Here is a 67,453-nt window from a genome sequence, read left to right as displayed (position 1 = left end):
AAGACATAAGAGGCAAACTAGGGTGTGTGTGCGTGTGTGTGTGTGTGTGTGTAGGGGGGCACATTTGTCATCTGTCCTGGGGCTCAAAGTATAGAATATGTGCATATGGAATGACTGAGCTTGGATAATAATTCTTAAAAGTTCTGCCTTTTCTCAAATGACACATCTGTAGTTGGGGAGGGAAGCGGGGAAACCAAGGGCATGATGATGCAGACATCCAGGAACCCCCCTGGTCCCTGTGTTCATGTGGTGGCCTTTAGGATTTGCAGGCCAGGAAGGGTTCCTAAAACTCATGCTAGGCTCCCTCCCCTGCCCTGCCAGAACTGTAGCACATGAGAACCTCGTCCTTATGTTTCAATCTCATGGTCATAGGCTTTGAGACCCTGGGATTTTTGTGTCCTAGGACATGACTAGATTGTTCTTATTGATCTTGACCTCCTGTGAATTCCTGCCCCAGCTTTACTGAGGCATCAGCGACAAATAAAGATTGCATATATTTAAGGTGTACAGTGTGACAGTTCTACATATATATATATATATATATATATATGTCACATATATATGTCATATACATACATATATACATATATATGTCATATATATATCACATATATATATATATGTCACATATATATGTCATATACATACATATATACATATATATGTCATATATATATATCACATATATATGTCATATACATACATATATACATATATATGTCATATATATATATATATATATATATATATATAGTGATCACGGCAATCAAGTGAACCTCACATAGTCTCTTTATGGTGTGGTAAAAGCATTTAAAATCTATTTTCTTAGCAAACTTCAAGAATACCGTGCAGTATTATTACCTATAGTCCCCATGCTGTACAGTAGATTCCCCAAAACTTACTCGTCTTATAACTGAAAGTTTGTACAGTGTGACAGACCCTTCCCCAGAAAGACAAATCAAAACCACCATGAAATACCACCCCACACCTATTAGGATGGCTATCAAAAAGACAAGGCATAACAAGTGTTAGTGAGGGTGTGGAGAAAAGGAAACCCTCGTGCACCGTTGACGGGAATGTAAATTGGTGCAGCCACTGTGGGAAACAGTATGGAGGTTCTTGCGAATTTGTAAACTATTTGCTTAGCTGCTAACTCTCTTCTCCCCCAAATGGAATGAAATAGCAAAAGCCTATACATCAAAGACACGGTGGTGGAGGTCTGTTTGAAGCAGAGTGGGGGGCCCCCTATGCTCTCACCCCGCAAGTGTTCAAGAAATACTTTCGGAAAACCAGCAATCTGTTTCGCCCTCGCTCCCTGAGCCCATGTTCCAGACCAGACGACTGGTAGCTAAAAATATCAAAGAGAAAGAGAAGACAAGAATCCAACACGTATCCTTTTTTGTGCACAACGCCAAGCCCCTTAATGGGAGATGCTGCAAGGACAGGCAGTCTTTCATGGTGTCACTGTGGTGAATTACAGAATTGAATATTGCCACAGAGACACTGCAAGGGTCGCCTGGTTTTTCCTGCACACTTAAATATCAAGTTGATTGATTGGAACAGGTCATAGAGAGGTGTGTTGAGAAGGATTCTGAGGCTGACTGGTGATGTCTGTCATGGGCATGGGATTAAGAGAGTGCCCTTGAAGATCCTGAGTTTGGATGGTTCTGCCACTAACTAGCTTTGATGCCATGGACAGCTTACCTACTCTGCTAGATTAAGATGGAGGGAATCACGCCTACCTTAGAGGATTCTTGTGTGAATTAAGTGAGTTAGTATATATAAAGTGCTCAGAAGAGTGATCAGATGGCTGTAGTCAGTTGCTCTGTAAGTGGAAGTCCATCATCATTGTCGTCGTCGTTCTTGTTGTTATTAGGAAATAAGAAGGATTTTGCCAGCCAGGGGATGCTAGAAAACGACTCCAAGTCTGGCCAGATGGCTTTCTCCATATCTTCTCCCCCGGTTCCCCCAGCTTCTAAGTAAAGACATGCAACCCCGGGATGGTTTCCAGAAATGCCTGAGTTGCACTTGTGGGAGATGCAGAATCTCAAAAAGTGTGTCCAAACAACACGTTTGGAATGTTTTTGACCTCAGAGGCGTTAGGTTGACATGGTTGAGTGATTATATTCCCTTAGTAGAAATAATTTTGTAACTGCTGCTGGGTGTCTAGAGGGCCCTATCAGCAAGTGATTTTCCATTTTTGTGTTTTCCTCCCAGGGGTTTGGATTTAGCCTGGACCACAGACACTTCAGTGGGAAAGAATAAACTGAATCTGAGACATCCAAGTTTAGCAGCTGTTCCATCCAGCTGCCTGGCTGTCTCTAACAGTGGGGGCAGCTTCACCAGCTGTTTTGTCTCTCTTCCTGGGGGTTCTCTCATGGACAAGTGACCTGGGCTAGGTCCACTACTTTTTTTGGTCTGGTGCCTGATACATGTGGGGTGTTGGTGGGGAATGACTCTGAGCAATGGGCAGGAAATGAGTCCCTCATTGTGAAAACAAAATCCTAGCTCTCTTTCCAAGGATGAATGATCAGTGGAAAAAAGGATCCCAGGAATTAGGACTTTTTTTTAGTTTAGTTTAGTTTTGTTTCTGTTCTTGTTTTGCAGCTGTGCTCTAGACTTCCTCTAATAACGCAAAGTTATACACAGAATTGAAAGAGACATTAACATTCATTTTATTCCAACTCTATCTTAAAAAAAAAAATAGAGACCTGAGGGCCAGTGACAAAATCCCTAAGGCAATGTGGTATGTTTTAGGCTGAGTCTGATTCTAGAACCCCTGACTCTTGACTCCCTACCTTGTGAAACCTTCACTGCACAGTAGCCCTTAGACTCAGTTTTCCCTTGTGCCAAACAGAACCATGTAGGGTGTGCTGCCTCTCTCTCTCAAGTCACTGAAGATGTCTGCAGTTTCCTGTTACTTTTGGAGGAAGGTTACTCCCAATATATGTTAACATAAAAATTCTAACAATGTGTCTAAGAAATAGCACGTTCTCCACAGCAGTGCTAACTTATTCAATGTAAGCAAGCACTGTATTACTTCACTTATTTAATCATCCCAATAGACCTACAAAGTAGGTTTTCTAACTAAGTTCATCTTAAAAATGAGACAACAGAGGCTTAGGGAAGGCAAGCAGTTTCCTCTTCTGCAAAGTCATTTCTAAAAGTGAAGTCTGCCAGGGGCCCCTGGTTGGCTCAATAGGTTGAGCATCCAACTTTGGCTCGGGTCATGATCTCACGGTTCGTGAGTTCTAGCCCTGCATTGGGATCACTGGTGTCAGCACAGAGCCTGCTTTGAATCCTCTGTCCCCTCTCTGTCTGCAACTCCCCCATTTGCACTTTCTCTCCCTCTCTCTCTCAAAATAAATAAACATTAAAAAAAAGAAATAGAAGTGAATCCTGCTTCTCAGAGTTGCCCTGAGAAAAACCAAAGCTCTTTTATTTAAAATATGTTTACTGTTTATTACATGATCTTACATAATCCTCTTGGGACAATCAACTTTAGTCCTTTGTATGGTGAACAGGGAGGCAAAGGATGGTGAAAGTATTTCCCGGAACCAGTTGATCATGGTAACACTGGCCTCTGCTTCCAGAGCAAGGACAAAACTCACAGCGGCTCACTGCAACAGGTGTTTATTTCTGTGTTGTTCATGTCATGGCTTGATGTTGGTCAGGCAGCTTGCCAAAGGTGCTCTTTTCTGAGGAGTGACTCAGCAATCCAGCCTTCTTGTAAATCACAGCCAGCATCTGGAACACGTGGCCCTCAAGTTCACTGAGGCCAGGGAGAGAGGGTTGATAGATTGTACAGGGAGCTTTAAAGAACCAGGCATGGAAGCCTTGATTACCACATCTGCCTACATCCTGTGGCCCTAACTCGCCATACGACTCCAAGTGCAAGGAGGCTGAGAAGTAAAGAGAAGATCCCGGGTGAGGGCTAATAGTTTCTATACAGTCTGCCCTTTGTCACTGCTTCTCTACCTAGGTTAATGCAATTGACCAATCCCCAAGAGAGATCAACCCAAAGTCCTATACGGTCATTGCATCAAATTAAATGTCCAGGATCTCTGGATGGCACGTGGTCTTCTCTGGCAGGTGAGGGCATTGGATTCACTCTGTCCAGAGACCCGTGAACTGAAAAGACCAGTTATTTGCCCTAGACGTAACATATCTGGTTTGGAGAGGACAGGTGCTTGCAATCAACTACTTCATTCGTGGAGGGGAAGATGGTGACACCAGTGGCCAGTGCTCTGTAGCGATCCTGAAATCCTCCAGAAAGATGTTGTGAAAGTCCCTCACCCTTGGTTAGGCTAGATTCTGCAATCTGGGGACACTCTTTTGTCTTGTTGATCCTGGTGCCTGATTGCTTTTGTGAGGTCTCTCCTTCTACATTATTCTTTGGCCTCCTCTGAAATGGGTGTAGAAGAGACATGATCTTCCAGGGGCTTCTGCAGCCTTTGAAGGTGGCTTGCTGCACTGTAGAGCTTGAAGTTTGTTTTTATTTGGAACGGCCAGTGGTATCTTGTTTTCAGGCAGGCTCATTCATGGTTTTATTGGCCATATGGTCTACCGCCCTTGAGAACGTAGCAGGTTTCTAATATCTTCCCACCAGGCTATTCGATATATGCCAGCAGCCACAGCCTGGATCTTTCTACATATACTTCTCACATTATTTTTTTACCTTTCCCTCTCTCTCTCCCCTCCTCTTAACGAGGCTTGAAAAGGCAGAGCAGCAACTTCAGTCTGATTTGTGCCCTAAGTTACTTCCTCCAACTCACAGTTTTTTCCTGAATGTTTATTACTGAAATCCTTTTACTTTTTCCCCTTAAATTACCTTCTCTTAATGTTTGAGGCCTAGAAACAGATGGCTTTCCAACAATGTGAGATCCTGAATTTGTGGACTTTATTCCAGTTCATTTTATGTTAAAACCAGTCAGTTCTTGGGGCGCTGCGTGGCTCAGTCAGTTAAGCATCTGACTCTTGATTTCAGCTCAGGCCATGATCTCATGGGTCGTGAATTCAAGCCCCATGTCAGGCTCTGCACTGACAGTGCTGGGCCTGCTTGGGATTTTTCTCTCTCTCCCTCTGTCTCTCTGTCCCTTCCCCCGCTCATGTGTGCTCTGCCTCTCTCAAAAATTAACTAATTACTTAATTAATAAAAACAGTCAATTATTTCCTGAGTTCATCTCTTTCTTGCAATACCCTAACAAGTGCAGAGAAAAACAACCAATGCATTATGGATGCATATTTTTAAAACTCTCTCCTTGGAGCTACAATTTCAGCAGACCAGGCCTGTCAGCTCTGGCACTTTGTACCAAGACTCTCCATCATTTCAACCTGAGATAGCTTCCTCACTGCCTCTGCCAAATGTCTAGTCAATGTTGCACATTTTAGGTTTTTACTGGCAACCCACGATCATGGTACCGATTCCTCCGTTAATCAGGGTTAGGCCAGGGTCCCAACTGCAGTGGCTTAACCCGATGAAAGATTATTTGTTTTGCATGTCACTGAACAGGGTAGGCCAAGTGGCTCTCCTCTGATGGCTTAAAGATGTGGGCTGTCTCCATCTGAAAGCTGAGGTTTTTGGAGCACGTTGCCTCCAAGGTCAGCACAGCAGAGGAAGAGAAGCCCTAAACTGTGAGCTGTTTATAGGGAAGTGGCTTCCATCATTTCGGTCCTCACCTTCTTGCTTAGAATCCAGTCACATGGCCCCTCAATAAACACAGTGTAGTCTGGAAAATGTAGACGAGCACACGAACATGTGGTTGGCATTTTCAGCCTCTGCTATTTCAAGTCTAGGGGATGAGAAAGTTCAGACTCCTCATGTCTAAGCCAGAGGCATAGGTCAAGCCCAGAGACTGCATTGATCTGAAAGAGGACATCAGGGAACTTCAAAGTGTACCCATCACTCTCCAGCAGACAGGGCTGGGAACCAGTTGCAAAGATGGAAGGAGCACCTTGCCCGCCCAACACTCTGTATTAGAATCTTTGGTGATGGTACCCAGAAATCTGCTTTTTTATTAATGTCTTAGAGATATTGAGGCCAACATGACAGCCATTGATGTACTATAAATCTCCACGGATGCGGGCTCAGTCAGGAAAAATAACTTGCCCTAATTTACCAGGCACATGAGTGGTATAGCCAGTCAGATTTTTGAATCCCATTAAATTTTATGTCCAGTTATGTATCAGCTTCTGTTCCTGGTTGTCGTTTGGAATTTCTCTTTAACACTCTGGGTCCAGAGAGGCCCATTGAGAACAAGTGAGTTCAGCATTCCTTGAAAATGAAAAGATAGGCTTGACAAAGAGAGTGTGATCAGATTCTGTTTGGGCTTGGGCACATGGAACACATCTCTCCTTGCCTGTCTTACTACCTGACATTCTGCTTGTATCTGGCTGCACCACACGACTTTGCTGTGTCTCATTGCACGATTGCATCTATTTCCCTCCTACCCCTGGTCATCTTCCTGTCATTCCCCATTGGTATTTGAGATTATGCTCCTTATTGATGTTTGGAGATGAGGACTATTGGGCTGGAGAAGGGGGAAAGGGCTGTTGGACCTTGGTCTGAGCATCAACAATGGCAGCAAATAGTTCACCAGTAAATTGTCTGCTTGCCACCAAAGTGTCTGACTTCTCCTGACCCCTTGAGATTTCTACTGCAATTTTGATGCAAACCGCCCCCCCCCCCTTCCAAGAAGCTCAGCTTGAAGTTGTCAAGGGTTTGTCAGTATGCTGCCTTGGATACAGGATCCTGACCCTCTTTGGTCTTCTTCAACCTCTGGAGGTAGATATCTTTAAGACATGTGGTTCCTAGGTGTGGAAGGGAACTTCTGGAGTCATCTGTTGATCCCCTCCCTGGTTTCTTAATGCAGGGGATACTTGTATTATTCTGGATTCAAAGTTGATTACAAGAAAGAAAATCAACCAGCCACAAGGCTGATGCAACAACTGAGAGGAGAGACCACTGGGTAGGGCATGGGATGGTGAGAAAAGAAATGACTTTGGAAAGGAAGAAGGTATTTGAACAAATGACTGAAACTGATGTCAGATCTGGAGCTGTGGAGCTGGCTAACCCTGTCGCCAGCCAAGCTGACTTTCCTTGACATGCAGGTGAGCCCAGCTTGGGGGCAAGCCCGGAGTCTATCATATACTCATTCCTCCAGAACACAAGCTCCACCTTCTGAATCCAGCCCTCCTTTCTTTGGCACTCCCACCAGCTTTATCTTATCCTTTAAAAAGGCATCAAAGTCAGGTTTTATCCAAAAATATATTTTATGTGAAAATTCAAGAGCTGTACATATAAAAATACTCAGTTCTATAATAATATTATGTTTCATAGGGACATCCCCTCCTAAAAATTAAATATATGTATATTTGCATTGATTCATGCACAGATACTCACAACACTACAGTGAGGTAGAGAGGAAGGAGCACCCTGTAGTTTTGAAGGGTCTGAAGTGACATGTGTCCAAAGGTTTGCATTTGAAACACATCCAATTCCAGAGCCCATTAAATTAAAATATTAACAACTTAGAAGACATAATACACTACTTAAGAAAAACCATGATTCACATTATTACACAAATTTCATATTCCTTAGAATTGTAATAGAATAATTTCAGAATGCATGTTGGAAAGAACAGGGCATATACATTAATTGTTCCCTGAGTACTGACTTGGCTTCATTGTGGGCATGAAGGTTCATAGCTTTGAGGTTTGGGTTTTCTTGTCCAGGTACTCCATGAAATCCTGGACCCACTTCTGCTTGGGGTCAGCACAGAGCTCCTTGGCCTGTTTGGTCTTGAAGCTGTGGGTAAAGAGGGCAGTTAGATGGAGCACCTTGAAGATTCAGCTTGGGAGTGTAACCTACTCTATGGAAAACTTGCCTGGCCCATTAGCCTGAGGTTAGGAAGGGGCCTCTGGGGAAGCAGCTGTTTTTGCTGACCTAGGTGAAGCCATCTTGGCTCCTAGATGAAAGAACTGACATCTGAACCAATGTCTGGACAGGGAGCTGAAAATGGGAAGTCTCTTTACTTTCTTGAATTCACTTTTCCCATAAAAAAAATTCCTGGGATTGGATTAGTCTAAGCATCTGAGGGTTAAATTCCAACTCAGTCTTATCATAGAACCCAATCCACTGTCTGGGAGCGGAGCTCAAGATCAAGGGATGAGTGTGGGTGGTCATGGCTTCACTCACATCACGGCTTCCCTGGGACAATAGCTGCTGGTGATTCTTCTGTAGCTCTTCAGCTTCTGGATGGGGATCTTTCTAACGGTAAATCTATAGCAGCAGGTGGTTGGGCTATTAATCCCCTCTGTTGAAACAACAACAACAAAGGCTATTGAGGGTGTGTCCTGGGACTTTCATTTGAAAAGTAGGGAACAGTAAGGAGGAGGAGTCAAAGGAAAGGGAAGCCACCCACCCTAAATCCCTAAGGACTAGGTCTGTCTTGAAGTACCTAAATCTGTCTTGAAACTCTCTCATTTGCATGGACTGTAAAGTGGAAGGATACCACAGCTCATTAAGAAGAGAAGAGGAACTGGTGACAAATCTGGGTATTTCTAGGAGAGGCTCATAGAATAGTCCAGTTCCTCAGGTCAAGGGGACCCCAGCTATAGGTCCCCCTCTAGGCTCTGAGAAATCTGTTCCTAGTTGTCAGTTTCTCTGATACCTGCAGCCTCTGCAGAACCCTGTCTCTGGATCCTGGGCTGAATGAAGCATAGACCAGATTCTGGGTCTCCTCCTTTCCCCTCCACCATATCTAGAGATACCCTGCACATTCTCCACCAGAGTCCCCTTCTTTTTGGTGATTCAAGTCCCCAACTCCTGTTGCAAGAAGCCGGGGCAGTAACTACACGGAGGGTGTGATTACAGAGCTGGAGTCCTGGGAGGACTGGATTTGGGGTCCACAGCTGGAATTCTCATCCAGGCTCTGCCTTGGAGCAGCTGTGTGATCCGCCTCACTCCGTGTCCTTCTCTGACTTTCCTGATTATGAGAACCCAGAGATGAGGTGATGGGCTTCAAAGGGAAGGAGAAAGGGGCTTACCTGGCTGAGCAAGTGCCTGGAGGCTGAAGGCAGCAGCTGTGAGCAGCAGGCACAGAAGCGCTGCGGAGACCTTCATGTCTGCAGGGAGCGAGGAACTTGGGCGTGAGAGCTGGAGATTTCCAAGCTAGTCTCAGCTTCTCTGCTCCTCTGGGGATTCTGCCTGCCTTTTATAGGGAGAAGACAGGAATAAGAAGAAAGTGAGTGGATGACAGGGCTTTGTTCTTCTGAATGAATCATAGGATGGAATAGTAAATCTGCTGAGCCATTGCCCTCCCCTGAGGAACATACTAGGAAATGAGAGAGAAATGTGATTGATGCTGGCCTGCTTTCCATTCAAGCTCTGGTGTGTTGGTGAGGTGCTGGCTATGCCCAAGCAGTGTGTGATCTATGACTGTTACCAAGGGTTCCTTTTTTTTTTTTTTTTTTGAAATGAAACGCTTTATGTAGAAAAAGAAAGGAAGTAGGGTTACCAAATCAAAGAAATGTAAGGGATTTCCCCAATTTTCCTTTCAGACAGCATCTCCAGGACCCCAGTTTCCAGAGAAAGTAAAACTTTGGCTGGGCTTTAAAATGGACTAAAAAAATCCTTTACTGCTTTAAACCCTGGTGGCTTTTCTTAAACCCAAAGAAGAATGCGATAATAGGACATTAGCAGAAAAGTAGACTTCTCTATTTTTAGAATAATACCTAAAATTGTATATCTAATAATTAAATGCTATAACAACCCATCTGAAAACAGTGATTTAAAGCAAGAACAATAATTGATTTTGCTTTTGGATATGGGACTTGACGGGCTCAGCCAGGTAGTTCTTGCTCAGGGATTTTTACATCATTGTAGTTGGATGATGGCTGAGACTGGGGTCATCTCAAGGCTTTCACTCAGTGTCAGGTGTCTGAGCTGGGAGGTCTTAAACAGCTGGGGATTGGATCAGATGGAAGCTTCTTGCCCCCCACCCCCATCTTTCCAGTGGTCCTTCCACATAGCTGGATATGGATATTTTACATGATGGTTTAAGACTCCCAGGTACAAAGTTAGGGAACATAGACCACATCTCTTAATTTGAGGACCATAAAAGAATTTGCAGACATGTTTTTAAACCACTATCTGTTTCATAGGCTATCTGAACTACAAAGCACTTAATAAGATCATGGGATGCTGTGGTTTTTAAAATATCGGATTATCTATGAAAATATTCTTACAAGTAAAATAACAGAAGGGATGGGGTGCCTGGGCAGCTCAGTCAGTTGAGTGTCTGACTGTTGGTTTGGGCTCAGGTCATGATCCCAGAGTCCTGGAACTGAGCCCCACGTTAGGCTCCATGCTGAGTATGGATCATGCTTAAGATTCTCTGCCTCTTTTTAACTCTGCCTCTCTCCCCTACTCACACTCTCACTCTCTCTCTCTCTCTTATAAAAAGAATAGAGGGGAAGCCAAACTTATGAATAAAATCAAAGTGGACTTGCTCAGTTGGAAGCTAAGACAGGAGTCTTCACAACCTCTCTTCTCATACATATCTCAAGGATCTAAAGACTAGATTTTGAAAACCAGTTGTCCATTTGCTGTTTCAACCTGCCCTTGTTTATATGCACACACTACAAGCTCATCAACTAATCGCTGATGATATTAATGAAAAGGGGGCTTGATGAGAGGCCTTTGGCGTTGTCCGTCTTTTCTATTGTTGTTCAGTCTTTATTTAATTTACTTCTGCTCTGATATTCATTACTTCCTCCCTTCTACTAACTGTGGGTTGAGTGTGCCCTTTTTGTTGTCTCTTGAGGTATAAAGTTAGGTTTGTTATTTGAGATCTTTCTTTTTTTCTTAATGTTTGCATCCATTGTTACAAGCATCTCTCTTAGAACTGCTTTTGATGTGTTGCATAAGTTTTGGTTGGTTGTGTTTCCATTTTTGTTACCTCCAAGATATTTTTTATTTCCCTTGGATTTCTTCTTTGACCCATTGATTGTTTAGGGGTGTGTTGTTTAATCCTTACATATTTGCATATTTTCCAGTTTTCCTCTTGTTATTGATTTATAGTTTCATACCATTGTGTTAGGAAAAGATACTTGGCATGAATTCAATCTTTTTAAAGTTTGCTAAGCCTTGCTTTGTTATCTATCATGTAACATTGGAGAATGTTTTGTGTGTGATTAAGGAGAATGTACATTCTGTATACATTCCATTTGATTGGATGGAATGTTCTATATATGTCTGTAAGGTACATTTGATCCAAAGTACTTCAGGTCCAACATTTCCTTACTGATTTTTGTTTGGTTGATCTATCCATTGTTGAAGGGGGTATAAAAGTCCCTTACTATTATTGTGATCTATTTTTCCCCTTTGATCCGTTAGTATTTGCTCAATATGTTTAGTTTCTCCAATGTTGGGTATAGTTATATTTATGATTGTTATATCCTCTTGATGAATTGACCCCTTTATAATTACATAATGATCTTCTTTGTCGCTTACAGTTTTTGGCTTAAAGTCTATTTTTTGCTACATGTATAGTTATTCCTGTTCTCTTTTGGAATATCTTTTCCATCTTTTTCACATTGAGCCTATGTGTGTTTGTAAAGTCAAAGTGAGTCTCCTGTAGGAAGCATAGAGTTGGGTCTTATTTATAATTTTTTAATGTATTTAGCCACAGTATGCCTTTTCTGGAAAATTTAGTCCATTCACATTTGGTGAATATTGATAGGTAAGGACTTGATAATGCCATCTTACTTTTTTCTATTTTGTAGTTCCCTTGTTCCTTTCTCCTATCTCACTTGTTCCCTTCATTTGTGAATTGATGATTTTTCATAGTGGTATTCTTTGATTCCTTTCTCTTTCTCTTTTGTGTATTCACTGTAGATTTTTGCCTTAAGGCTATCATGAGGCTCACATAATACATCTAATAGATACAACAAGCTATTTTATGCCTGATTGCTTGACTTTGACTGCATACAAAACCTTTACCTTTATATCTCTCCTTTTATGTTTGTTATGCTACATTACCTCTCTTTACATTGTGTAACATTTAACAGATATTGCAGCTATTATTTTTAATAATTTTGTCCTTGAGCCTTTATAGTAAAGTGGTTAATACAGTATAATATTACAGTATTATTCTGAACTTGACTATATAATTACCTTTACTAGTGTGATGTATATGTTTTCATGTTACTAATTAGTATCCTTTCATTTCAGCTCGAAAAACCCTTTTCAGCATTTCTTATAAGGCAGGTCTAATGGTAATGAAGACACCATCCCACTCTCTCCTGACTGTGAAGTTTCTGCTGAGAAATCCTCTGATTACCTTATGGGAGTTCCTTTGTAAGTGACAAGTTTCTTTTCTCTTTCTGCTTTTAAGATCCTCTTTTTGTCTTTGTTTTTTTGACAGTTTTATTACAATATGTCTTCGGAGAAGAGTTTTTAAAGTTGAGTTTGTTTGGGGACCTATGAACTTTATGAATTTGGATATTGAAATCTCTCCCCAGATTTGGAAAGTTCTCAAACATTACTTCTTTAAAGAAGCTTTCCTGGGGTGCCTGGGTGGCTCAGTCAGTTGAGCGTCCGACCTTGGCTCAGGTCATGATCTCATAGTTCGTGAGTTCGAGCCCCGCATTGGGCTCTGTGCCGACAGCTCGGGGCCTGGAACCTGCTTCAGATTCTGTGTCTCCCTCTCTCTGCCCTGTTCCCGCTCATGTTCTGTCTCTCTCTGTCTTGCAAAGATGAGTAAACGTTAAAAAAATTTTTTAAAGAAGTTTTCTTGCCCCTTCTCCCTCTCTGTCTTTCTGGGACTCCAATAATTCACAGATTTTTTTTTCTTTTAATAATATCCCAGAGATCACATAGGCTTTCTTCAGTCTTCTTCATTCTTTGTTGTTGTTATTCTCTGACTAGATAATTTCTAAGGTCTTCTCCACAAATTCTTTCTTCCCCTTGGTCCATTCTGCTGTTGATGATGTTTATTGTATTTTTTATTTCATTTATTGCATCTTCAGCTCCACAACTTCTTCTTTTTAATGCTTTTTATCTCTTTATTAAACTTCTCATTTTGTTGATGTTTTGTTTTCCTGATTTTGCTGAAAGGACTTTCTCTGTTTTCTTGTAGTTCATTGAGCTTCCTTAAAAAGGCTATTTTAAATTCTTTTTCAGGTAAGTTATAGATCTTCATGCCTTTGAGGTCAGTTACTGGAATGTTATTGTGATCCTTTGGTGGTGTCATGTTTCTTTGATTTTACATATTCCTCGAAGTCTTGTTTTGTTTCTTTGAATTTGAAGTAGAAGTAGCAGTCACCTCCTCTAGTCTTTTTTTTTTTAGTTTATTTATTTATTTTTGAGAGAGACAGAGACAGAGACAGCACAAGTAAGGGAGATGCAGAGATAAAGGGAGGGAGAGAATCCCAAGCAGGCTCCACACTGTCAGCACAGAGTCCAGCGTGGAGCTTGAACTCACAAAACCATGAAATCATGACCTCAGCCAAAAACAAGAGTTGGGTGCTTAACTGACTGAGTCACCCTGGTGCCCTTCTCCTCTATTCTTTGCTGACTGGATTTGGGAGACAACTTCCATCTGTCAGCCCTGCTAGGGATTTTGAGGCTTTCTCAGAACTTCTATAGATATGTCTGTTCCATTCTTCTTTCTCCTTCTTGTGACAGAGTTCTTAAGCTTGTATGCCTTCTCTCAATCCTGCAATACACCAGGCTGAATGCTGACAGTCTGTCTTGCTTCCTCAAGGGCATAACTAAAGCTCACATTTATGGTCTCTCTCTGGATCACAGCTGCAGGTGGTTTTCTGTGCTGGACCACTAGCTGTCAAAGCTTGCTCTTGCCCTTGTCAGGAGCAGTCACAGATGCAGGGAAACAGATGCAGGTTGGGGAGGGGTGTTTTGGTGAAGCTCATAGAGTGCTGAGGGTGCCCATGGGGCCAGTTAAAAGGATCTGCCAGTGAGATGTCTCCAGTGGCCTGTGGGCAGGCTTCTTGATGAAGTCTGTGGTGCAGTTAGTAGGATCCATGCCCTTTGAATGCCTTAAAAAAGTCTTATCTGCTGCCCTGTCAGCCTCTTTTTGTTCCCTGAGTCATGTAGCTCAATGAGTTAGTACTTTGGATGAGACAGAAAACAAATGGATCTCTTTGGTAGCTCTCACCTAGCTGGGGAGCTGGGGAAGCGCACCCCAAATGCCCTCACTTTCCCCACAGGAGAAATCAAGGGCTGAGAGGGTCTCTCTTGGCACTGGTCTGTGCCACTTTGGAGAAGGAGTGATGCAGGTAATGTCAGATTGTTCCTCTTACCCTCTCCAATGCATCCAAACTTGATTTATTTTTTTCCAACAGCGTGCTGGAACTTCTCCACTAAAACTCTGGACTTTGATAGATGCTCTCCCATCTGTAGGTGACTGTCCAAGACAGTGTTCCCCAGGAACTCCCAGAATACAGCCAAGAGAGGTCCCTGCAGATTCCACAGCCAGAAGCAATATCTGAATGCTTTTGACTTGATGAATGAATGGGTGACTTCTTCCTTGGCATATGGTGCTGGATCACACAGCTCCCAAAAGGCACTTTTGTCCCTGCATGGGTGCAAAATTATTGCTGTTAAGGGGGAGATATGAGCAAGGGACATCTTATTTGGCCATCTTACTGACTTCGGTCCTCTTTCCATTACTGTTTTATTTTGTGATACATAAATAATACTATTTTATTGTATACCATTTTATTCCCTTTTTTTCTTTTACTATGTATATTTTAGTTATTTTCATAGTAGTCGCTCTGACTATAATTATCATGTATAACAACATGGTTCAGGTTAATGTCATCTTTATTTCAATAGTATCAAAACTTTGATCCCTGTAGCTTCACTCCTCCTCCACCTTAAAGCTATGTTGAATGGAGAAAGGGGCCCTGAGGAATGCAGGTGGTCTCTAAAAATTAGAAAAGACAAGAAAAAAGATTCTTCCCCAGAGCCTCCAAAAGGCATGCAGCCCTACTGACCCATTTTAAACTTCTGGTCTCCAGAACTATAAGGTAATATATTTGTGTTGTTTTAAGCCATTATGTTAATGATAAATTGTTACAGTAGCAATAAGAAACTAAAAGAGATTTTGATATCTGGAATATCTATAAATGGGGTGCTGCCATAATAAATATTTTAAAAAATGTAGAAGCAACTTTGGAATTGGGCAATGAGCACAGGCTGGAAGAATTTCGAGTGTGATAGAAAAGGCCTAGATTTCCTGGAACAGACTGTTGGCAGCAACAGGAAATGAATACACCACACTTGGCATTCCCTCCTGAACCAGGGCCTATTGCCAGCGCCTCATGCTCACAGTTTTATCATGCAAGGAGCAAGGACTCCCTTGCTTAGCTGGAGAAAAAAAATAGATTCAAGATTTCCTGAAAATGAATAGGTGTGGCTTGGAAAGGGAATGTGAGTGGATTGCTTTTGGGCTTGAGCACATGGATTGCCTCTCCCTCGGCCTCCCCTCCTTCCAGACCCTCCATCACAAATCTGCCTGGTTTTAGAGGGTCTGACGCTCCCTAAACTGTATGTGGATGTCCCATTTGCTCGCACTCCATTCCCTTTTGCCCACCCCCCCCCCCCCCCCCGGCATCCACTGCAGCTGAGGATTTAGTCTTGCTTGGCAATCAATGATGTAGACTGGAGGAGTGGAGGAGAAGCAGGGAGGGCTACTGGACCTGGCAGATGGGTCAGAGAGTTCCATAAAAAGCAGCCAATAAGTTGTCTTCTAACAGATGTATCAAGGCACTTTGGGGAGCTTGGAGCTTTGATAGAATCCCTCAGCCTGAACCAGGGACCCTGGACTATCTTGGGAATATGGAAGCAGAATCCCCTTTATTCATCTCCAGCTCCAACTGTTGGAGATGGAGGTTTTCCAACACACACACTCCCAGATCCTAGAACCTAGGTTCTGCCAAATTCCTATTTGTAGCACATTATCACCCCCATTTTACTGATGGAAACTCAGAATACCCAATCTGCCCTGAATGACAGAGTGAGTCAATGCCAGGACTGGGATTAGAACTCGAGTGTCCCTGCCAGCCAGGGTTTTCCCCAGCTGCTGAAGGCATTGCCTGGTCTAGCTTGATACAGTAGCCATCTCACCACCAGACTAGACTGGTGAATCTGAAAAATCACCATGCAGAATTTATTCAATAGGGCAAGATATCTGCTTTCTTTAAGTGGAATGGCTGCCTGTGCTTAGATGGGTCAAATGCCTCACAGGTAGGTCAAATGCCATGCAAGGAAGTACAGACCTTAGGTGGACATTCAGGGAAAAGAGATCCATCCATATAAATGGATGATCCTGTGCTCCTTGGATTGAAATGGGGGATAGTGGTGAAGAGAAGCACATTCTGATTTCAGGTCATCTGTCTCTTAGAATGTGGATTGTAGAAAGGGCTTCTGAGTCTTAGGTCACAGGTCCTTTTCTTCCATCTACAACACACAGCATTTCACTCTACCTAGATCATTCTTCTCCAAAGCTGCTTCTTGGGCTCCATATTCGAGCACTCATCATCTCTTTCTTGGATCATGACAGTAGCCTCTCCCTTGTCCATACTTCTCCAAACATGTATGAAGCCAATAAGTTACATTTACTGAAACTCATCTCTGAATCTTTGAACATGGCATGTCCTTCCTCATTGGCTCAAACATTGTCAACATCTCCTTTTAAGCTATAAAGTTGAGTACTGACTTACCATCCTGACATTCAAAACCCTTTCCCAACTTTTCTTTCTAAACTTCCTCATCACTTGACACCGACATGGACCCCAACTCCCACCTGATTGGTTTTCACCCTCTTTGATGTGCACACCATCATCATTTCTACCTCCAGGTATTTGGCTCCATTCTTCTTTCTCCTCTTCTAAATGATACTGTAATTTTTCTAGAAAAATCTCATGTATTCATCAAGGAGAAGTTCAAGTCATATCTTCTTTATGAAATCTGAATCTAACTGTCTTATCAGTGGTCATTCAGTTTCTCCTTGATTTCCCAAAGACGGCAGTGTCTGTATTACTCCAAGTTGGAAGATTACTTGAAGGGGGAGAGGTTGGGGGCAAGTATCCCAGGTAGGGGGCAGTAGTAGTAGATGATGAGAAAGATTGAGGGCAGGGGTCAAGGGCTGTGAGAAAGGACATGGGGCGTTGCTAAGGAGATAGGGTGACAAGGGTAATTGGAATCTGGACAGATGGTCTTGGGGACTAGAGTGGTAGGGCTGGAATGCTTGACTGGGTCCTGACTTAAAGATTCTTCTATAGGCACTCAGATTTGCCTACCCAGTGAAAAAGACCAGGGCCAATCCACATTGTCACTCCTCCCAACACAAGCCCACCCTCTGCAAACATGTTCCCTCCTAATCACCAAAATTACACTCAGCTTTTTAATTTCTTTCAAGAAAACACCAAAGGCAGTTTTGTACAAAAATATATATTTATATATTGATCAATAGTTATATAATATACATCTCCACAATAGCATTTTTAGCAGTTCTTTAGAATTTAAAACATAGTCTTTGCATTAATGGTCCTTGCAAGGACACTCACACCATCCGAGGGGTGGAACTTCCCCCCCTCCCAGAGAAAAGCAATTTGTCTGGTCTCCATATGTAAAAACAAAAACAAACAAAAAAAAAACAACAACAAAAAAACACCCTAGTATCTAGGGAAGATAAATTTAAAACATCAATAACTTAAATAAGATTAACAGTACTTCAGGCATCATGTGAGTATCAATAAACAAAGTTTGTAGTCTTTGAAATTATAATAAAATAACATCAGGAGGGCATTTAGGGAAAACTAGAAGAAAATAAATTAATTTTAGATTCTTCGGTTTCAGAGTGAGTAGTCAAGGCTTTGCAGTTTGGGTTTTCTTGTCCAGGTGTGCCATGGAATCCTTGACCCACTTCTGGTTTGGGTCAGCGCAGATCTCCTTGTTTAGGATGGTCTTGAAGCTGTAGGGGAGAGAGAACACAGTCAGATAGAGTTCCATCGAGATCTCAGCCTATGACGACAGCCCATTCTGCCCCAGGAAGCTGCCATGGGAACAAGAAGAGGAAGGCAGGTGGAGAGAGGACATCAGGGTGTCCTGACTTCCCGCTAAAGAAATTGGGAGGGTCTGTGTAAGCACTCAGATGGAGAGTGATGTTGGGATCACCTTGTCCCTTGTGGCCTCAGTTTTCCCACTGGGCACCTTTGAAGATGAGATTAGGTGGCCTAACTCTCTAAGTTTGTAAGGCTTGTCCCTTGCTACCCAAGGAAGAACTGGCCCAGGGAGGGCTGGTGTGTTCCACTTACATCACAGCTTCTTTGGGACACTTGCTGCTGGTGACTCTTTTATAGCTCATCAGCCTCTGCATCGAGATCTTCTTATTGGTGAGTGTATAGCAACAGGTGACTGGAGAATTAATTGCATCTGGAAATAGAACCACAAAGAAAAAGCATGTTAGGATGGGTTAGATTCTTCTGATCTTAATCATAGCAAGAAAGAGTAGGAAGGAGCAGGAGAAGGGAAGTCAGGAGTAGAGGTAGAACTCATAAATCCCAATATTTCTGCCTATGCTTCAGAGCTAGAATGGCATACTGACTCAGCTTCCTCTGCTTTATAATGGGTATATAGCTTTGATAATGAGTGGTGGGAAGGGGGAACTGTTAAAACTAGATAATTCCTGGGAGTATCATTAATCACTGATCCTGGGAGTAGTGAATAATCCAAATTATCAGGTTCAGAGAAGATCAGCTCAGGGAACCCAGCTATGGGTCCCCCTCTAGGCTCCAAGTTGTGAGTTTCTCTGATACTTGCTGCCTCGGGATGCTGGACCGAATGAAGCATAGACCAGATTCTGGGTCTCCTCCTTTCCTCTCCACCATATCTAGAGATACCCTGCACACTCTCCACCAGAGTCCCCTTCTTTTTGATGATCCAAGTCCCCAACCCCTGTTGCAAGGAGCCGGGGCAGTAACTACACGGAGGGTGTGATTACAGAGCTGGAGTCCTGGGAGGACTGGATTTGGGGTCCACGGCTGGAATTCTCATCCAGGCTCTGCCCTGGAGCAGCTGTGTGATCTGGCTCCCTCTGTGTCCTTCTCTGACTTTCCTGATTATGAGAACCCAGAGATGGGGTGATGGGCTTCAGAGGGAAGGAGAGAGGGGCTTACCTGGCTGGGCGAGCACCTGGAGGCTGAAGGCAGCTGCTGTGAGCAGCAGGCACAGAAGCGCTGCGGAGACCTTCATGTCTGCGGGGAACGAGGAGCTTGGGCGTGAGAGCTGGAGGTTTCCAAGCTGGTCTCAGCTTCTCTGCTCCTCTGGTTCCTCTGGCTGCTCTGCCTGCTTTTTATGGAAAGTAAAGAGGGCGGAGCTAAGAGAGAAAGTTTGGCCCAGGGCAGCATCATTCTCAATGAATGACAAAGTAGAGTCATAAATGTGCTGAGCAAGGATAGTGCCCTGGGAGGTTTCCAGGAAGTAGGAGGGAAGTAGTGAGTCTGGCCTGGACACTTTTTCCATTTGCTGCTAAGACCAAAAGAAGTGGGGTGGGTGGGGTACAGTTACATCCAGAGCGACCACAGATGTGAGCACAACAGGATTTTCTTAAGAATTCCACTTTCTCTGAAGCGAAAATTTTGTGGTTGAAAAGGAAGCAAGGAAACAGAGATCACGAGAGATGACAGCATCTCATGCCCCCCTCTAGCCAACCTTTAGGCAACAGCCTGTGGGGTTTTCAAGCCAGGAAGGGGCCCCGAGGCCTTGGTGGACTCCCCCGCAGCATAATAAATCCATTTGCTTCTTAAAATCCAGGATGGTGGCACAGTTGAAGCTGAGCCAAACTATAGGATTTTATAACCATAGAATTGAATTCCAAGAATCACTGGGTTTAAGACATGGCAGATGCCACAGAGGTCATGTAGTGCTACAGATAAATTCCCGTGTCATACTCATACAGTGCTTACCGTGTGCCAGTAATATTCTATGCCCTTTACATGTGCTAAGTCTTTCAATTCTCCAACCCCCATCCAGTAGGTATTGTTAATTCCCATTTTAGAGATCAGACAGCCGAGGCACAGACAGCGTAAGTCACCTGCCAAGGTTCCCAGTGTAGGACCCCGTGTGTCTGTGCATCACCACTGTGACACATCCTCCAACCGGCTGCCTGGTAATATACCTGGGTGCCCTCTGTCCTCCACATCTGCCAAAGTAGCAGGCATCCGAAGGGGAATGGAGAAACATCCCTCGTGGCTAAGTTACTGCGGGATTTGGAGTCTGTGGTTATACGGCAGGCAGGCAGAAGTCAGGCAGCACATGCCCCCTTCCTTTCTGGATTCCCAGGAAGAGCTGGTGAGCAGATGGGACAGTGTTACAGGATTCAAATGTCTGCTTTAGTGCCACAGCTCTGCCTTAGATGTCCTCAGAAACCCCCAGAGTCACAGTCATAAAAGCTTAAAGGTGTTCACATTGATCTCAGTGAATCCCTTTCTTCTACAAATATGATAGGATTGCTTGAGGCATGTTATTAGATGAGCAGAGCCTAGAATTCAGGTCTCATCTTCCTCATTCCACTGCTGCCAAGAGCTTTTCCCTCTTATTAGTGGAAACCCTTCCCTAATCTCTCTGAGTGTCCTTTGCCAGGGACTGGGAGGGTTGCATCCCCTTTGCCTGTGGAGTCCATCCATTCTTTGGGTTCTGCCCAGGTTAACTGGTTGAAAGATGTTGAGATCCTGGTTCAGTCATGTCATGGTCAGTCCTAGGACCCTGGACCAAAAAACCTGGACAGATGGTGTATTTCCACATCTGCTCTTTTATGTGAGGAAACCATATTCCAGACGGGAAGGCCAACGGGAGGTCTCTGGCCAACAGGAAAGCTTCTTGGCTTCTCGGAGTATTTAGATGGACTTCTGAGTATCTGAAGCTAAGTATCTACTGCCAGGAAGGGTCATCAGTTTTGGAAAGTGACTTGGTCTCTGTGAGTGTGAGATAATCAACAGACCCAAGATGAAGGGGGTGGGAATCAGAGGAGAAGGTGTCTTGATAGCTGTCTCCCTCCCACCTTTGCTGTCAAGCAACGATGCTCTCCTCAGCTGGAAGGTCAGTCACAGAGGAGGAGAAACAAGTGGAAATTCCCACTCTGAGGCAGCTTTGGAAGTTCCCGGATCCCATGGAAAATAATGAGTTTGGCCGGAGCCCGCATTCCAGATGCTGGGCCTGGAGCCAGCGCCGTCTCATGTGGGGCTGTGCTGGGAATGTTCCGGCACAAGGTCTGGATCGGGCCCCTGCTTAGGAGTGGACAAGGGAAAGGCCCAAAGTAGAACACGGTGGAGAGGCAGGGTCAAGGTTTTGCAGCTGGCTGGAATACCCAGGCCCCCTAGCCCCCTGCTCATCAACTCAGAGATGAAGAATGGAAAAGTGAATAACTCCTTGGTGAATAATCCTGCTTTCCTTTCTTCCAGTGGGGCTGACCCCCACCCCCCACAGACATCCTCCGCATGGGCCTTTGTCATCACCCCAGACTCCCACTCAGTGTCAGGGGAAATGGAAAGAGGAACTAAGACTGAGCTTTCTAGAAATATCAGAAACCAGCACCTCGCCCCTGCCTTGGTTTGCTTTGTAGTTACTGCAAAGTCTCCATCCAGCATGGCACCCCCTTCCCCCATCCTGCCACTCAGGCTTTTGAGTGAGACACACAGTAGGCTCTGCCCCAGCCAGGTCTTTTCTAGATACCTCCCCCAGGCCTTCTTCCAGGTTACTCTTAGTTCCAGAGCCCATTTTCCTGGCACCCCAACTCTGTGATCTGGTTCCTTTCAAGGACTAGAAATCCATTCTTTATTCTTATACAGAATGTCAGATAAGCACAGGACCTTGGAGATCATCATCCTGTTTCAGTGATGGGGAAACTGAGGCCAAGAAGGAGGCAGTGACGGGCCTGAGGTGACATAGAAAACTAATGGCAGATTGTGTCCATTTCTGGGCTCTCCATGTAGCACCCTTGCTCATATCCTGCATTGTCTGCTTAGTAGAGCACGAATACGATTAGCATCTCCTCTGTGCAGAGCACCAGGAAGGGGACTGGGGTAAGGGGAAGGAGAAATGAACCAGACATGAAGCTTGCTTTCCAGAAGTCTCCATGGGAAGTGGGGCTGGGTTGATAAAAACACCTGAACTGGTTCACTCCAAGCTTCCAGCATGAAGGCATTTACTGCGTTCCGGGATGGACCTGCCTTACGTCTATTTGCATGAAGGAGCCAAGGATATTACGGGAGGTGGGGGGAGTGGGAGTCAGGGGGGTGCAGATAACCTTTGCAAGAGAAAGAAAGATTCATCTGCAATGGCCTGGGTTCTTTGGGGGGTGGGGAGGGAGTGGTGTCCCAGCTTGTCACTCAGACTGCCTTCTGGGCCAGCCCTCATGGACCAGCTCTTGACCCTACAGTGAGGGGCTATCATGGGGGTGGGGGAGTGAGCATAAGTAAACTGTTAGGGTAATTGTCGTGTGAGACACTGCGGATCCTTCGATAGACTGTAAGGAAGGACAGCAGAGCAGGGAAGAAATCACTTTCGTCACTTAGAGATCGCATTGCCCAGGGTGGCCTGAGCAGTGTCAGTGGGACAGGTGAACACACTGGAGGTGCCCTTTGTAAAGGTGCCGAACTCGGGGGTGCATCTTAGGGAAACAGAGGTCATGAAAAGCGGGCGGGGAGACACAGAGAAACATTTTACCACCTTTGCTGGACCCTTGCTTTTAAGGGAAATTCAAGAGACAAACGATTGCCCTCACTGGATAGACTGGAGCTGCTGAGGTTCAGGGAAGGCTGGGTGGTGATGCATTTAAGGTGGGCAAGGGGTTTGGCAGGTTCTGGAAACCTGGGTGAGTGCTCGATGGAGGAGGGGCACATTTTGTAACAAACTTACAGACCCTGCAAATGTAAAGTCCTTGCACATCTCCATGGGATTTTGTTAAAGTGCAGATTCTGGTCCCTGGTCTCGGGTGGGCCTGAGATCCTGCATTTCCAACCAGCTCCCAGGTGATGTTGATGATACTGGCCCATGATCCCGTTAGAACAACCTTAAAAGGGCTGAGTATGGGAAATCCGGGGCAGGTGGGGGAAGTGAGCAGTCCATTTTGTCCAGATGAAGGTTCCTATCCCTGGCTCCGGGCTAGGCTTCAAGGACCATCTGGAATTGTCTTCCATATTTATGTGACTGTGTAGTTTTCTAGAGAGAGAGACCATCGCTCCCATCAGATTAGCAAAGGCATCCTTGACCTCCAAACAGTTAAGAACCAATGAACCTATCAAAAAAGGAGAGTTCTGGTCTGCACCTCAGACCCACTGAGTCACAATCTATAGTTTTGTTATGTAAAGCTGTATTTTTTCTAAGCTGCCCTCCCCTGGGCCTCACGTGATCTCCAGCCTGTGTTTGGGCACCCCTGGGCTAAGTCCACGAAGCAGAGGCTATGCTGGCCGGGCCAGGAGACACTAACAGAAAAGAGGCACAGGCGGAAGAAAGGAAAGAAACCAGAGGAGAAAGAGCAAGAGAAGGGGGAGGAAGAAGCAGCCACCTGGACTCCTGGGAAGAGCTCCAGGTGGCATCCGAACACCAGGGCCAGAGGTCTGGCTCTGCCTCTGTCAGGCTGTGTGGCCTTGCACAACCCCCTTGACCTCTCTGGGCCTCTTCCGTAAAGTGTGATTACTAAGACAGCTGTTTCTAATATTGTCACGAGACTTGTCTGAAATGATAAACCAAGGGTGCTTTGTAAGCACCGTGTAAAGAGCTGTGTCACTCTAAGGACCTGAGCAAGCTCCAGGCGGCCTCGGGGCACCCATGCCAATCCTAGGCAGCAGATGCTTTCATTTCTTGCTGTGAAAGTTTACCGGGCATCTGAGGTATAACGCAGTGGGGTCTAGACTTCCTAAGCTCTTCCTAATCTCCGTTCTCTTGTCTGCCTAGGGACAGAGGGAGAGCCTTTGGGGGCTGACCAAAGCCTGAGTTAGGCAGAAGCAGCCCCAGAATCGAGTTAGGGCCTCAGGTCCTCACACAGCCAGCTCTCACGGGAAGCTCCCATTGTGACAGGCCCCTGTCTGCCTTCAGACCTCGGCGTGGCTCTCAGCCCCTCCCTCTGCTTCTAGAACTCTCTGTGCTGTGCTCTATCCTACCTCAAGGCTCCTGCCTGTGCTGCATCCAGCGCCCGGTGCGTGTCTTTCCTGCAGCGCGGTTCTCAATAAACAGTGTTTGATCGAACCTACGAACAGTCCAAGAATTTCTAATCGTTGCCCCAGATATCTGAATCGCAGGGTGGTTTACTCTCAGACAGGCAGATGAATACAGAAGCAAGGCTGTGGTTTTCCCAAGTTGCCCACTGGTTCTATCCGGGGAAGAGGTACTGGCAGGGCTGGGGGGCACAAGCCAGGGAGAGATTTTCAGTGACCACACGGGCCCTTCTTGGGGGATGAGCTGCTTCTCTTTCTTGGTTGCAAAATGTTGCATCCTGACAAAGGGAAACTTCCCAGGGGAACAAAGAGCTCCTTCTTAGCTAATGGTTTCAGCTGGCATAGCCGTGTAGCCCCAGGTTGCAAAGCGCTGGCTCTCCATTCATAAGCTTCTTCTGCTTTTACTGTAGATCAGAGCCTGAGAGAGTCTGGATGAACACGCAGACAGTATTTGCCTGGGCGGGGGAGGGAAGAAGTTGGGGGGTATGTGGTTTTGCACAGCACACACATCTCTTTGTCTTCCATGCAAGGATTTGGAATAAAGCGTTGCCAAATAGCTCAACTTTGCAATGTATATATTACTCAGAAATACAGTCAGGGTAATGACAGAAACTTCACAAGCACATTGTTCTCTCCGGAGCTGTTGATGATGGGGCGGGAATGGCGAGCAAGCAGGAGCCAATCGTGGGCAGGGACTTTTGTTTGTGTGATCTTGGCATTAGCACCTAGCATGGGGCGCATCAATGACTAGAGGGGGCACAGTTAGAGCAAGGGAGAGAGACAGACAAGAATCAGTGAATTAGGGAACTGTCAGAGCTGCATGTGCCATAGAGATTCCTCCCTGAAAAGCCCTGCCCGGCTTAATTTAAAATGGGGAAAAGAGGGGCCTCTGAGTGGCTCCGCCGGTTGAGCGGCCGACTCTCGGTTTCGGCTCAGGTCGTGATCTCACAGTTTCGTGGGTTTGAGCCTCCTGTCGGGCTCTGCGTTGACAGTGAGGAGCCTGCTTGGGATTCTCTCTCCCTCTCTCTGCCCCTCCTCCACTCACGATGTCTCTGTCTCTCTCAAAATAGGTGAATAAGCTTAAAAAAATTAAATGGGGGGGGGGGAAAGAGGGTTGCCCAGGATTTTAGCGCACTCCCTAAATCAGAGCAGACAAGCTGTGTGTATGCATGTGTGTGCTGTGGGAAGTGCCTGGTGACCCAGAGCTTAACTTTTTCCAGTGAGACTGCCAGCTGCTATTTATTTTCCTTAAGGCAAACCTCCTTTGTTTAGAGAAATCTTACTGAGGCAGTAGAAGTAGGCACTCACTGCGTTGTAGGCACTCAGTTCTCATTGTCCTTGATGAAGGGAGCAAAGAGCCTTTGGTGGCCAAAGGGAAAGACTGCCCCTCTTAACACTCCACGCTATGCAGAGCTGGACATGGGGGAGAAGATGGGTACATTTGCTTAAGGACCAAGGACCTCCTAAGGGGAGAAAATTGAGGCCCCTTCTCTTGAGTCCAAAGTTCTTAGACACTCTCCATGTCGATACAGCCATCACATGGTAAGGGCCATGGCCAAACCTGCCAGTGTAAAATGAAGACACCGTGACTTTGGGAGCCCCGGGGTAGCAGTGTGGCCAGGACTAGAGGGGGCACAGTTAGAGCAAGGGAGAGAGACAGACTTTGGGTTGTGTGGGCAGTCCCACACAGTCATGCCACAGTCACACAGTCATGCCACAGGGCAGTGCCAGAAGCATTGGCAGCCGAGAGCCCTGGCCACTGTGCTTGAAATTTAGCAGTAGGACTTGGAGCTCGACTGGACAGGTCCCCAAGGCTCTTGGGAGCTGTGACAAGGTTGGGAGCGGCCACTTAAGCACAGACAGAGATTTCCTCCTAATCTGGACAACTTGGGGGTTCTGAGGACAAGGGAGCTGAGAACCATTTGTGCTCCAAGATGACAGAAAGGACTATATTGGACACACACACACACACACACACACACACTTGTTTGCTGTGGACAGTTCACTTTCCAGCACATCACGTGCTCCCAATATAGTTGGGATGTCCTTCTATCCCCAAGCTGTGACAAACTTCGCCATGACACAATTCTGATTTCATAATGAGGATAACCATTAGTTTTAAGTATTTACTGAATGTCTTCTAGAACTTCTGTGTGGTTACCAAGGAAAGATTTCAAAATTGTGGGCCATGAGGCACCCATGATTAGAATTCTTTGCATGTGCTTTATGATTCATTAGATCATGTGAATCTAGCAAGGGCATCATTATGTAGATGAGGCCGATATCGTCACTCCCATGTTACAGATGTGGACGTTGAGGCATAGCGGTTGGCTTGCTCAGGGATGAGGGAGCTGGGAAGCAGCGGGGCTAGGACGGAAACCTAGGTGTTCGCACTCCAAGGTCAGTCTTCTCCATGCTCTCCCAGTCCTTTCCTTCTCCTGCTCATTCTCCTTTCTCTTCTCCCGAGAGCTCACCTCTGTCCACCAGGTCCATGGAAGGCTTAGTAGAGAGGCGCTGGGTCAAGGGAAGGAAAAGATCAGGGAATGAAAAGGAACTGATAGGGAAGGCCTCTAATGGCTCCTAGGCCCCTCAAGTGAGCCCAGCACCGCATCATTTCAGCATTGGCCCACTCTCTGGACTTTGTCATCTCCCTGACCTTCTGCATTTCATGGAGTTCAACTTAGTCATCGATTCTTTGACCACAGGCTTCCACTTCCTTCCCCTTTGAGCAACTCCACACGCACTGTGTCAGCTCCTCCAGGGCCCTCCACCCCTACCTGGTTTCCTTGCCTCCCCGCCTTGCCAATTCTTGCGTTTCCGTGGTTCCCACATGCTGGTACCCAAATGCAGGCCATCTGACCACACCCCCTAACTCCTGACCATCCCATTGTCCTGGATAAGCGCCCCAGTGATGCTGGCACACATGCCTCGTCCTCTCCATCCTGCGTACCCCAAAACTCGGGCTCCAGGCTCAGGCTCCAGTGCTCTCAGGAGACAACATACCCCCTGAGGAAGCGGAGACTGTGTGGCTAGAATTCCCTCCCTGCTCATCCCTGTGCGCAGAGCGTAAATCTGTTTTCATCTTCTCAAATCTCTTCTCTCCTGCAGAAGAGCTTGTCCCTCTTGTTGAGGGTCACTTATTGATCTACATCCTTGAACCCCTGCAGACTTTTCCAGAAACCTGGTTTTCTCCATTAGCTCCATGTTATTTCTGGCTCTCTCTTTCTACTCTTCCCTTCCTTTAACCCAACGGGCATGCTCAGGTCTTCTTTGTTTAAAAAAACCTATTTCCAGGGCACCTGGGTGGCTCAGTCAGTTGGGCGTCCAACTCTCAACTTCAGCTCAGGTCATGATCTCACAGTTCATGAGTATGAGCCGTGAATGGGATCATCTGCACTTGGGAATCCCTGTACTTGGGACTCTCTCTCCTTCTCTCTCTGGCCCTCCCCACTTGCTCTCTCTCTCAAAAATAAATAAACATTTTGGGCGCCTGAGGGGCTCAATGGATTAAGCATCTGACTCCTGATTTCAGCTCAGGTCATGATCCCAGGGTCATGGGATTGAGCCCCTCATCAGACTCCATGCTGACAGTTCAAAGCCTGCTTGGGATTCTCTCTTCCTCTCTCTGTCCCTCCCCTGCTCGCACTATCTCTTTCTTTTTCTCTCAAAACAAATAAATAAACTTAAAAAATAAATAAACATCGGGGCGCCTGGGTGGCTGAGTCGGTTAAGCATCTGACTTCAGGTCAGGTCATGATCTCACAGTTTTTGAGTTCCAGCCCCACATCGGGCTCTGTGCTGATAGCCCAGAGCCTGGAACTTGCTTCAGATTCTGGGTCTCCCTGTCTCTCTGCCCCTTCCCTGTTCATACTCTGTCTGTCTCTGTCTCTCAACAATAAATAAATGTTAAATAAATAAATAAATAAATAAACATTTAAAAAAACCTGTTTCCCTTAGCCCCATCCTCCCTCAAAGGGCATCCTTCTCTCTTTCTTTCCTTCTTTTCCTGGGACAAAACTTGAATCACTGATTTCTACTTTGGTCTCTGTGCTCTCACCTACAATTAATTCCTTAATCTGTTTCCATTTACTTCCCGCATCCATCGCTCAGCTGAAAATGTTATGGTCTCGGCAGTGACCTTCTTTCTTATCACTTCCTGCAGAGGATTCCCCACAACCTGATCCAGTGTGAAGTCACTGCCATGTTAATGCTGCCTGCGGCCCGCCCTTTCAGGAAATCCTGCCCACCTTTGTGTCTGAGGCTTTGTTCTCTTCCCTATTGCTTTCTGCTGCTTCTTATACACTGTGTTTGTTGGTGTCTCTTCCCTGTGCATCCTTGAATACTGCTTTTCTCTAAGGATTTATATTTTCACTCCTACTCTTCATGACAGTTGGCAAACTGGTGGTCCACAACTTGGTTCTGTTTGCATAGAGATTAAAGAGAAGAAAAATTAATTGCTAGCATGTAAAATTGACCGATTTCTCACTTAAAACTGTGGGCACCTGGTTTGTCTTGGTAGAATCAGACCTGGCAACATGGAGCCCGTATGCCCACATGGCAGTCACCCGTGAGAGCAGAGGGGTAGCTGTCCCTTTGGATGAAGCCTATGTTTCCGGGTTCACCAGAGATGCCTCCCTCCCCCACAGTTGCTCTGTTACCTGTTGCTGGGCTCCCTTCACTCACTCGTCTTCTCTACCTGGCCCTTGTGGTAGCTGAATTTGTTACCCTGGGTCTAGACTCTTTTTCCTCTGAACTCATTGTCTAGCAAACTACTTGAGGTGACCTCTAGACTTGTGCTTGTATCAGCCCACTGGGCATTTACACCTGGATGTCACTCACTTCCAACAAAGACATCCTTCCTTCTGTGTATCTCCCCTTTCCCTCCCCCTCTTCCTTCCTTGTCTTCTTTCAACCAAGATGCAATAAGTCCCTGTGGCCAATGTGACGTCTCTACCCAGGAGGAACTTGGGGAATCGGTTTGGCTGGAAGATGTGGTATAGGACTGCTGTTGGGATTGCGTTTGCACATGAGCCGCATTATTTTCTCTTAGTTTACTCATTCATTTGGGGTGGCTTTGGGCAGAGAGTCTATGGAGAATTTTTTTTTTAAGTTTTTACTTAAATTCCAGTTAGTTACCATACACTGTGATATTAGTTTCTAGTGTAGATGATTAGTTTCTAGATTAGTTTCTAGTGTATAATGATTCAACCCTTCCATACATCAGCTGGTGCTCATCACAACAGGTGCACTCCTTAATCCCCATCCCCTATTTCACCCATCCCCCCACCCACCTCCGTTCTGGTGACTCTCATTTTGTTCTCTATAGTTAAGAGTCTGTTTCTTGGTTTGCCTCTCTCTCTCTCTCTCTCAACCTCATCTTTGGAGAATTTTTGAGGAGGGGTTTCAAAGCTCGCCAAATCGTCCCCTGATACTGTCTCTACGTGCGCCTACTCTTCCAGGTGCCATGCTGAGTGAGAGGAAGGCAGATACATCCTGGCCCCCAGTCCCTGGTATCATGTTACTCCCAGATCTGCTTCCCCCACCAAGAATTCACCTGCCTGCTCACGCAGATGGCCAAGCTTGAAAGCAGAGCTCCATTTTTAGAGTTTCCTCCCCACCTCCTGTCACATCCAGTTGGCCTCTAAAGACATGTCCATTGTTACTTTTGAGGCATCTCTTGCAAACATTTCCACTTCCTTGACCCAAAGGACTCACCTTCAATTAAGTTCTATTAAAACAGCTTAATGTGATCTCCTGCCAAATAGAAGCTCTACCATCTGGTCCACCCTTTGTACTGATGGCAAATTTATGTATCCCAGACCGCTAATATGGTCTGTCAAAAGTGTTTCAGCAGCTCCATGTATCTACTTGAGAGAGTCCACCTCCTTCGTACAGCCATCGAGAAGCCTGACCTCACCACAGCACATCTTCCAGGCCACGCCTCATGAATCACTTCTTTTGGTTGCTCTAGGCTGTAGTAAGACCTAATGGCTGTCCCAAATGTCTCTCCCAAAACACAGCCCTGCTGCGCATTGTTTCCTCTGCCTGGAATGGTTGCTGGGCCTTCTCCAGGAAGTCCTTCCAGACTCCTTTTGACACACAATTGCCTTAGGTTCCCTTAAAGCTTTACACTTTTCTTTCCATGACACTTGATGTGCCCTGCATTTCCAAGGTTCTTTATATGTCTGTCTTTTGCACCACACTGTAAGTGAAGATAGGCAGGGTGTATCTATTCTTTCACTGTATCCCAGCACATAGGAGAGGGCCTGGCATTCATTCATTCATTCATTTATTCATTTACTTAACAAGCAGAGATCAAGTGTCCTTTCCATGCTGGATGTGAGCTCCGTACTGGGCACATGTTTGCCGAATGTGTGAATCGAGAGCCTGGGAGTGGTTAGACCTTGGCCAATAAAGGGGTTAAAATCTGAAAAATCTAGCTCCTGTGTTTTGACTGTATTTTGACTGGGTCTGAGCTACACTGGGCATCCCCCTAGCAGGCTCACCCCTCCCAACTGACTCAGTGTAATACCTTGGCTGAGCGGTTAGTTCTCATCTGTAGAAGGGAAATGATAATACTCTGAATCTCTTTATAATGCTGAGGTCCCTCTGTTTCATCACTCTTCACTTCCAGAGCAGCTGTAGAGGAAGGAAATAATCTAAGTTCTGGAAATTCCCCATCGGATGGGCCCTTAGACTTCGTGACCACAGGCCAGAATTAGCATCATCTCACTTTACACCCATAACAACCTTGCAGGATGAGCAGGTCAGGGACGATCATGCCATCACAGAGACAGGTCAAATGACCTGCCAAAAGTCAAGTGCAAGAAGGTACCAGAGCAAGGACTGGAAGTAGGTCTTCTGTGTCTACGTCTGATCCTGCTTGGACTCTCCATTACTGCTTTGTCAGGTGTCTTGGTGAGAAAGTGGGTCCTGACACCCAGATTTGAAACCCAGTGTGGTCTACAGTCTGGGCTCTGCTCTCACATCTTGGCCAAAACCGCATCCTTCTCATTCCTGTTTCTCGGATGTGTTTTGCAATGTAATTCTTCTTATCTTCACTGCTCTGGGCTGGACATCAAGATTCTGGTTCCCTTTCTAGTCATCAGCTTCTGCTGCTCATTTTTTTTCTTACAGTGGCTTTTTCTAGTTCCCCATTTCTCTCTCTCTCTCTCTTTCTCTCTCATTTCATTTTTGTCTCATTGGGACTTATCATCCAAACTGGCGGTTTGGGTTACATCAGACAACCTGTTTTGAAGGATGACACAGGTTTTTCCAGGACTGATAGCAATTTCCAAGCCTTCTAAGAAAAAGAGAGTCACAAAACCCCTCTGTCTTCCATTATTTGCATCTGGCAAACCAGACAAGAACTCCACCTTGCTGGGGTCTACTGGCTTCTTAGCCAGGCTGGCAGGGAAATCAAGAGGCAAGTATGACTCTAGACCCTCACCCTTCTCTCCAAGCCAACCAGAACTCAGAGTTGCTAATGTCCTATAAGCTTGAGAGACTAACCTCCCTCCAGTGGGTGCAGCCCCAGGTAAGAGGGGTGTTTGATATGAACATTGCAGCTCTGGGTTGGGAATAGGGAGACGCAGAAGGGAACCTGGCACCCAAGCCACATTTTGCAGATCGAGGATCCTAAAGCCTGAAGAAAGCAGTGACTTACTCAAAGTCACACAGCAAATCAGTGACCAGGGATTGGGCTGCATCTTTGATCTCTGCTTCCTCTCCTGGGGAAGGAGTCTCTCCTCTACCACAAGGTTCTTGGAGCATCAGGGGCATTTGGTAAGAGAGTTGCAAATAGATTCTGGATAAATCCCTCAGAGTCACTTACGTCATGCCTTTAAACTTGAAGGAGTTGCCTGGAGGGGGTCGTATCTCTGGGTCACATGCTGTCCACAGAGCTCTTGTTTTAAGTTTATTCATTTATTTGAGAGAAACAGAGACAGTGCGAGTAGGGAAGGGCAGAGCAAGAGAAAGGGAGAGAGAAAAATCCCCAGCAAGCCCCATGCTGTCAGTGCAGAGCTCCATGTGGGGCTCAAACTCACGAGACCGTGAGATCATGACCTGAGCCAAAACCAAGAGTCTGGCACTTAACCAACAGAGCCACCCAGGTGCCCTCCACAGAGCATTAGATGCTTAACAGACATGGTTTCAGCCACCTGAGGCGTTGGTGAGGGGCAACGAGGCACAGACATGTTAACCATTGGTCATTCACATGCCTGTCCCGAGGCTGCGGTGGAACCTGCCCGTGCCCACAGAGCGGAGAGCGCTCTAAGGCCAACAGACGACCTGTCCCCAAGGAAATGCCATCCTCGGGTTACCTCTCCCACTGTTATCTCAGATATGCCACCTCTCACAGCTGGTCAGAATCATGCGTATTGTCTCTCGTTTCCCGTCTCCACACCAGCCTGCAGGGATAGACACTCTATTTTCCTTTTTTTCAGTTGAGAAGTGAAGGTTCAGAGAAGTGAAACATGTTGGACGCAGCCACCCGGCTAGAAAACAATAGAAACCAAAACTCCATACTTGCTATACTTCTCTAACGTACACATTCACAATAATGATGTTTCTCTGTAAGAAACATCTTCAACAGCCTTCCCTCTTTTAGATCCTCACAGCTGTATGCTGAGTCGCCCTCATTGAGGTTCAGCCATTAAATAGCTGAAGTGGACCACAAATTCAGGGTGCCTTCCACTGCTCGGCCTTGCCTGGACCCCAGGTCCCAAGGAGAAATCCCCAGCTGTGCCCTGGGGAGCCCTCCAGGCCAGGACTTCCTGTCCAGAGTCCTCTCTCCGCTGACGCCAGCTGGGCCTCTCTGGGAGAAGGAGGTGCTTTCTTTCTGAGATGACTTAGTTTTCCTGTCACCCTCACCTCCTCAGGACCTCCACTTTCCCTAGAAGGAAGCTAAGACAGGAGATGACAACACTGGCCAGTGTTGATCAGACTGCAGTGGTCTTAGAGGAGGATTTCATTCACTCCTTCACTCATTCAATTATCCCACATCCTTTAATAAAGCTCTACCAGAGATCGATTCTGTGAAAGGCATTATTAGCTGCTTGGGGTTCTGGGGTTGGTAGAGCATGGCACATGGCTTCAAGGAGTTGATTTTTGGTTCAACAGAATGAATAGAAAATTGTAGATTGTCTTGGGCCCTTCTAGCTACTTTATCCTCCCAGTCTGGCCCCCTCCTTAGCCTCCTGATGGGCACTGTCTTCTTTGGGTTCTTAAGGCACTTTTCCTGGGCATGGCAAGGCTCCCAGCTGGGCTCTTAGGCCATGGTCTCACACTTCTCACCCATCCTCCACCCTGATGCTGAAAGATTGAAAATGTCAATCCAATCTCAGCAATGTGTCCTCCCTGCTGAGAATCCCTTGATGGCTCCCCTGTGTCCTCAGGATAAACTCCAAGCCCCCCTCAGCATGCCTATCCGAAACCTGGTCATCTCTCAGTCCCTTCCCCTTTCTCTGGCCTCAACTCTCCTTTCGAACTTCGGGCACCTTGGCTTCAGAAAAGCCAAATTGGTTTACAGGGACTTCCCCCCTCCACCATCTTCCCCTCCTCCAAGAGCACACTTCTTGGTCTTTGCACAAGCTTTTCCTTTTTCTGGAGGAACTTAACCCTTCTTCACCAGTCAACTTCTACTCATCCTGCAAAACCCAGCTCAGAGACCCTTTCCTCCTGGAAGCAAAGGAAGAAAAGATGTCCTTATTCTACATTTCTATAGCATCGATGTTCACCCCAAACAAGTGTTTATCTACTCTATTGGTTTTGCTTGCCCCTCCATTTATCTGTGGGCTCCTGGTTCCCTGATACATAGATAAAGCCTGTACCAACAAAGTGTTTAATAATGTTCTAGTGAATGAACAAAAGGGAAATTCCAAAGAGAGAAACTTATTTATCCTCTCAGCTCCAAAGCAGCTTGCAAAATGCAGCCAACTTGGTCCACCCTCGTGGGTGTCTGGAGCTCAGAAGGAAGGAATGTATCTGAGATTTTCTGGAGAACAAAAGGGTCACTCTCAAGCCCACAGAGGCAGCAGAAAGAAGGAGCAGCTATTAATCATTGTGACTGGGGAAGTCCACACGCTTTCCTGTGGCTTTTTGCTGTGACACAGGTCCTTGGACAGATTTCAGGAGGAAAATACCAAGCGATTTGACCTTTCCCTCTTGCTAGCCAGCTTTTTTCTCTCTCTGTTCCATGGTCAGGGTTTTAGTCCGGAGTCATTCAGCTTTTCCCACTCAAGGACAAACTGAAAGCTGGAGTTTGTAGGTCTAGACCTGCACACAGGTGCCTTGCTGGACCCAGGACCTGGGATCCATGCACTTGCCAACTTTTAAGTTTCTTGGAATCCAGAGAGAGCCACCAGACAACTCAATTAGCTTCCTCACTGTTGTCCCTCCACGGATTCATCCTCATGGTGGAAAAGCATGGTAGAAAGATTGGCAGTTATTGGCAGGCTTACCGTTTCCAAGAACTTAGAATAGGTGGGAAATTTCTGCTGAATTCTTGACATCTTTTTTTTTTTCTAATGTTTATTTATTTTTGAGACAGAGAGAGAAAGACAGAGTGTGAGCAGGGGAGGGGCAGAGAGAGAGAGGGAGACACAGAATCCGAAGCAGGCTCCAGGCTCTGAGCTGTCAGCACAGAGCCCGAGGCGAGGCTCAAACCCACAGACCTGAGATCATGCCCTGAGCCTAAGTCAGACGCCCAACCGACTGAGCCACCCGGCACCCCAACACTTGACATCTTAATTCATGAAAATAACCAGAGCTTCCCATGGGATGGATCCTGGGTCTACATCAGCTCATTAAACAGGCTTGGTCCCTGCCTTGGTGAAGCTCACCTCTGATTCTTTCAACAGCCCTGTGAGCTTAGAGATATTACCCATCTTGCCCTTTTGCAGGTGAGAAAACGGGTCTGGGGAGGTAAAGTGACTTGATCAAGGTCATGCCATCAGCTTAAATCAGTCCTGAAATTAGGATTTAGGACTTCTGACTATTTGTGCGAACTTTCTATGGCACAAACTTAATAAGTGATAACCCGTGACCTCACCATCTCGTCTTCTGACACCGTGAAGACCTGTCCGGGCACATCATCTTGACTCAGAGATGTCACACGTGCAGCAGAAGCAGCTGACTCTCATAGCCTGGAGGCCCATGCACATCTCAGCCTGCCTCCAGCTAGCCCCAGTCTCACCGGACTGGTGAACCCAGATCTCACCAGCCAACCCCTAATGCCAGAGGTTTGGCCTGCCCACCTCGTCTCCCTCTCTTCAACTTCACCTCCCAGAGCCCAGACTTGGCACTGGATGAGACACCTTCTTCAGAAAAATTTGGTCTCAGTCTTTGGGTTTTGGTGTTTTGTTTTTGTTTTTGCTTTTTTGAACATCCTTGCTTGCTAAATGAATGAATGAATTGGCAGAAGAAAAAAGATGGCCTTCATCTTGGGGACATGATACCCTCGTAGCTGAGATTCATGTGCACGTTATCAAACTCTGGGATCTGAACACCTCTCCCACCGGCATGTTAAGGGCCTAGAACTATCCCTGTTAGGATGCGTCATTCAGCTAAAGCTCATCCCCAGCTTTGGCATTCTACCTTTGTGACTTTTCACAAAAGTCTTTGTAACACCGTTCTCTTACATACTTAGTGGTTTTCTTTAAAATGACTCTTTTTTTTTTTTTTACTTAAATAGATGCATTCTGAAAGGAAACATTTTATAACTGCTATAAATTTGAAACCAATATTGTTTGCCATAAATGCAATCAAAATAAACATTGTTTTTTCAGGGTGAACTGGATGTAGTTGTCTGGCTGATGCTCTGAGCTCTGAGCTTACTCTCTCTTGTTGACAGGCAGGGAGAAGGGGGAAGAGGTTTGTAAGTGCTCGGGCTTTCTTCCTGATTGGATCAGAAGGATTAAAAAGGATTCCCTTTTCAAAGGGAATGTCTTTCTCTACTAATGATTCACTGCCTTTGAATGGCCCGGTCTAGGATAACAGTGGCTTAGGGCCTTATATATGTCTTGCCCCGGGTTAGTTAACAGAATGACTCTCACCCACGAACACGGCACGGGACTCATGGAGCTGTTGTGCTGACGAGGCTACTGAGGACACATACATCTGTTGAGCCAGATGACCTTGGCCTTAACCGGGTTGAATGTCCAGGCCGAGTGTGGGTGCAAGTGGGCTGAAGCCAGGGTTTCTTGGAGTGCTGGGGTGGTGATAATGGGTGACACTTCTGTTCTGCCCAGCTATGGCTCTGGACAGACTCGGGATGGACGGGGGGAGGGGGGGGGGGTAGTTCGGGTAGGGGGAGTTGGCTGCTGGTGCCTAGAAGGGAACATGGGGAAAGAAAAGCGTTGCTGAAAATCCTCTAGATGGCTGGGCAGAGATCCTCACGTGAACGTTGGGGAAAGGCCCAGAGCTGAAGGACTTCCTCATATAAGGACAAGACCCTATTTGCAGTGCACTTCACAAAAGAGAAGGGAAATTTCCCAGAAAACCACATGAGATGTGCTGACAGTGGGGCAGAGGAGGTGGAGGAGGGCCTCTGAATGGGGTGAATAGAAGAAAGGTGAGCGTCCAAGGTCAGGAGGGCACACGCTAGTGAGACCCCACTCGCCAGGCACAGAGGCGGGGATATGACAAGCATTAACTCCTTTAAACCTCATCATTTAATCATTACTAGTTAACACAGGAAGACAGGGAGACCCAGAGAGGGTAAGTGCCGATGAAGATTGCACAGCGGGGGAAGGGTAGAGCCAGGAGAGAGGCCAGATCTTCTGTCACCCAGAGTGGGAGTGCAGACCCAGCCTGGTTCCCATGTGGCCTGCCCTCCCTCTGGAAAGCAGCTAAACTGTGGGCAAGAAAAGGCTGCTGCCTCTAACAAGCGTGAGTTCACAGTCACCCCCTCCCCACACACACACTCCTCAGACCTGCTCTGCACACGCTGTTGTGCCTTTTCACCTTAATTCTGTGAAGCCAATCCTCTCCCATGTTCAGGGGCTGTGGAGGTGGTGCTCATGCAAAGAGGTCCCTTTGGCCCCCCTCTTATTCTAACAAGGGTCTAGACCGCCACGCGCCTACAATGGCTTCATCCACCGCTCCGGGTGGGGAGAAACCCCAAGAGACTGGGGACTTGGAAGGCAGCTGGGAGGAGGGACAGTGTGGCTGTGTGGCCTCACCTCCGGCCACTAGGCAGTTCCGCAAGTTGGGCTGGAAAAACGCCAGAGCAATGACCTGCCATCAGGCTCAAAGTACAGGCCTGTTCATGGGGATGATCCTGCCTTTTAGGGACAATAAACACAGCTGGGACTTTCCCAATTTCAGGGTCTGGGAGGAAATTCCAGGCTTTCTCTTGAAGGCTGAGAAAACGGAGGGACTCTGGCCCTTTGGAAGTGGAGACAGCAGGGAAAGGCAAGGGTGGGGTACATACACAGAGTTTGCTTGGATGCCTGGCCCTGTTTTCTTTGGGAATTAGCGAGGAGACGTCAACAGGGCAGGAACCGTTAGGAACCTTGCTATGTCATCATTGTGCTCCAGTCACTGGCTCCGTGAGGTGATGAGTATGTGGATATGTCTGGCCCTGATATTGCCTCGCTTTGTCTCCTTGGCTTGGGCTTATCTTCCCCTGTGCAGAACCTAGCTGAGGATGTTTGTAAGAAATGGCCTGAGAAATGACAAGGTCCCACTGCACTGGCCCCATGACCTTCCCACGGGGAACCTCTTTGCCATGTGTTCCATCCGTCCAGTGGCAGTGACCCATATGCAATGGCCTGTATGCATGATGCAGGAGTTGGGGGTCCAGGGGCTCCCATTGTAGAGACAGAACATTGTCCTTTATTAAGATAGGGCCATAAAAATGTTAGCACCAGCTCCTTTATTTATAGGACAAGAAGCAGAGTCCAGGGCAGGATGTATGTGTGTGTGTGTGTGTGTGTGTGTGTGTGTGTGTGTGAGAGAGAGAGAGAGAGAGAGAACCAGTCATGCAGTTAGTAGGCAGTGGAGGCAGACCTCACACCCACATCTTCCAGGAGCTCCCCAGCAGAGAGTCTGAGTATATTGGGTGACATATGGCTAAAATTCTGAGCAAGAGTCCTCAGTTTCTCAGTTTTGAGTCTGATTGGGGCGCAGAGGGAGGGAATGGGGAGCTAGGAGGCCTTGGAAGCAGGAGCGGAATCACAGCTTCTGAAGGGCCAGGCCAGCAGGCCTCAGGCCAGTCCAAAGGGGAGCCCCCTACAGTCAGGACAGCCCCTGTGTGTTGGGTAATGGAGAGGACTCTGGTTCAGAGGAGGGGCCAAGGCTCCCTTTGGGGATGGTGTCCAGGTAACCTGTCAGTGCCATTCACCCGTGGGGGTCTTTCCACTTCAGGGCTTTGCATTCTACCGGGTGAGGGAGAATGGGTTGGACCTTGGTTCCCAGCACTTGGTATGTGGCTATGCTATGAGGTGTCAAAATACGGAAGGAAAGAAAGAAACGAGCACAATTTATTTTTCTTTTTACTCCTCACAATACCTGCAAGAAACCCATTTCGTAGACCATGACAGTGAAGCATTGGCCCTTCCTACTGTTCAGGTTCAAGTCCACACGGCTAGTGAGGGGAGGGGCAGGTCACCGCGTTGTTCCATGTGACCTGAAGTCTGTCTCTGGGTGGCTGTCACCTCCCTGGGTACACATGTGTGGGGGAAAGGATAAGAAAGGTTCACTAATTCCTGTTATCTGTGCTGTGAATAACGGCCCACGGGAAGTACCATGTGTTCTGAAGGGGCCACCTCATGCCCATGTGCCAATACAGAGATCGACGGCAATGGTGGGGAAATTGGGTCAAACATGCAGAACACTGAAAAGGTCTGCTCAGGCATCTCTTTCCCTAATCCCTTGTCCAGACTGTCAACGACCAGGGCGGGTCCTGGGACATGGGCGGCCACTTTCGATGTTTCCTTGAGTACTTGGTGCAAGTTAGGGCTCCCGAACACTGAGCTGGGATGAACCACAGAAGGTCAGAGCCAAGGCTTCAAGAGGAGAGAGTCGACCAGAAAGGGTATTTAATTTGCTTGTACTCAACTAGATGCATTCGGATTCGCTGTGCATCTCCCGAGTCTCTAGAAGATATTGAGCACTGTGTTGGACACCAGGAGGGGATAAAATGTTAGAAAGAGAATGAAGAGAAGACAAAACAAGCAAGCTGAGGAAGGTTGGGGACGAGAAAGAGAGAAGAGAGTAGGACTCAAGCTGATTGCACCGCGTCATCTTAGGTGAGGGCCATTTTTTAAAAAATTTTTTTTAACGTTTATTTATTTTTGAGACAGAGACAGAGCATGAACGCGGGAGGGTCAGAGAGAGAGGGAGACACAGAATCTGAAACAGGCTCCAGGTTCTGAGCTGTCAGCACAGAGCCCAACAGGGGGCTCGAACTCACGGACCGCGTGATCATGACCTGAGCCGAAGTCGGACGCTTAACCAACTGAGCCACCCAAGTGCCCCAGGTGAGGGGCATTTTATATAGATTTCACTTAACCCCTGTGATGTCCGTATTCAGCGTGCTCCGCTCTGGTGTCATTTTTACACACAGGAGCCTGATGGTCAATGAGGTTGTCCAATCACACTTGTCCAAGGTGATCAGGCTAACAAGTGACATGGTCATGGTATGATCCCAAGACTCCTTGAATACAAAGTTCGTAGCTCCGTCCCCATCTCCACTCTCCTCCCCAAGACGTTCTGCGCACTGAACCCTTTCCCAGAGCATTCTCTACAGCCCAACTGTCAATTTTACTTCAGTGACAGACACTTCAAAACCTCAGACGCATCGTAATAATACTTTCAATTTACTCAGTATTGGAAATTGAGACACGAACGGTTGAAGGAAGTAGGCTACATCATTGGAAAAAGAATAGAGTACCCTGTCTCATGTTTTGGTGGTTACCCCCCGGTCTCGGAAATGTGACTTCAGTTTGAATCCTATGTATTTTTTGGTCTTGATTTGTTAATGCGAGTTGCAAGGCAAAGCAGGCGTTAATCCAATGCGTGCATCTATTTATTCATTTTTCCATGTCTGCACGTCACTGGGTGGGGCTTGGTTTGCTTAGTTCCAGATGCCTGAAACCCCTTACAAGAATCAGGTCACAAGAGTAAATGGAACCTCAAACCAGATCACTGGGTCTGTAGAACACAACCTCTTTGTTCGCTGGTGATTCATGCATTTGGCTAAAAGTTGGAGGTTTGGGGTGATCATGTTTGCATGATGCAGTTTAGTTACTATATCTTCTCATTTCTTGGAGATAGTTCTTTTTGATTGAGTTGGCTTTTATAAACTGCATGTAGCAAATTGAGCAGTTGACATTCATTCCTTCTTTCATTCACTTATGTTTGGTAGCAAGTATTTTGTTGAATGCTTATTATGTTCCTGCCACTATAGTGGTGCACAAGGAAAACTCCCTGCCCTCGAGCACTCGGGGTCTGTGGACCCCCAAACAACCTGTTATATCCCAACATTATACCTACTGCAGTGAGAATTTGTACAGCACGCAGCAACCAGATTTGCCAAAGGAGGAAGACCTCAGTTCTGAGTTTTCAGAGCCTGGATATGGCCTTTGCTATGTTAGAGGGGTTTACCTTAGGATCTAGTTCTTTCCTTTGGAGCCAGGAGGGCCACACCCCAGCTAGAAACAGGTAAGCAGTTGGAACAAGTGTGTATGTCAATCAGGAAGAGAGGATCAATCTTTTTGAGCTGAAATGAGACTTTGAATGGACTTCAGAAGGGGCAGAGGCCAATTTCTTTTCAGTCTGGAGCGCCAAGTGCAACAGATTTCCTGCCTCGGTTTTTTTGTTTTGTTTTGTTTTGTTTCTGCCTCGGTTTTGAAAGCGACCTCAGGTCAATGGTCTGTACCAGCTGTTTGATGCTGTGATTTCAGAGCTAGACAAGGACCGTCCCTTCTCCACCCCTTGTTCTCTCCCTGCCAGAGTCTGGTAGAGTCTCAGAGGGTTCTGCAGAAAGGGCCATTCACCGGTGACTAAGATAACAGTGAATGGTTAACAGAGGAGGACCCCATTACAGGTACCATGAAAGTGATGAGGGAGATTAATTTCTACTCAACAGTAACTGTTCTCCCCTGGTTCCCAGCTCAGCCAGTAACCACACCAGGCAAGAGTAGAAGGAAGGGGACCCTCTCCCTCGTTGGGCTTTAGGTATGAGTATAATGTACACGTGTGTAGGTATGTTGGGGGTGGAGGGAACTACCACAATATTGTGCCACTAGAGTCTTGAAAAAAAAAAAACAGAGAAAAAAGAGTCATTAAGAGGCCAGTTCTTTGGATTGGCAGGTGCCTGCTTTCAAGTATTGGTGGCAATTGAGAGAAATTTCCAGACCCACACAAGCTTTCCCACGCCCTAAAATGGGTATGTTATTATTTTCTTTCACTTAACCACAACCTTCACACTCCCCCAGGCCTTGGTCTCTGCCTCTGAATGACAGTCAAGATGACAGATATGAAAATAAAGATAACTCATTCTCAGGTTTTGCTGTTTTGATGGATAAAATACCTGGTGTGCATGTGGGCTCCGTTCTGTGACTTCTGTTTTCAATCAGCTTCTCAGAGGGCGCTCTGAGATTGAGCTCATGTTCCAGAAATTAACTTATTCATCTGCAAGAAAGGATATGTGACCATGTTGGTCTATAAGGGGTGCGCTTAGACTTTGACTGATGTTCCGTGAGACAAAAAGGAATGAGAAAAAGGGTGATAGAAAACATTATTCCTATCACTGTCTTTTACACAACTCTCTGGGCCACACAGATACACTTCCACCCTGTGCCCCAGGCCTGATGCATTTCATGAAACTCCAGTTTTTCAGAATTACCTCGAGGCTTTCTAAAAGTGCAGGTTTCTGGGATCTTCCTGTCAAGACCTGTTATATATATGTATTAAGGAAAACAAGCTTTACACCAACCACCCCACAGTTTCAATGGCTGAACCAGATAGTGGCTCACTTTTCAAGCCACAACGCAGTATGGGTCAGTGGGGGGCAGAGTTCTCTATTTCACTTGGTTATTCAGGGACCCAGATTTCCCATCTAGGGCTCTATCATCCCCTATAGCCTCAGAGTCCACAAACAAGGGAATGGAAGGGGGGCGTGGAGAAGATACACCGGCTCTTAATTGCTGCAGCAAAGAGGTCACCATGTCACTTCCACTCACATCCCATCATCAAGAACTAATCTCATGGCTCCCTGCTGTGGCCCAGGAAATATAGTCTAATGCCCAGAAAGGAAAGGGAACTTGGCGAAAAATTAACCAGTCTCAGCCATTACCTGGGATGGGAACATACATATTATTACAAGCATCCTTGGTAACTCTAAGAAAGATGGCATGGTGCCCATTTTCTTGAGAAACACCCATCCACAGGCACCTGCGTGGGTTATAGCAAGTGGGTGCTAATCCACTTTCAGATCATGGAGACTGGCTTGTAGTGGCAGAAATGTGAATACGCAAAGCAAACATCCATAGTGATCCAGGGTGTTCAGAAGGGGGGGTCCTCGTCTGCAGCCATAGCTTCCCCCACTGCAGCTTGAGCCCACAGTCCACACCTCAGGAGCTGGAAGACTCCATATATCTCTCTGAGACTTGGGTTCTTCATCCATAAAGTGGGGATGTGCACACATTACATCAAATAAGTCAGTTGAAGTGCTTATCAATGGCCTGCCACGCAGTAGATATACAATAAATGTTACAAGTAGTTAACAAAGGGTGGTCAAGAGGTACAAACTTCCAGTTATAACATTAACATGTTATGGGGATGTAATGTACCACACGGACACTATTGTTAACAATACTATATTGCATATTTTGAAAGTTGCTGAGAGTAAATGTTACAAGTTCTCATCACAAGAAAAAGAAAGTGTAACTATGTGAGGTGATTCATGTTGAGTAGACTTTTTGTGGCAATCATTTGGCAATATACACACATACCAAGCCATTGTGCTATATACCTTAAACTAATAGAAGATCAAACGTCACCTGTATCTCAGTAAAACTGGGGAAAAATTATGGTGAAAATTGGAATTTTTAAAAACTTGTATTTACCACTGGGGGCTTGATAGTTTCCCAATACTTCAAGACCTTGCTGATGACATCAGTGGTGAGATTAGGAAGGTAATCTTTGACATTATGTTAATAAAATATGTCAACATTTGGAAGGTCTGCACAGCTCCATGAAGCAATACTTTCCAAGCGACCAATGCTTAAACCGTGTTTTTTTTTTTTTTAGTTTGGTAGATACTTTGATCACGAGTCAACATATCTATGAAAGAAGGTTTAGTCTACTTTATGAGACTGACACGCTGCCTTCTACAAACAAAATACTGCATAAGCTCTGTTTGATGTAGGAAATTTTATATGTCTATAAAAGGGACTAAATAGTCTCCAAAAACAAGACAGTAAATGTTCAGCGTACACTATAATTAGAACTCATCTTTTATTACACATGCAAAATACTTAATAACTATTAATTCAATGATTAATTTGCATTATGTAATCTACAGAAGAAAATTTCCATGTTTCAAATGTATTTTTCAATACATATATATATAAATCATTCCCCCCCCCATTCTATTTAAATATAATTGACAAATAAAATTATAAGAAATTTTCAAAAAAAGTATTTAGCAGGGGTGCCTGGGTGGGTCAGTCGGTTAAGCGTTCGACTTCGGCTCAGGTCATGGTCTCTCAGTTCGTGAGTTCGAGTCCCAAGTCAGGCTCCGTGCTGCCTGTTTCAGATTCTGTGTCTCCTTCTCTCTCTGCCCCTCCCCCACTCCCATTCTGTCCTCTCAAAAGTAGATAAACATTTAAAAAAAATTTAAAAACAAAGGATTTAGCAGAAGGATGGGCTTCTAAGATTCCAGGAGAATGATGAGATCCATAGTCCAGGAATAGAGTAGACCCTTCCTATTCAAAGTGTGGTTCACAGACCAGCAACCTTTTCATTGCCTGGAGTTTACTAGAAATGGAGAATCTCCAGCCCCACCACTGATCTACTGACTCAGAACCTACAGTTTCATAAGGCCTGCAGGTGATTCCACCATTTGACAAGATAGGAATATAAAGAGAGATAATCTCTGACTTCTTTAGCCTGAGTCCCTGCATTTGAGAGAGATACAGCAAGAATGGAGTGTGAGGGGTGGTGGGGGCAGGGTGGCACAGATGGCCTGGAAGAGAGCAGATGGTGACAATCACGCTGGGAAGTTGTGATCTGCATGAACTAACAGGACTATTGGGCTGTTCTTGACCTTCCAATTAACAGCACCATTTTGGAGCCATCTTTTCCATATCCCTCACCCAGATGTTTGGTCCACATCTTGCTGAGACCCCTCTTTTACAGTTTCTTAGAAAAGATATCTCTTCTGTGTTTGAGGTTGAGGGATGATCAAGGACAGACATGGGTCCCTAGAAAAGTTGGACATGGACTGAGTGTTGGAGCTCTTGCAGCCTGACTGGTGATGTCAGGGCTCTAGAGAAGATTGCGGCTCAAATAGTTATTATGGGAGAGGGCTGAAGATATGTTAAGGTGATAAAAGATTGAAAACAGATTGGACAAGATGTTGAAATAATGGAGGGGAAACCCCACAGCATATATTTGAATTGTGTGTGGAGAAGTCATAGCCCACTCACATGGAGCTGGAAGACAGCATACGTCAGCAACCACAATAATAATAAATTTAGGATCTCTGGCTCTCTCAGGTTATCTAAATTCTGGTAACTAAAAACAAACAAACAAACAAAATAACAACCTTTTATTTGTACAGAGCTTTACAAATTACACAACACTTTCTAGGCATTTGTTTACATTTATGTATTTGTTGGTTTGTCTAATTTACTTATTATTTATTGCAAATATTTATTGCACATCCATCATGTATGAGAAACTGGGCCAAGCAGCAGGATTATAATGGTGAATACACCACACATAGGCACCTATCTATGGAATGTACACTGAGGTGGGTTTACAAGGTAATGGCTTTGCCTGAGTTTTACTGGACATTTACTATGTGCTAGTCACTGGGCTAGGCACAGTAGCCCCCAAGGAATCCTCAGAACAAATTCTCTGTGGTTGGCACCTTCATCATCTCCTTTACCCAAATAGGGTTGATAGGAGTACCCATGGCTCAAAAGTTCAGGTGATTTTCCCAATGGGATTTAGATAGTTGTTGCTGGGCCAAGGAGGAACCCAAGCTCTTGACTGCGAGATACTCATCCATTATGGGCTAGATCTGTACCTATTCTGACAATGACAGTGGAGTTGAGCCTCAACGACTGAGGAAGGTGTTGGAGAGAGAGAAGAGCGTTCCAGGAAGCAGAGATTGAGTCAGTTGGGGAAGATCATGAAATGACAGTACCCCATGGGGATGGGGACTCATTTCTGGAATTAGGAGCTGAGGCCTCTAAGTGACATTGTCCAGGATGGCTAGAGCACAGCATCTGCAAGGCACCAGGGCCAGAAAGGTGGGGTTGGTCCAGATTGAGGAGGGACTTGAATGCCACCACAAGAAGTTTATCCTTTAGGCAACAGGGAACCATGAACACATGGGAAGATGAGGAAGCCAGAGTCCTACTTAAGGAAGATCATTCTCCCAGGGAGATGGAGTATAAATCAGGCACAGGTTGGCAGAGATGAAAAACTGGTTAGAAAGCTGTTGTAATACCCATTCCATCCTCCCCACCCCCCAGTTAGTGACCTAACCCCTTCTTCCAAACTATAATGCTTATGTGCATACCCAGGAAACTTGCCAGAATGCAGATTCGGACTGAACAGGTCTGGGATGGGGCATGAGATCCTACATTTCCAACAAGGTCTCAGGTGACACAGAGGCTGCTTCTTTGGGGACCACACTGTGTGTAGCAAGATGTAGAAAAGGATGACAGCAGATATAGAGACACAGAGCCCCTACGACACGTTAGCAGCTTGGCTGAGCCCTTTGCACTACATGTTCATTCAGTTGCTTAATAACCAGGAGGAAGTTAGAATCCTTATCCCTATTTTACTATTAAGGGACTGGATCTCAGAGCGATTAGGTCACTGGTTTAAAGTCACAGAGTCACATAGACACTTCAGCACTGTCTCTCCATAACAGAACAAACCAAATGCAGACAGAGAGCCCATGAACTTCTTACTGAATTTGGAGTCTTTCTGCACAAACCCTGTCACCACTTGTTAACCATGAAAAAGATTCCACCATTACTCACATGCAGAAAAGGAAGGAAGAAGCAGTTTTCTCTTTTTCTCTTGTGACCCAGAGGGATGCCTTTAAGGAACAGGCTTGCACGATGGCAGGTGAAGATAAGGAAGTCTACAAGATCTGTGCAGTAAGCGTCTTTATTTTATTTAATTTTTTTTTAACATTTATTCATTTTTGAAAGGCAGAGAGAGAGCGCGAACGGGGGAGGGGCAGAGAGAGAGGGAGACACAGAAACAGAAGCAGGCTCCAGGCTCCGAGCTATCAGCACAGAGCGCGACGCGGGGCTCGAACTCACAGACTGCGAGATCATGACCTGAGCCGAAGTCAGGCATTTAACCGACTGAGCCACCCAGGTGCCCCAGTAAGCATCTTTAAAGGCTACCATTTGATGCAGTGTCTTGCTGTACTTGCGGTGGGAAATGAGGAGGAAGCAGCCATGATGTGCCACGGTGGGCAAAGAGCCATTTGTTTCTCTGCATACACGTACCTGGCTGGGGACAAGACCTGGCGGGCAGCCCAGGAATGTCTCATTTCTACTGTGGGGGAATTTCATGATGCAGAGAGCACTCCAGTTGTACTAAAAAAGTCTGCCATTGCAACATCACGCCTGGGGTTTCCCGCTTCCTCTGGCCAGATCTGGAAAGCTAATCAAAAGTCACAGAAGGAGGTGATATTGAGGGTCCGTTCTGAAAAAATCCCATGGGAACAGCAAGAGGCAGAGGTGGAAGAAGGCTCCAACCGTCTCCCTCTCACCTCCAGAAGAGGCTTACTGCCATGATTTGTGCAGACTTGGCCAAGAAGCAAGCCAAAGGAGGTTTGACTCATGGGGAAATTCTTAAGAATTGACTTTCAGAGCCCAGTACCTGCGGTGGCAGGAAAGGCTGTTGTAGGTGAACCGCTAGCTTCAGAATCACCTAGCGGTTCATCAGGGTCTCCAAAGCCCACTCTGGACCTAGCGAATTACAATTTAGGGGGTGAGGATAGTCAGAGAAACCGCGATTTGTGTCCCCTCCCTGAGCTATTAGCGGAGTGCAGAGGATCCTCCTTGTAGAGGATTGTTAAGGTATTGGGTCTGCAAATGCCTGCTGTGTGTCAGGTGCCGAGTAAATACCTGTGGATTTCACTTCAGCATCCCCCAGGCCCCAGTCTTGTTTCTGGTTGACATAGCCTGGGGTGCTCATCTACCTCGGACATTTGCCACTGGCAGGTGGAAGTGCACGGGGAGATGGGAGGAAATCAGATGATGTAGTAGGATTTATTTTCATTATATTCAATACTTTGCTTTAAGATGGGTGTGACAATCAGGGCCTCAGATGCCTGGGACACGTGCTGACTCTAACAAGATGCATTTTAAAAGGATTGGGGAATATATAGGCAAATTTAGATGCAAACATGAGGCCCAGGACAGTCCCACCGTGTGGCATAACTAAAAGAAAAGGTGCTCTTGGGCTGCATTATGAGAGGTACAAACTTTGTAATGGGGCAGTGAGAGATGCCCTTTCTCTCTCTGCTGGTCAGAGCAATCTGGAGACCTTCCCACACCGTGGGTGACGAGGGGAGCGGATCTTATCTCTAGAGGACAGGAAATATGGTGGTGAAGGAAGTCATATGTTTGGGCAGTTGTTCAGGAAGTAATTATTTTTTTACATAAATAAAAAGAGGCAATGCAATTGCTGTGCGCAAGACCTGAAAGTACCGGCTGAGGAAGTTGGGCTGAAAGAATAGAATTAGGAACAATGGATGGAAACTGCCCAGACACAGATTTCAGCTCCTTAACGGAAGAACCCCCAGACAGCTGCTATTGTCGAACTGCTTGGCCAAGTGCGCTCAATGGCCTCATGTCATCAGCCCTCCCACAACCTTGCCAACCAGGCATGCTTTTCTCCATTTCTCATATGAGGAAATGGGTTCAGAGAGAGGAAGTGGCTTGGTGAAATCACACAAATCAGAAGGGGTGGAATCAAAGACCTAAAGACTCTGCTTGCTCCACTGTGCTGGGATGTCCATCTGATAAGCAGAGAAGCCTGAAGGGGGCTTGAGTTGCCTTGGAAGGTAGTGAGTTCTCTGTCCTTGAAGTTGACTGTACATCAAGCATTCCATTGAAGGGATTCAATAAAAGCTGACCCTAGGAGTTAAGATCTTAGACCCTGGAATCATATGCCCCCCCCCCTTTTAAGTCACTTGCTGAAGTTTTCTTTTGCTGTTTCATAGACCTACTACAGTCTAAGTGCTTGTCATGGGGCCAGGTATCTGCAGTGAAGGCCCAATAAAAGACAGCTTTTAAAATGGGCTGGCATCAGTTGTGATGGCCTTGAAGTATCCCCTCCCTGAAGTCCTTAAAATGCACAGGTAGTTTTGGCTTATCATACATAGGGTGAGCTTTTCTTCCTCCATTCTTGAAATTCCCTGGAATTAGCTTTGGCTCTAAGTCTCTATGACCAGGTGCTTGCAAACTCCCAAGAGCTGACCCTTCAACCTCAAACTTGATGTAGAAGGCTTCTATGCTGGGTTAAAGCCAGAATTACAATTAGCAAGGAAGAGGCATACCTGTGGAAATTGAAGGTGTCTTACTGTTTGGAGCAGAGAGAGCATGACTTTGGGTTTGAATCTAGTGTCTTTCACTGCTTGAGGGAGAGCTTATGTAAGTCAATTAACATCTTTGGGCCACAGTTTGCAGATCATTGAATGGGATTATCAACACCTAACAAAGCTATGCAGAATCCGGAAGGCCATGTATATACATAACACTGTGCACAGGTTCAGGAAAGTCTTAAAAGACCCTAAGTTCTCACCTCTGACTAACCTTGAGACACTAAGCAAGCAGGAGGTGAAGGCTAAGAAAGAATTATAAACGCCAGCTCATGCTGAAGGTAGGGCCTAACACACATTTGTCCTTTGCCCTTTGGTAAAGACTGGGAGACTTATTGATTTCAGGCATCTAAGGAAATCTTTGTCCAATCACTATTTAATAACTATGCTAACTGAGAAGAGATTTCATTGGTCACACCCAACAAAAAATACAGACTTTGTAGAATTAGTTCAGAAAGAGCATTAAGTAAACAAACAAACAAGAAACAACAACAAACCCCGAGGAGAGAAGAGAATCTGATTTTTAGAGTTGCCACATTATATTATTTAAAATGTCTAGGTTACAACAAAAGATTGTGAGACATGAAAAGGAACAAGAATGTAAGGCTCATACATAGGGGGAAAAAAAGTCAGTATAAATTTATCCTTGAGGAAGCCCAGATGTTGGACTTTCTAGACAAATAAAAACCTTAACTTACATATTTTAAATATGCTTAAAAATCAAATGAAATCATATCTAAAGAACTAAAGGGAAGTATGAGAGTGCGTCACTAAATAAAGCATATAGGAAAATTAAAAACAACCTAATAGAAATCCTGAAGTTGAAAAGCACAACAGAAATGAAAAATTTATTAGAGGAGTTCAGCATCAGACTCGAGTAAGCAGGGTAAAGAATCAGGAAACATGAAGCTATGTCTATTGAAATTATCCAGTCTGAGGCACAGAAGGAAAAAAAAAAGGTGGGGGGAAAGAACAGAAATTTGAGACTTACAGGAACCAATATACGCATAATGGGAGTCCCAGAAAGCTCAAAGAGAGATAAAGAGGAAAAAGGAATATTTGCATAAATAATGGCCTAAAAATCCCCAAACTTGATGAAAAGCATTAATCTACACATCTGAAAAGCTGCAAGTATGATAAATGTAAATAAATCTATACCAACACACACATAGTCAAACCATCAAAAGCCAGACAATGAGATGCTTTGAAAATAGAGAGAAATAACTCATTACATAAAAGATACTCAATAAGATTAACAGCTGACTCATCATCAAAAACTACACAGGTCAGTAGGCAAAGGCATAATTTATTCAAAGAGCTGAAAGCAAAAACTATCAACTAAGAACTCTATATTGGACAAACAATCCTTTAAATTTTTTTTAATGTTTATTTATTTTCGAGAGACAAAGAGACAGGGTGTAAGTGGGGAAGGATCAGAGAGAGAGGGAGACACAGAGTCTGAAGCAGGCTCCAAGCTCTGAGCTATCAGCACAGAGCCTGATGCAGGGCTCGAACCCATGAACCGTGAGATCATGACCTGCGCCAAAGTCAGACGCTTAACCAACTGAGCCACCCAGGCACCCCAGGACAAACAATCCTTTAAAAGTGAAGAAAAAATTGAGTAATTCTCAAATAAGAACAGAGAGATTTTCCTACTTAGCAAATCTGTTCTACAAGAAGTGCTAAAGTGAGTCCTTCAGGCTGAAATAAAATACACTGGGCAAAAACTAGAATTCACATAGAGAAATAATACCAGTAAAAGCAATATATAGGTTGATTTAAAGACAATAGAATGTATTTTTATTATATTTTTCTTTTTCGTATTTTTGTTTGTATTTCTTTGTATTTTTATTTATATTTTTCTCCTGATTTAAGAGATAGTTGTATAAAGCAATAACACTAAATACATGTTTATAGACACACAATGTATAAAGATGTGATTTGTATGACAATAAATAGCCAAAAAAATCACATGGGGGTTAGGGAATAAAGTTCTATGGAAACATTTTTTTGTATGCTACTGAAATTAAGTTGATATTACTACAAACTAGATTGTTATAAATTAAGATGGTAGTTGTAATTCCCAAAACATGCAGTAAGATAATAAATTTTAAAAAGAACAGTAAAAGAAAACAGGAGAATTTGAATAATGTATTAGAAAATATCTATTTAACACAAAAGAAGTTATAGATGAATAGAGAAACAAGAAAAATATAGACTAGCAGAAAAAAAATGACAAAATGACAGATTATTTATAAAATAAAAATTTTTTATTTCACTAGTAATTACATTAAATGTAAAGGGATTAAACTCTCTAAAGCCTGAGTTTGGCAGGACTTCTTAGAAAAACATGATCTTCAAAGAAGATATGAAAAGAACATATACAAATGTCCAATAAGTACATAAACAGAAGATCAACATCATTAGTCATTAGGGAAATGCATATCAACACCACAATGATAGATCACTTTGTAGACACAGGATGGCAATAATAAAAAAAGTTGGGAAATTACAAGTGTTGGTTAGAGTATGGAAAAATTGGAACCCTCCTACACGCTGGTGAGAATGTAAAATGGTGCAACCACTATGGAAAACAGTTTGACAGTTTCTCCAAAAGTCAGGGAGAGTTACTATATTACCCTGCAATTCTACTCTTGGTACCTACTAAAAAAATTGAAAACACCTGTCCATCCAAAAACTTGTCCATTAATGTCCCTCGCTGCATAGTTCACAACAGTCAAAAAGTAGAGACCACCCACATGTTCATCAACTGCTGAAGGGATGAACAAAATGTGGTGTATCCACACATTGGGATTCACCCATAAAAATGAATAAAGTAGCAACACATGCTACAGCATGGGTGAATCTTGAAAAACATTACACTAAGTGAAAGACACCTATTACAAAATGCCACATATATTCCATGTGAAATGTCCAGAAGAGGTAAATCAGTACAGATGGAAAGTACATTGGTGGCTTCTACGGGCTGGGGACAGGGACAGCGACTGCTAATGGATATGGGGTTATTTTTTGGAGTGATGAGAATATTCTGTAATTAAATAGTGGTGATGATTGCACAACTTTGTAAACACACTAAAACCACCAAACAGTTTAAAAAGGTGAATATTATGGTATGAATTACTTCTCAATTAAAAAAAAAAGCCATGAGATAATGTATGTAGATCCCTGAATATTACTTGGCACATAGTGCTTCTCAATGAGACTTTCCTTCTTCTCTCCCTCCCTCCCTCCCTCCCTCTTTCCTTCCTTCCTTCCTTCCTTCCTTCCTTCCTTCCTTCCTTCCCTCTTTCTTTCCTTCTTTCCTCTCCTCTCCTCTCCTCTCCTTTCCTTTCCTTTCTTCCTTCCATTCTTTCTTTTCTTCCCTTTTCTTTCTTTCCTTCTCTTTTTCTCCTTTCCTTCTCTCTTTCTCCCTCTCCCCCTTTCTCTCTCCCTCTCTTTCTTTTTTTCTTTCTTTCTCTCTTTCTTTTCTTCTCCTACTGTGTTTTGTAAGAAGTCAATCTGGACTGCTCACCTCTGAGAGTCTGCCAGGTGACATCAGCTTATTGGACTGAGAAGTCAAATTCATAATTTCAATTTCCTGAAAGCCTGGTATCTCTTTGGCCTCAGACTCACGTTCATGATTTATAGGCAAATCTCAGATCATCAGAGCTGGAAATCACTCAGAGATCCTGTGGATATTTTCCAAAACCCTCAGCAACCATGTCTGAAGGTACTGCACCCAGAGGTGTGAAGTGCCCGGCCCAGACCCAGAACCGAGTTCCCACCTGGCCCCTGAGCTTCTTCATTCAACCTCCATTTCCTCTTCTGCCTTCCTGCCTCCTCTGCCAGGATCCCTCTCGGCCTGTCCAGAGGTGGTGCAAGGGGTGTGACCAGGGGCCAAGCAAAACTGGAAGGGTCAATGAGGTCTGTGTCTTTGAAAATGTGGGTGTAGTGACCCAAAAGAAAAAAAAAAGTGGTACTGAAAATCAACTGCCCCCATCTCCCAGCTGAGGGCTGAGGAAGTCAACAGGCTTCTCTTTTGGGAAAACACTCTCTGGACCCCTGCTGAGCGCCCCAGTTCGCCAGGTCTCATCCGGGAAGGGAAGGGTTGGAAACAAAGACCTCATTTCTTGATGTAAGAAAGTGGAAAGGGAACTTGCTAGCCCAGAGATGACTTTTACTAGGGAGGCATTTTCAGTTTCTCTTGGTGGGTGTAAGGACGGGGGAGGGACCCAATGAAAGGAAAAAAGCAGAAGTGGAGGAAGGGGCTCAGTTCAGAGGATGAAGCCTGTGATTGAGGGGGAGGGGGCAGGTGGGGTCAAAGTTGAGACTGACCCAAGAAAGCACTCTGACATGCATCCTGCAGTTGCCTTCTCTCCTGCATGGTGCACGTGACCCCAGCTCAAGGCAAGTGGCACAGGCCACCTTGAGGGAAGCAGGGTGGAGGAGAGCGCCCGAAGGGAGTGGTGGGAAGTGATGGGGGGAATGCTCAGAGCAGCATTTAAGGCTGAGAAGTGAGAAAAGCCACACGGAGAAGGTCACATCTTGGGGAGCCTAATACTGGGAGGTGATGATGTTTCTGTCATCTGTGTGGGATGGGGTCTTGAGTTATGGCGGCGAGTCAAGAAAGGGTGACCTCCAGGGGCTGGTGAATGCTGAGGGGTGCTGGATTCTCCGGAGGCCTTCTGGAACTCTGAAAGCTAGAGTACAGAATGGTGTGTTGGCCATTTCCCCCAAATTCCCACGAGCTACCAACGCTACTTTGCCACTGGTCTCATCTCCTCCTGTGGGGACCCAGTGCCGCCATTCCTCTCTCCCATGCACACACCCATTCCTCAGGGGTTCCAGCATGCGTAACACCATTGACAAATCGCATGGGGTGCTTGGTGCGTGCCAGCTGTATGCCATGGCCGTGCGGCTTCAGACAGGACTCTGCTTGCTTCTGCTGGAATCCCTTTGGGGCTTGGCCTGATCAGATGAACAAACTCAATCTGTCCCTGTCTCCAACTGGGTCCAAAGAGGTAGAGGGAGAAGTTCCCATGCAGTTTTAGGAGCACTTCCTCCCCACCCCACCCCTTGGCCTTCAGGTGTACATGAACCTCAGGTATGGCAGGAATGGGGTTCATCTCCTCCCTTTCCGGGAATGGGTGATAAAGGTGCTTAGCATTCACAGCACCGGTGCCCTTCTCTGAAAGCTTCTGTCTCATGGGGGCCACGCTGACTTCCAACAGCCTCAAAGAAGACTAGACACCAGCCAGAAAGTACCTGTCACTCATACAGCCTCTGCCTTCCTAAGACGGGTATGCTCCTCTCAGCTCCGTGTGCTTCTAAAATTCTAGCTACGTATCTCCAACTATTGTCTCCAACTGGAGACTTGAATATCTGGAGCACTGGGGCATCCGTGTGGGAAAAGTGTTAATCCTTTCATCAGCCCTATGCCCCCAGCCTTGCTAGATATCCCAGACGAGGTGAGCGATCTCTCCGACCTAGTCAGCCTGGATTGTGCTGTATCCGTGACACGAAGGCAGTTATCACACAGCGGCTAGGAAAGTGCACTTTGGTGTTAGTCCGTCAGTTGAAACGCCAGACCTGTTGGGTTTAGACAGGGTAACCTTGGGAAGCTTCCTTAACCACTTGTGTCTTGTTTTAGTCACCTATAAAACAGAGATGGTGGCACAGATCTTCCATGGCTCTTGTGGGAGTGAGATGCTTTAATATATGTCTTAGATACGCACGCCCCATATGTGATGTGACCAGGCTCCCCCTTTCCCTCCCCTGCAAGTTCTTCAATCCCATTCTGTTCCGCTCAGCTGGCCCATGTGATTCTTTCTGGGAGCTGACTTTATCTCCCCATGCCCTCCTACACACCAAGAGTAGCTCTGAGCCATCATAATCATCCTTTTTATAAAAGACGGTGAAAGGCCCCCTTCTGGGCCCTCAGGATCCTCCAGGATCTGTCCCTGACCCGCCCATGCAGCCTCATTTCCACCCATTCCCTACAGGACCCTCCATCCAGTCCAGCCAGCCTCTCTATTCTCTTCAGAGCTCTTCACCGTATGCTGCCCTTCATCTCCGTAAGCCTTACACAGCCCTGAGGCTTAAGTGGAAGAACCCACCCTTATTTTCCTTTGAAGTCTTCCCTGACTAAGTAGAAATTCTCTGCAACCCACGTGTTGACCAGTCACCCTCAGAATTCTGTCCTTGTGGTTTTGCTTTTTTCCTATACTTGCAAATGATCTTACTCCTAACACAACAGCTCTTGGCGGGTGGACATTGTCTCCATAGTCTATGTTTGGCACTCAGTAGGTACTCAGCAAAGGCTGGCTGGCTAGACAGATGGACAGTCATGGGTCGTAGAAGATTCCTAAGGGCTGGGGATATGGTCAGATCTAACAGTGAGCCCCTGCATGCCCCTGGGCTCTAAGGAACATGGCGGAGGCAGAAGCCATTCTTAGCCGCCCCTGGGCATTTGGAAGGAGCAGGACTGATACTCCCTCTACAGCCAGTAGCCTCTTCCATGTCCCTACAAGGTCTGATAAAATGGCCATGTGGTGAACAGTCCTGTAGTTAAGGGTCCGAGTTTCCATTGCTGGGCCCCATTTTTACTAATGGTGTAGCCTGTTCAAGTTCGTCTCTCTCAGGGCCCCAGTTTCACACTTAGCTTTAAAATGGGTATAGAGCCAGTCCCTGCGTCACCTGGTTGTGCAGATTAAATGAATCACTGCTTCCAGAGGGGTTGGGATGCTGTCACATTGATCATTGTGGCCTCCAGGTTTGGAGTGTTGGCTGGATGTAAAAGTTAGGTTCAAACCCCGTCTCTACGACTTCTAGCTCGGTGCTAAGGAATATAGTCTCCCCTACTGGGCATCTGTTTGCTTGTCTTTAGAATAAAGAAACTCATGCCCACGATGCAGGGTTGAGGTGGATAGGAGGTACTTACTATCTATTAAGGGTGGAGAACAGAGTCTGGCATACGTGGGGCTCGTGGGTGTCTTCCCATCCTCTCCCACTTAAGTCTCCCTTTTCTGCCTGTCAGAGGATCTGGGCAGAGACAGCACAACTGGAGGAAGCAAATACTGAGATGTCCACGACACAAAAGATCCTGAAAATTCCACTCGGTGTCTTTAGAGGTTGATGTGGGCCTGCTGCCATCTGCTGGATTGATTAGGAATGGCCTCTCTTGTGCTCTCTGATGCTACCTTGTGGTTGGAAGCGGTTTGTAACAGAGAGCAGATCTTGTCTGCTTGCGTTCAGACTTGGGACCCTGCTCCTCCCCTCACCCCTGCAAGCCATAGCCTCCGCCACCCCACCTTCTTTCAGTCTCTTTCTATATGGAGTACTTACCGCGTGCCAGGTGTTGTATGAATTGCCATGAAACGATAAAGGTGACAAAAGCAATCTGGCAGAGATAAATGTTCAACCTTTAATGGGTTTAAGAAATACCTGGGAAACATTATTTCTTAAGTCAAATTTGTTGGTGTGCAATCTATTCGCAAACCGTAAAATGGATGCATTTTAGAGGTACATCTTGATTCTGACAAACGTATATACCCATGGAACGAACCGCTGCCCCAATCAAAATACGGAACATTAGCATTACAACAGAAAGTTTCCTCGTGTCCCTTTGTAGTGTGAGTAAGTTTGAAAATCTAATTGGCTTTCTTAAGCAGCATCCCACCTAGCAAGTAGAGAGATGCTCCCAGGAGTTGTACAAAATGGAAGGTGTTTGGGGCGCCTGGGTGGCTCAGTCGGTTAAGCATCCGACTTGGGCTCAGGTCATGATCTCGCGGTCCTTGAGTTCGAGCCCTGTGTCAGGCTCTGTGCTGACAGCTCAGAGCCTGGAGCCTGTTTCAGATTCTGGGTCTCCCTCTCTCTCTGACCCTCCCCCGTTCATGCTGTCTCTCCCTGTCTCAAAAATAAATAAACGTTAAAAAAATTTTTTTTTAAAATTAAAAAAAAAATGGAAGGTGTTTGTAGGCAGGAGAGACGGGGCAAGAATTTATTAGCAAGAATGAAGAAAAGATTGTTACATTGTCTTGGGGAGAAGGGAAAGGCAGGGTTTTTGTTTAATGTGGATTATTAGATTATTAATGTAGATTATGTAGATGTTATGTAAATAAAATAGATGTATAGAGTTTTTTTAGAGTTTATTTATTTTGAGAGAGAGAGAAAGAAAGAAAGAAAGAAAGAAAGAAAGAAAAAGAAAGAAAGAAACAGAGAAAGAAAGAAAGAAAGAAAGAAAGAAAGAAAGAGAGAGAGAACAAGGACTGGGCAGAGAGAGAGAGGGAGAGCCCAATGCAGGGTTCAATCTCACAAACTGTGAGGTCACGACCTGAGCTGAGATCAATAGTGGGACGCTTAACCATTTAACCCACTGAGCCACCCAGGCGCCCCTACGTAGATTTTTAAATGTAGATTTTTATGTAGATTACTTCACCAGTGCAGACAAGGAAATTTCAGATTGATTGTTAATTGGTCACGTTCCTGGAGTGGGTTGAAATTGTAATTAAGTCTTGGTCTGCTCTGTAGGGGGGCAAATGACTCAATTTTGGACCTGTTCCTTCTACCCCAGGCAATCTCTGATCTGATTTCTCTTGCCAGAGTTCATTTTTGTCTCTTCTAGAATTTTATGTAAGTGGAGTTGAGCATCATGTATTCTTTTGTGTCTGCCTTCTCTGGCACAACAAAGTGTTTTGAGATTCATCCATGCTTTTGTATGTATCAGTAGTTTGTTTCTTTTTATTGCTACATGGTATGCAAGTATAGAAATATACCACAGCTTATCCACTCTCTTCTTGATAGACATATGGGCTGTTTCCAATTTCATACATGCTCTGGTGCATAAGATTGCAGGAACATTTGTGTACAAGTCTTTGTGCAGATGAATGTTTTTATTTATCTTGGGTAAATTTCTAGAAGTGAAATTGCTGGGTCATTGGGTAGATGCAAGGTTCACTTTATAAGTAACTGACAAGCTATTCTCCAAAGCAGTTATTCAATTTTGCACCCCCCATAATGAGATTTCCAGTTTCCCGCATATTCATCAGTGATTTTGATGGTTTTTTAAATTTCTTTCTTCCTTTTTTTTTTTTTTTTACTTTCAGGCATTTTAATGTGTGGCATACCACATTTTGGTTTGAATATGCAATTCCTTTTAAAGATATTTTTAATGTTTATTTATTTTTGAGAGGCGGGGAGGGGCAGAGAGAGAGGGAGACAGGATTCAAAGCACCTCTGGGCTAACAGCAGAGAGCCTGATGGGGGCTCAAACTGACAAACCATGAGATCATGACCTGAGCTGAAGTCCGATGCTTAATGACTGAGCCACCCAGGTGCCCCTGAATATGCAATTCTTTAATGTTTAATGATGTTGAGCGTCTTTTCAGGTGCTTATTGTCCATTTGTTTATGTTTTTAAGGAGTGACTCAACTTCGAGTTGAGTCCATTTTTATTATTGGCTTGAAACAGTTCCTTTTATATTTTGGATACAAGTCCTTTGTCAGATGTATGTATTTTGTCCATTATGTGGCATTGTTTTTCAGTTTCTTAATGGTGTCTTCTAACGAGCAGGAGTTTTCAGTTCTGTTGAAGTTCAATTTAGCAGTTTTTCCTTCCTTCCTTCCTTCCTTTCTTTCTTTTCTTTTCTTTTCTTTCTTTCTTTCTTTCTTTCTTTCCTTTCTTTCTCCCTTCCTTCCTCTCTCTCTGTCTGCCTGTCTTTCTCTCTCTCTCTTCTTTCCTTTCTTTCTTCATTCTTTTCTGTCTTCTTTTCTTTTCTTTCTTGGGGAAGAGATTAGTGATTTTTGTGTCCTCCTAGGGAAATCTTTGTCTGCACTGTTAGAAAACACAATTCAATTGAAGATCTAATTGGCTTTAGTAAACAATTTGTGAATTGGGCAGCATCTAACAAGTAGCATGCAGAGGTGAACTCCAAACAGTTACAGAAAGGGAAAGGAAGTTATAAACAGAAAAAAGGTTATTTTAGGTGAGGTCACTCTCTTTTGGGGGGCCAAAGGGCTTTATTGGATGGATTACCTCACCTTTTTGGTGGGCATGAAGAGTGCCAAGTGACAGACTGCCTTATTGGTACTGACTAGAAAATTACATTTAAGACTACATTTCTGGGGGAGGGTGAAACTGTAATTAGATTAGATATTAAGCCTCAGATTAGTGATGTGGCCTGGAAGGAGTGATTCCATTTTGAATTTATCTTTGTGTGTGATGTAAGGTAGGAATTATGGCTTATGGATACCCATCAAGCCAGTACCATTTGTTGAAAAGATTGCCTTTCTCCACTAAATTATCTTACATGACCATACCTGGATGGGTCCATTTCTGACTCTCTGTTCTATTTCATTAACATATCCGACTATGCCAATGGCACACTGTCTCGATTTCTGTAGTTTTACAGTAAATTCTGAAGTCGGGTACTGAAAGTATTTAATTTTGATCTTTTATCATCATTGTTTTCATTATTATAGGTCTTTTGCATTTTCAAATCAATCACAACTAGCTTGTCAATTTCTATAATAAGGCCACTGTAATTCTGGCTGTATTTCATTGAATTTCACTGGTGTTTAAGCTTCTATTCCACAAACATGGTATAGCTCTCCATTTACTTACGTTTTCCTTAATTTCTCTTTGTATTCTCTGGTAGTTTTCAATGTAGATGTCTTGCACATACTCTGTAAATTTTATCCCTAAGTATTTCATGCTTTTAGATACTATTATAAATGGTATTCCTCTTATTACATTTTCCATTTGCTTGTCACTAATATACAGAATTACATTTTTTTGTATATTGATTTTACTGCATATTCTGAATCCTTGCTAAATTCACTTACTAATTCTAGTATTGTTTTTATAGATTCCTTGGGATTAAAAGTCACAATATCTGTGAATAAAGACAGTTTTATTTCTTTCTTTCCCATCCTTATGCCCTTTATTTATTTATCTTGCCTTTTATTCTGGTTAGGATAGCCAATGCAGTATTTAGTACAAGTAGTTAGAACACATATCTTTGCTGTGGACATACTCCTCAACGGTAAGTATTTAATTTTGTTATTTGTGATTTTTTTCTTATTATAGCCCTTTATCAGTTAGAGGAGATTCTCTTTATTTTGAGGTTATAGCTGCTTTAAAAAAATCATGAATGGGTATCGAATTCGTCAAGTGATTTTTCTGTATATTTTGAGGTGATCATCCTTTTTTTAATGTGGGGAATTTCTTTTTAAATATTGAAACCTCCTTGGACTGCTAGAATAAAGCAGTTGGTTGTGATGTATTATTTGCATATATTACTTTTCCAAGAATTTTGGGGTCTGTGTTCATGGACAATATCGGTCTGTAATTTTCATGGCTTTTTAAATAGTGTTCTCAGCAGACTTTGGTATCAAGAGTGGCCTCATGAAGTGAGCTAGGAAGTGTTTCTTCTTCATTTATTTATTTATTGATTGATTGATTTTAACGTTTATTTATTTTTGAGACAGAGAGAGACAGAACATGAACGGGGGAGGGTCAGAGAGAAGGAGACACAGAATCTGAAACAGGCTCCAGGCTCTGAGCTGTCAGCACAGAGCGCGACGCGGGGCCCGAACCCACGGACCGTGAGATCATGACCTGAGCCGAAGTCGGCCGCCCAACCGACTGAGCCACCCAGGCGCCCCTTCTTCGTTTATTTTCTGAAAGAACCTGAGGAATACTGTTACGGAAGCACATGCCTGGCGCTAGAAGATTCTCAGCCGTGTGACTTTGGATGATGAACTTAAACTCTCTTGGATTTTAACTTCTCACCCGTAAAGTGGAGATGATACTGTCTACTTCGCCTGGTTGTGGCGAAAAATAGATGTAATGGTGTCTGAAAAATTGTCTCGTAGCACGCCTAGTGGGCCTTTGACACACGGGAGGTATTTTGTTAATTAATAGGATTATTATTACATCGCTAGAGGGATCAGAAGCCTACAGATGATGCTTGAGGTCCTTTCTGCTGTAAACTGGCATTCTTTTCTCTCAGAGAGTTTACATTGAACCATGGGTCACTTCTGCAGAGCTTTCTAAGTTGGTTTTAGCTGTTATCTCACGTGGCTCACAGGAGTCTCCAAACATTGTCATTACCGATCTCATGTCTCCCTTTAACAGATGAGGAAACTGAGGCTTGTCAGTTGAGCGTTTGGCTGGAGGCAACATGGTGTGCTAGTTCCCATCACTCATTCTGCGGCCAGAGTTCCCAGGAAGGCAGCCAGAGGGCTGGAGAGGCCCCTGTTCTCCCTCTTCGTGGCCGCTGGGCGCCCCTTCTCACACTGTTTGGGGTCCCCTCAGGAGGAGGCATCTTTAAAAGTCTCCAACAGGAAGACTCAGGTCATTCAGGGAACTGTACTCTCTGCCTAGCTGTATGGCCTTAAGCACATTTTCAATCTCCCTGAGTTTCAGGCGTCCTTATTTTTTTTCCTCCTCAAATTTATTTATTTATTTTGAGAGAAGGAGAGAAAGAGAGGCAGAGAAAGAAGGGGAGAGAGAATCCCAAGCAGGCTCCACGCTATATCAGTGTGGAGCCCAACATGGGACTCGAACTCACAAACCTGGAGATCATGACCTAGGCCGAAGCCAAGAGTCAGACGCTTAACCAGCTGAGCCACCAGGCTCCCCTTCAGGTTTCCTATTTGGAAAAAGACAGGATCCACAACGGCCCTTTTTTATTGGGTACATATATGACTTATTTAGTCTTCCGAAGAATCCTACAAAATAATGAAAATATGAGCCATAGGTAAGAAAAGTGGGGTCAAAGAGATTAAGTAATTTACCCAAGGTCAAGAAAGATCTAGATCCAGAACTGAAACCCAGGAATACCTGACTTTCCTTCCCACATTAAAGTTCACCATATTGTATACTTTAAATATGTACAGTTTATGATAAGCCAGTTATACCTTAATAAAAAAATTTAGGCAGCATCCAGAATTAGAAATAAAAGTTGAAGAGAGGAACAACACCAACAAGTAATGCATTCACCAGAATATATATATGCCAACATCCATCCAGCCATACGCTTAGGATTTGAGAGTTTTATTGGATATAAAATATGCTTGAATAAAGTATGGCTGCATTTTTTTTAAAAGTAATTAGACCTAAAGTCATAATTCTCAAATATCACCTGGATCTCTTACTGGCAGAAAAAGAACACTAGACTGTATCTAAAGTAAATCATTCTCTCAACTCCTGCTCACCTTGGAAAAAGGGCATTTTTTTTTTTTTTTTTTTTTTTTTTTTTTTTGCTTATTGTAAAAGCAATACGTGTTCATTGCAGGCGAATTAGAAAATACAGATGAACAAAAATAAAAAAAAATTAAAGGCAGCCTTGGTTCTACATTCAGATATAACAAGATTGGGCACTCTGGCATTTCTTTCTGCTACTCAATGCCTGTATGTATATTCAGATGTATACACAATTCTGTAAGATACAGTGAATTTCAAAAAAGGGATCTTATCCTGAAAGTTATTTTATTTTATTTTTTTTAAAGATTAAAAAAATTTTTTTAATGTTTATTTTTGAGAGAGACAGAGCGTGAGTGAGGGAGGGGTAGAGAGAGAGAGAGAGAGAGAGGCAGAATCCGAAGCAGGCTCCAGGCTCTGAGCTGTCAGCACAGAGCCCGACACGAGGCTCGAACCCATGAACCATGAGGTCATGACCTGAGCCAAAGTCAGACGCTCAACCGACTGAGTCACCCAGGCGCCACTAAAGTAAGAATCTTTGAATTAAGCCCCATGATGCCCTGGGGTTCTTCAGGGGCTGGGCGCTGGGGTAGGGAGAAGCTAAAGGTCAGGTGGGGGGCAGGAAGGAGAGTAGGCAGGTGAGGTCTGAATCTACCACTGTTACTTAACAGAGCCATTTTTTTTATTTGTTCAAATATTCATTTCCCATGTGAGATTTCATTTGCAAAGGAATTCCATTGCCAAAAACAATTTTAAAAAAGGAAATCATGTAACACCATTCTTATTTCTGCTTAATTTCTTTGCAAAATTAACATAGCTTGTTTTATAATTATAAAAGTAACACCCGCACAATTTTCAAGATTCAAACAATTCAGAAATATAGAAATAAAAAATTGAAAATCATTCATTAATCTCCCTACATGTCTCTTTATAGACATTTTGGGGTGTATATCAAAATATACTGTACATATATTATGCCTTGGCTTTTTTTCTTAACACAGCCTATTTTCCCATGTTACTTGTGGGTCTTTAAAAATATGATTCTTGATGCCAGGGTGGCTCCGTTGGTTAAGCGTCTGACTTCAGCTCAGGTCATGATCTCGCAGTCTGTGGGTTTGAACCCCACGTCGTGCTTTGTGGTGACAGCTCAGAGCCTGGAGCCTGCTTCAGATTCTGTCTCCCTTTCTCTCTGCCCCTCCTCCACCCCTGTTCCATCTCTCTTTTTCTCAAAAGTAAACATTTAAAAACTTAAAAATAGATAAATATGATTCTCAACCGTTTACTCTTTGTGCTGTGCCATCATATTTATTAATATAAAGAAAAAAGCTTCCAAGTTAAATTTAAAGGCTTAAGGAGAAATTGGATTGTCACTTTTAAATGTGGAATTTTAGCACATTGAATAGCCATATAAACATTGCAAATGGAACACCGCACATAAACAGCTCCTCCTAGCGTTAAAGTCCCGCATTGGTAGATCTTCAAAACCAGAAGAGCTTCTTGAATATTGTCCTGAACAGTAGAGGAAAGTGTAATCAAGAATCCAAAAAGGTCTGAGGGAAGAAGACGGGTTCGCGAGCCCCTCCCAGACCCAGAAGAGCTTTGATATTTTTTGTTTTTCCTCTAAATTGAATCCACTGCATATTTTCCCATCCCTGGATTATTCTTTTTTTAAATTCTTTTTTTATTATTTTTTTAAGTGTTTATTCATTGTTTTAGAGAGAGAGAGACAGAGACAGAGAAAGGGAGACACGGAATCCAAAGCAGGCTCCAGGCTCCAGGCTCCAAGCTGTCAGCACAGAGCCGGATGCGGGACTCGAACTCACCGACCATAAGATCATGACCTGAGCCGAAGTCAGACACTACATACACCCCCTGAGTCACCCAGGCGCCCCATCATCCCTGGATTATTCAACACAGTCTCTGCTTCATACACAGTTTGTGTCAACTGTTGCTTATAATTATAAATAAAACTGCAATGAATTCCCTTAAAAGGAAACCTAACTCTTTGGTTGCATCTCTGATTATTTCCTTAGGAATAAATTCTAGAAGTGGAACTTTCTGGTCAACCAGTATAGGTATTTTAGGACTTTCTCTATAGTGCCAGATTATCTCTCAGAAAGGAAGTACTAATTTAGAATCCTGTCATTTCATCCCTCCTCACCAATACTGGGTGGTCATAAAAAGTGCAGTTGATATGTGAAAAATGATATCTCGTTAGTATCTGAACTAGTATTTTTTTTTAAGTTTATTTATTTGAGAGAGAGTGTGCATGCAAGCACAAGCAGAAAGGAGGCAGGGATAGAGGGAGAGAGAGGATCCCAAGCAGTCTCCACACTCAGCACAGAGCCCCATGCGGGGCTCAAACCCATGAACCACAAGATCATGACCGGATCCAAAACCAAGAGTCAGATGCTTCACCCACTGAGCCACCCAGGCACCTCTCTTGATTAGTATTCTTTTCTTTTAATTTTTTCTAATGTTTATTTATTTTTGAGAGAGACAGAGACAGAATGAGAGTGTGTTAGGGGCAGAGAGAAAGGGAGACACAGAATCCAAAGTGGGCTCCAGGCCCTGAGCTGTCAGCACAGAGCCTGACGTGAGGCTTGCACTCACAAATGTGAGATCATGATCTGAGCTGAAGTCAGATGCACAACGAACCGAGCCACCCAGCAGCCACTCTTAATTAGTATTCTTTTTTTTTTTTTTAATTTTAATGTTTATTTATTTTTGAGAGAGAGACAGAATGTGAGTGCATTAGGGGAAGAGAGAGAGGTAGACACAGAATCCAAAGCAGGCTCCAGGCTCTGAGGTGTCAGCACAGAGCCCGACTTGGGGCTCAAACTCACGAGCTGTGAGATTATGACCCGAGCCGAAGTCGGATGCTCAACCGACTGAGCCACCCAAGCGCCCCAATTAGTATTCTTAAATTACTACTGAGATGTAAGAATTTTATGAATTTATTAGACATTTTTGTCTCCCACTTTGTAGAATATATGTATATATATAATATATACATATATATTTTATTATACTATATATACTATATATATAGTATATGAAATATTATGCTATATATACTATAATATATATAGTATATAGTATACTATATATACTATATATGTATACTATATACTATATATGTATACTATATATACTATATATATATATATATATATATATATATATATACATACTTTTATCCTTTGTATATATTTCTGTTGGAGCGTATTTATATTATTATTGTTATTTAGAAAGAGCTTTTTGTATTTAAATGGCATCAATGCTTTGCACAGTATAGGCAATCTCTTTCTAGTCTCTACAGTTTATAATTTGATAATTTACATTATACTTACAATGCTTTGCCTGTAGTTTTTCATCTCTTTGTATGCTTAGAACGGTCTCCCTAATCTCTCACTGCCAAGATTACACAATAGCCTCATCTGCTTTACGATTTCATGGTCATATAAGTGTTTTTACTTAAGCAAAAATTTAAAGACACACAACGTGTGTACATATGTTGAATGCATCTGTACTTTATTTTAGCGATGATTTGAGGATGGTAGTTAGCTTTTTTTCCCCCTTCTAACTAGTCAATAAATGGTCCCAACACTACTGTTGAATAATTCTCTTTTCCCTCATTGATCCAAAATATCTTCTTGATCCTGTAAATAATTCCGTTCTGTTCCAAGGTATGTTTCTTGGTTTTCCATTGTATTTCACTGACCTATATTCCTAGTTTTGTGCCAATACCATACCTTCTGTATTACTGTAGCTTTGTAATATGTTTTAATATCTGCTTTCTTTGATTTCCTTTAGTTACTCCTTTTCTTGTGAACATCTTAAATATGTTTTTATTCTTTACTGAAGTGCAATATATATGTGAAGGGTGTGTATGTCATGGAAGTGAATGGCCTGGTATATTTTCACAAAATGACCACATTCGCCCAGTCAACAGGCAGATCAAGAAACAGAATATTACTGGCAACACAGAAGCACTCTCCACCATCAAGCCCTCTTCCAGCCACTATCCACTCTAAGAATGATCATTATGTTGACTTTGATCAAAACTGGTTTGGGGGCACTGGGTGGCTCAGTTGGTTAAGTGTCTGACTTTTCATTTTTGGCTCAAGTCAGGATCTCATGGTTTGTGAATTTGAATCCCACATGGGGTTCCCCGCTGACAGTGTAGAGCCTGTTTGGGATTCTCTCTCTTCTCCCTCTCTGTCTACCCTCCCCAACTTGTGCTGTCTCTCTCTCAAAATAAATAAATAAAAACTTTAAAAGTTTTAAAAAACTGGCTTTGAACTTTATGTAATAAGAATCATATTGTCTGCCCACTTGATGTCTGTCCTCTTCAACTTTCCATTTTGGGAGATTCATCCACATTGTTGAATATAGTTTTAAATGGTTCGTGCCCATTGCTATATAATATTCCTCTATGTGAATATACCATGACTTATTTATTCATTCTACTGTTGGTAGGTATTTGAGTAATTTCCAAGTTTGGGTCTATTACAAATAATGCTGCCATGAATGTTTTAGTACCATATGTGAACCTATGCACACAGTTCATTGGTGTGCATACATATCTATGCAGCTCTGTTATGCCTACTCCTGAGGTGCAAGTCCTGGGTCTTAGACTAAGGTTATGCTTGGTTTTTGTAGATACTGCCAAAGTTTCCCAGAATGGTTGCAGTAATTTACAATCCTGCCAGGAGTGTATAAGAGTTCCAGTTATTCACACTCTTTAAAAAAATTTTTTTTAATGTATATTTTTGAGAGAGAGAGAGAAACAGAGTGCAAGCATGAGAGCAGCAGAGAGAGAGGGAGACACAGAATCCAAAGCAGCCTCCAGGCTCTGAGCCATCAGCACAGAGTCCGATGCAGGGCTTGAACCCACGAACTGTGAGATTATGATCTGAGCCAAAGTCTGACACTTAACTGACTGAGCCACCCAGGCGCCCCATCCAGTTACCCACACTCTTGCCAACACTTAGCTTTTCCTGTCTTACTTATTTAGTCATTCTGGCATGAGAGGTATTGAACTCTGAATTTCAATTCCTGTGATGATTTTTTTTTTAACATTTATTCATTTTTTTGAGAGAGAGAGAGTGAGAGGGAGACATAGAATCTGAAGCAGGCTCCAGTCTTTGAGCTGTCAACACAGAGCCTGATGTGGGGCTTGAATTCACA

At 44.5% G+C, this 67,453-nt stretch overlaps 2 protein-coding genes across 2 annotated transcripts; both read right to left on the bottom strand.

Annotated features, from left to right (window-relative positions):
• Window positions 1–7,368: 7,368 nt before the first annotated feature.
• On the bottom strand, window positions 7,369–9,203 carry LOC132688003 (C-C motif chemokine 7-like). The gene is made up of 3 exons (XM_060646705.3): window positions 9,049–9,203; window positions 8,198–8,315; window positions 7,369–7,807 (listed from the first exon to the last, which is right to left on the bottom strand). The coding sequence occupies exons 1-3, from the start codon at window positions 9,122–9,124 to the stop codon at window positions 7,702–7,704; spliced, it is 300 nt and encodes a 99-aa protein (XP_060502688.1). The 5' UTR covers window positions 9,125–9,203; the 3' UTR covers window positions 7,369–7,701.
• Window positions 9,204–17,463: 8,260 nt separating this feature from the next.
• LOC132688001 (C-C motif chemokine 2) lies at window positions 17,464–19,374 on the bottom strand. Its single transcript, XM_060646703.3, has 3 exons — window positions 19,207–19,374; window positions 18,346–18,463; window positions 17,464–18,002 (listed from the first exon to the last, which is right to left on the bottom strand). Exons 1-3 carry the CDS (start codon window positions 19,280–19,282, stop codon window positions 17,897–17,899), a joined length of 300 nt encoding a protein of 99 aa, XP_060502686.1. The 5' UTR covers window positions 19,283–19,374; the 3' UTR covers window positions 17,464–17,896.
• Window positions 19,375–67,453: the final 48,079 nt, after the last annotated feature.

Source organism: Panthera onca, chromosome E1, assembly GCF_046562875.1.
Source record: "Panthera onca isolate mPanOnc1 chromosome E1, mPanOnc1 haplotype 2, whole genome shotgun sequence".
Classification (NCBI taxonomy): Eukaryota; Metazoa; Chordata; class Mammalia; order Carnivora; family Felidae; genus Panthera; species Panthera onca.
The sequence above is the reverse complement of the archived record's forward strand: the minus strand, read 5'-3'. Positions and strand labels throughout refer to the sequence as shown.

What these genes read in the sequence shown, in the direction of transcription:
- LOC132688003 (XM_060646705.3), bottom strand. Translation starts at nt 9,124, where the DNA reads ATGAAGGTCTCCGCAGCGCTTCTGTGCCTGCTGCTCACAGCTGCTGCC. An exon ending in CCAGGCACTTGCTCAGCCAG is followed by an intron (nt 8,316 to 9,048) that starts GTAAGCCCCTTT and finishes TTGTTTCAACAG; the next exon opens with AGGGGATTAATAGCCCAACC. An exon ending in TGTCCCAGGGAAGCCGTGAT is followed by an intron (nt 7,808 to 8,197) that starts GTGAGTGAAGCC and finishes CTTTACCCACAG; the next exon opens with CTTCAAGACCAAACAGGCCA.
- LOC132688001 (XM_060646703.3), bottom strand. Translation starts at nt 19,282, where the DNA reads ATGAAGGTCTCCGCAGCGCTTCTGTGCCTGCTGCTCACAGCAGCTGCC. An exon ending in CCAGGTGCTCGCCCAGCCAG is followed by an intron (nt 18,464 to 19,206) that starts GTAAGCCCCTCT and finishes TTCTATTTCCAG; the next exon opens with ATGCAATTAATTCTCCAGTC. An exon ending in TGTCCCAAAGAAGCTGTGAT is followed by an intron (nt 18,003 to 18,345) that starts GTAAGTGGAACA and finishes TCTCCCCTACAG; the next exon opens with CTTCAAGACCATCCTAAACA.